Below are 72,089 nucleotides of genomic sequence, written 5' to 3' on the forward strand. Positions count from 1 at the left end.
TAGACCCGGAACATATTTCAGTTTGTTTCTATTTGTCTACACAATATCTTTTCACAGCTGAAAAGATAACTCTGATTAGACAGTTGCTTATCTCTTAAACCGTAAAAGCTTTTGACTGTTAAATACACTAAACTCATCTGGAGGTAAGTAACTGAAAGCACATTAGTGACGATTTGGCACGTTAAGAATTTCTCTCAGGTGTGAAACATTGAGTGTGACACTCGGAAGCCAATGCAACTTTAGTTACTTCGTCAAGTCAGAAGAATAAGCCGATTTCCGTTAAGTAAGGTTCACGTGTGGTTAAGACCATATGGCACCACTCCTTTGGGAACATTCAAGGACATAGTCATTTTTACTTTAATTCAGGCTAAAAAAAAAATGTCTTCAATTGTTTTTGACTTAATAATAGAAGTAATAGCAGTTCAACTGTATGCATGGCTAATACATATTTTTGCAGCCATCTGCTCGATTATATTAGCGATCATGTTTCTTGTCTCTAGGGTACAGAGCAAGCTTGAGCACTGTCAGGACATTCCAGCATCACCTGCCGTCTCATGAGCATGTAGATGCACTTACCCCTCAGGTCTGAAAGCTGCATATGTCTGCTTGACACTTAATATTGATCTAAGCAAGCTCATTCACGTTGCATTACGTTTCTGGTTAATGCAAGAACTTCAGTGACACTGACAGTTTTTTAAATAAAATCAGTCTTTATTGGTCTCTTCAAGACCAAACATCTTTTATAAAAACAATAGCAAAATGCTTTACTTTTTGGAAAACATAAATAAGCAAAAAGATAAAGAAATACATGATTTTTGTACAACAATTAAATATGAAAATCAGAACATGACCTTTTAAAGTTGTCAAGGATACAGCGGTAAGTCTACAAAGAAAGTATATTTCGGTTATTTACATGGCAGTGACAGCTATAGACATAAAGGCAGTCAATGTGACTGAGAAAATGAATCTCCACAGGAACTCCTCATTTGATTTCAAAACAGGAAAATACACAAGTGGTCTCAGATCATTTAAGCTTTTGAAAAACAGTATGTGCATACCAGAAAATAACTTCCACATTTAGATACTTGAAATGAATTGACAGGCAATGAACTTTCAATGTACTGCAGATCTACTAATGCATATCTGTGGATAATTCCTTAAGATAAACGATGCCTTTACAATAAGTATTCTCAAAAGTACTGGCTCAAGCTTATATAGCTTATTTGGTCCGTATTTTAGTGGCAAGGTTCATTTCTTCCCCAAGCTTTTTTAGCTTTGGAAAGTGCTTGCAATGGTGCTTAACCATAAGGTCTTTTGACGTCACCCTGCCAGATTTGTCTAAACATGTAGCAGATCCTTACAGTGGCCTGCACCATCTAAAACATGCTGCTGCTTGCAGAGCTCCAGGCACATTTAGTTCTAAATAAACGAGCCTATTTTTGTGCAGACTGGGATTTGAGTGTCATGATTCAGTCTTTGTCTGTTCTAACAAAGACACTCCTAATAGAGCTTTAGACCTTTTCGGCACCAACACGTTATTTTGGCAGGTTACGAATGGTGGTTTCTCCACCAATATCATTGGTTAATATCTCAGCAGAGGTCCTCTATGACTTATTCTCGATCTCGGTGGGTGCAATCATCATGGTGGTGGTTTTCAGCGGGTAGTAGCGGCCGCGCCAGGTCTTCCAAAACACTCCTTGCTTTCTCTGGTGCCTTTGCTTTGGTGCAGGAGTAACAAAATACCTTCCGTTCAGGTTTGAGCGACCGCAATTGCTAAACCACCAACCACCTGGAAATCCAAAAATAGAAACCAATTAGATCCACAACATCACCCACATAGAAAAACCTCTTTTATGGCCTATGGCATCATGATTTTACCTGATAGCTGTTTGGCACAGTTGAGGTCATTCTTCTGGTCATTGTCTTTGTCGCGGGTGGAGAAGGGCACTCCAGATGTTTCAGCGGACAGAGAGCTCTCCAGATTCCCGACGGGACTCCCCAGAATGCGCAAGGAATAGTTGCTCTCCTCGTCGTTCAGACGGAAAGGGTAGTTAATTGTCTGAACTTCATCCCGCCAGTCAGAGAACTGCACCTTGAGGATGTAGTTGCCACCCTTGGACACAGAATGGATCTTCTCCAGGCCGAGCCAGAACTCGCCTGAAAGTGACATTTAAGAGGGATATTTATTATGATATATTAAGAGAGACTGTGTACTCTGGTCTAGGAATAGGTCAGGAGATTTAGTCACTCTGCAATTAAATCATTTAAGGACATTAGGGATACAGGATTTGACAAGGTTTCCTCTCCAACCAGGATTGATCTGATCCTCTATCCTTAATCTGCCACTCTCTACAACCCTTATTAGTGGGTAAATCTCTACACCTTAATCAAAGTATACTGACAGATGTAGCTATTTGCTTAGAGTCTGTTTGTCACATGCAAATCAAAGTCAGTTCATATTGGATTCTTACCATTTAGGCTCCCAAAGCCAGTCTGATATGCCTGCCAAAGTTGATCGAAGTCAACAGATCCATCTTGGCGTCTCTGGATGACTGTCCATCCTCCTTCTGTGGATACACGCACAAAAAAAAAAAAAAGAGGATTACAAGCTGTTCTGAAAGATGATTTGGGGATGGGGAGACAAATTCCGGTGTGGTTTATGAACAAAGAAGCCAAAGATGCTCTTTTAAGAAGGCATGTGAGATATGGACAAATAAAAGGGGCAGAAAGTTTGCGCCACTTACCAGGTGTCATTTCGCAGAAGACCTCAAAAGGCTCAGATTCAGTTGGCTGGATGGTGTACAGCCCGCTTGTGGTCTCACCCCTCAGGAACAACTCATGACAGTCAGAAGCCATAGCTGGAAGACACCAAAACACCACAAAAATTTTCACATGTCTGCAAATGACCTTTACCCAAGCCTGTATCCAAACAGGGATTTTAAAGTTGGCACTAAAAGGAAATTGCTCACACGTCTAGGGTAAAAGTTTATCACATTGTTTAATGGTGAACTAAACCTTATCTCAAACATAGAACCTTAAACGTGCCACGCGGGAACCCAAAAGCAAACATGGAGTTTGTTTTGAACTCCAGGGCAATAGTCTAAGTCATCCGACATGTTGTTATTAAACAAATCTCATACTGGTCCAAAAGAGCATTCAGTGTGACATATGTTTCGCAGACAAGTGTGGCAAACATCTGCCAAACAAAGGCAGTTTCACATGCGAATTCTGACCTGGCTGAAACAATTGAGGGTGTAAACATGACCTTTCCCCCAGTTCCCAAGCAGAGACTTCCCTCAGTAGAGCTACAAGCATTCCTTCCCCCTGCCCCCTTTAGTACAGCCCTCCACGCCTGCTTCACGTGCACAGCACCCCTCTACTGACATCACAATGCATGGGCAGTGAGTGATCCGGGAATGCCGAGGCTGCTGCTGCTGCTATTTGAGGAGCAACTGCACAGGCCCTCAAGGGACTGTGTGAGATGAGAGTCAGATGCCAAAAAAAAAAAAACAAGCTTTGAAAAAATTGGATGCTCTACATTAACTGACAATAAAATAAATTAAATTTAAATTGGTTAAACATCTATCCATCTATCTGTATGTGTGTGTGTGTGTGTGTTCTTTAAAAAAACAAATAATGCAACAGATTTAAAAGGATCAAAGCATATGGTTTTAAGTGAAGTGGTCTTCTTTAGTCTGGCACACTTCTCATTGACTACAAAAAAAGGGGTGGTCTGGGTGGATGAGTAGAGGGTGGGGGGAGGGGGGTCTGAGGGGGATAGTCTGGCTCTGACAGATCTAGGGTAAAGGTTACACGTTTTCTGAGAGAAATGACGCGTTTTTTGGAGTGATCTCCACACGACAGGGAAAATCTGTATAAAGTTCATGGTCCAAAAATATGCACTCTGTACATGGTTTTCAGTGGATTAGGGCCAGGAAATCTAATCTAAGGTACAGGATATACTATATGTGAAAAAATAAGCCCTCCCTTTGCTCTTGGCCAGATTTGAAACAAATCTCTGCATGCTTGTGACCCTGAGTTAACAGTCCAAGACTGATGAACTCTCACACAATTGGAAGGCATCCAGGGAAACTGTTTTTTTAAACGCATTCTTTGGATCCCACTGATGTCAGAACTGGCCATGAGAGGCTTTATTGTGTTCATTTGGATGACTGCTCTGGCCCATGTGTTTCTAATAGGTTCAACTTTCACCTACTTAGAAGTAGCCATTGCTTCGAAATGGAGTTTGCATTTCCAGCTCTTACACAGTATTAAAATACTTCTAAAAATCTCATAGTTAAATGTTTGAAATGAAGACATTTCCCATGTTTTCAAGATCTTTTCCCTAACTGGACATGTTCCATCAACATTATGCAGCACATAACATCACTAAAGGAGCAAAACAAGTGGCACAAGTCTCAGCATGTTTTTGATAAAGAGCAAAACCTCCTCGTGTATGTTTTTTAGATGCAATTATATTATTGTGTGCGTGTTTGAATTATCTGTGTAAAGCTGAATCATATGTTAATAGAACAATTCGACTTATTTTCGTCAGCATATTAGATTTTACACTAAGTAACTTTTGTGTTTACTGAAACACATTTTCAGCATATGTAAAAAATAAAAATAAAAGGATACATTTTGGTTTTTAATTATAAAGGTGTAACAGCATAATGATGAACAGACTTACCAACAGGTGAATCTCGCTGCTCAGAGCTCGCGTTCTGATGAACATCATCCTCCTTCCGTTTGAGAGAAGACCGCTCGCTTTTCATATGAATCTACATTAATATTATGGGTCAGTTTGCAGTCATAGATTTAATATATTGATACCACACTACTTCATTGTTATATTTTATATAGTAGTATTCTTACCTGGTTTTGGAGGGTCCGAATGCGAACATTTTGTTTATCCAGTTTTTCTTGCTGTTGCTTGATACGCTCGACTAGATCATCAATGCGCTTATTTTGCGCCTCCAGCATCCACTGAAATCACAAATAGTTTGCGGTCAGTCTTTATTCAAACTCAAAACATGGCCTTTTCCAAACCTCAGCAAACCGCTACGAAAATCATGGTGTTGTTGACAATTAAGTTCCTATTTTCCAGTATAACCGGTCTTGTACACAGCTTTTTCCCCCCCTGTACTTCGTTATGAAACAGCAACATGAACTGGCGAAAAAATATAGCCTACGTCTGCGTATGTAATATTTGAGGTTCTGTTAAGCTTGTTTGTTGCTGAGACATGTATCAAGGGGCGAAGGTAAACACACTTCAAACTTTCCTGGAGGCTATAGGCTGTCACATTCTTTGTCTGAACAGCTGCTACCCTGGCCTGCACGTACTACACGGCTCTTGAGTTCATGTCATGATGAAGCGGTGTTCACGCCCACATGAGTGGCTTGTGTGCTCTATTGGAAATGCAAGTTGTTGTTTTTTTAAAACCACATTAATCTATCCAAATAATTCTTGATTAGTTAATTGAACTATTTAGAATATGATTTTAACAAATATATGCGAATGCACAAACAAACATTAAAATACATTTCAGGCAGATATGTTGTTAGCCTAAGGTTGAAATCCTTGACAATATGCTTCACTTTCTTTTAGCCTTGAAATTAGGTTTTTCACCTACCTGAATGGTTCGGGCATCGCTGTAGTTGCCGTTGGCAGCTTCCAAACCCTCCCCTTGCATCAAGCCATCTACTTTTTCTTCCAGCTTATTCATCCTCTCGTGGTCCTTCTTCCTGTCTCTGAGCAGCTCTTCTGTCTTCTCCCGCAGATCCATGGACACGTTTAGGACCAGGCTCTCACGTTCCTCCAGACTCTGGGCTTTTGCTTTCAACGCCTTGCTGTCTTCTTGAAGCCATTGTGTCAGCTTGCCAAGCTCAGATATGGTGACATTGAAGACCTTCATCTTGATGGTGATGTCTCTCACCTGGCCTTTGGTCTTGTCCACATGCTCTTTAAGACCCTGACCCAGCTGCAGCAACCCATGTGCTAGCACATTAACATCATCCCATGCTGCATACTGAACTCTCTTCTCCTTTCCAGTTGCAGCTCCTCTCCTTTCCAGCGGGAAGCTCGTCCCGGAGCTCGCCAAGACTGTGATGCACAGCAGATTTGCCAGTGGTACCTTCATCTTGCTTGTTTTGTGTCTGTGGTTGTCTGGTTATTCTAACTTGTAGTAGAGACCGGTTAGCCGTGGCAGTATTCTCAAGAGCACAGGCTCATGCGGTTGAAAGGCTAGCTTGTTTTTATACCCTTTCTGAACCATCTAGCCTGTTCTGATTGGTTGGCCATCTGGAGGGAGTGTGTGAGTCTGCTCAGGTTTCAACGTCCTCCCCCTTAACCATATATTTGCTTCGAATGTGGACCATGATGTAAGAATGGACTCGGTTGAAACCAGAAAACTTCCTCATTTAAATTTTTTTTCAAGATTTAACGAAAATTGAGTGTTGGTCTACAACAGCAATGAATATTGAGCAATTTATTTGACTCTAATGTTTGTACGTGGACTTATATTGACTTATAGTCAGTGGTTTCATTGACTAATTATATTTATATTAACATTTTTATTACACTAATTCCCACAAACAGTCCTACTGAGACTATTGTTGTAAAGGTCATATTGAATCACCCAAATCAAATGTGAATGATTTCAGTTTGGTGCATCCTGCCCTGTTTAATGTCCAAATAGTGGACATTTATGAAATATACATTACATAGAAAACTACATATATAAATTATGTAGCTTAGAGAGAGAATGTAGTGGAATTGTTGTGAATGGACACCGGGGTTTTCCCAGTTTGAAGTCATTATTGCGGAAGAGGCTTTGTGTGGAGAGACGAGGTGAACGTGCCGCAGCTGAACGCTGTGGTCTGAGGTGGTCTGTTCTACTGTGAGCACAGAGCAGTGTGAGAATTAGGGGAAAGTTCACACTCGCAGAAAGCCAGCATTCACATACCTCTTTAGGTGATGCCTGAGAGTTTGTCTCTCCCATAGAAAAGCAATTCTCCTGTGTTTTTAGCTGTTTTGTCTCATGATACAAAGGACTAGGTGTTTATTCCAGGGGGTGATATCAAAGTACAAGTGTTACAGAGTTTACCTTTCAGCTTTTGAGAGCTTTTCAGGTTTTCAGAGAGAGATTTGCTTGTTGTTACAGTGTACTTTGCAGACATGGTCAAAACAGGATTTGAAAGGGTAATCAGAAGTGGAGCAGAAGCCAGGACTTGATTGATTGTGATGTTAGTCACGTCTGAAATTATATGTTTAATGGAGCTGACGTATATGAATGACTATGTACACTATCCTTCAAATGTTTAGAGTCAGTAAGATGTTTTTGAAAGTAATTAATACTTTTATTCATCAAAAATGCATTACATTGATCAAACGTGACAGTAAAGAAGTTGTTACAAAAAAATCTATTTGAAATAAATGCTGTTCTCTTGAACTTTCTTATTTATCAAAAATTATAAAGGTTTCCACAAAAATATTAACATAAATCAGTATATTAGAATGATTGTTGAAGGATCACATGACACTGATGACTGGAGTAATGACTGCTGAACTTTGCTATTACAATAATACATTACATCTGAAAATATACTGAAATAGAAATCCGTTATTTGAAAGTGTAATAATATTTCACAATATTACTATTGTCACTGTATTTTTGATCAGATAAATGCAGCCATATTGAGCATAAAAGACTTCTTTCAAAAATATTAAAAACTTTTACTGACCGCAAACTTTTGAACAGTATTGAATGACTTTGGCTTTACTCAAAACTGCAGAAATGTCATCGTAATAATTTAACGCCTTTAAATACTTGTATAATCTGTAATGTGAAGCAGCTAGAAAAACACTTCACTTCATCGACAAAGCATTTTCTCATTCCAGTCCTTGTAAACCAACTCTCAGGGTGTGTTTGCTTACAATAAAACAAACACTTATTCAATTGTTTCAGCTGGTCCCATAATAGCATGAACGCCTTTTGGTGGATCACTTTAATTGAATCACAAAACATGTCATTGTTTTGACACTGATAATTTGGCTGCATGTTGAGCTGCTTAGCCAAAAAAAAAACGAGAATGATATCTTAAAAGTAGTTACTGATGAACAAATGACTTACAGCTTTAACAGGTCAGAACATTAGGCATGGGATTTTAATGTAAGCATCATCTGCGAGACAGTGCGTATATGCATCTCTCCTACAGCCGAAGTCTTTTCAGATGCTGAAGAGGATCATTAGCATTTGAATGACAGGGGATATTCAGTATCTGCCCTGACTACGAGTTTCCCAGAAACACTGATGGCAGCAGTTAGTCATCCGCCCGAATCACGCTGCCGGAACCAAAGGAAAAGCTGCATTTTTTGACACTAATATGGTGTCACTATACCAGCGGGACAACCTTTTACCCACATTCTAAATGCGCAACATCTGCATCACAGAAGATTTATGTGAAAGAGGCACTATAGGTGCATACGCTATAAATGTCTGAGGAAATGTTGACAGAGTCACTGTCGAAATGGGGAAAAAAAGTGCTGAACTTCTCTTGAGGAAGTTATAATACAATTATGTTTTAGTAACCAGTAGTTAGAAAAAGCATTGCTGAGTTCTTTAGTAGACAACACATAAACATGCTCTTGTTAGCTGTCACATGATGAACATATTGAATTTTATTCTCCTTTTGCATTTTGATTTCCCCTAAGTGATGCTGGGCTGTAAAGTACAGTATTTTTATATCTACATTCCACTTTCAGTTAGAAGATATCTCTGGGTGATTGCATCATAAAAGTGGCTGCCTATTTATAAACCGTATCTGTTACTCAGGTTTAATACAACCTGTATTGCTTTTTTTATTCAGAGGACTGTATACAGGAAATTCTTCTGTGTGTTATTCACAGCTCATATTTACAATGAATACTGGCATATGAGCCTGTCGCTTATGCTCACCAAGGCTGCATTTATTTGAACAAAAATACAGTAAAAACAGCAATATTGTGAAATATTATGAAGATGTTTAGAATAACTGAATATATGAGAGCGGTTCTCAGAGCAGAACTCAAGTACTCCAGAACAGTTTGTTCTGGGTGGACACTAAACCACATCTGGGCATGTATTCAGCAATGTACGTGCTTGAAAGGAGAGCGTTTTGGGGCCGTCCAGAGAACGTTCTTCCGCCTCCTTGTGGTCAAATATAGAGTCCCTCAGCCCAAATCCTGCAGATCGGCACATGGCCTTCATCATCGCCTCATTCAAACAATTGAGAACCACTGGAAGTAACACATTTCCTGTCTGGTTTGAACACCTATAGAGTTAAAATGGCCTGCAGTGAATATTTTCTCTGACGTGCTTTCTGTACGCATCTGTATCTCTTTATGGAGCTTTTGTGTTGTTTCATACTCGTTTTGCTTATATAACAAACTCAGATACACAGTTGGATGCATGCATTTGTAAGTCTTACATATAGTGGAGTCTAAAGGTATAAGACAATTTAATTTATTTCTTTATTGTAATTATTTAGAAAGAATAAACTTTTTATAGAATTTTTTATGACAGCAGAACTTAAGTTTGTGTTAAACCTGATGATCAGATTCTAAATCTAAAACGTTGATTATTTACCATTCACAAATTTTAAATCCAGATTGTTTTCTTTTGGACTCCACTGTATATACAGTGCTATATAATAGTTCTCTAGAGTGTCATTTCTAGGCCTATAAATTAATATTTATCCACAGGCATTTTGCAGACAAAAAAACAACAACAAACAAACAAAAAAATGTGTAAAATTCTTTCACAACACAACTGTGCAACAATATAGTCACCCAGAAGCCATTATCATGAAATTAAAGTAATATACTTCTCTAGATTCCATAAGAAATATAATTTAGTAAAATCCAATGAAATGTTTAATATCATCAGTTAACATTAGATTTAAAAAAATACAGTTCTGATCATAAGTTTACATACCCCTTTTAAAGAGGATCATCTAAACATTTAAACGGGATATTTTGGATATTTCATATGATTTTGTAAATTTCAAATATGGAGTGACTGTATATAATGTTGTGTCTTAATCAACAGCTGCAGACTCTGATTAATCAGCAGTGGACAGCAGCTTGGCACCATCGGGTTGGTTTAATATGACACTCCGATATGACAAGATGCCGCAGCTGTCGCTTATCCACGTTCTGAACTCTTGCGGGCATCTGATATTCCCTGTGCCCTTTCAGTTATGCAGCTATTTTGTCGAGCATTCATTCAGATCCTGCAAAGATGAGAAACAAACATAAAATGCTTAAAATGCAGTCTTGTATTCTCATTCACACTGAAGTATGCATGGTGCATCGCTGAATCTGTTAAACTCTTGAGACTGGGAAAGCACAGGATGCACATACTTTGCCTGTCGCTTATGCATCAGTAAACAGTTTTCAGCTGTATTTACTGATACTGATCCATGCAAGTTTAGGCACAGGACCATAATATTGATTTTAGACAATACAACACATCTTTTTTTTTAATTTATACATTTTTTAATTTATTTTGAACAACAATATACTGGCACTGTGGGCAAAACGGTCATATGCTGACTGCCAAAACTGAAAGTCTATCATAATCTAAAACATTAAGATGCATTTAATCTTTCTCTTTTTTTCTATTGAATGTGATGCACAGTTGGGTTTTATTGTAGCTTATGTTCATTCGCTCGCCCCAAACATTTAGTCTATATACATATGCAAGAATATTTTTATACACAAGTTTCACTTCTCTCTCTCTCTTTAAAATTATAAACCATAGGCCTTTTTAATTTTCTGTGACACATACAAGATTTTCTTTTGAGGAGTTGGGTGTTCATAGAACCAGTTTCAACCAGTCATTGTTAGTGCAACACTTAATGCTTCTGAGTAAAGGGGGACACACATATTGCGTTAATTGTCACATAAATCATTTGCTTTTTCATCTGCAATGAGCCAATGTTGAACTTGCCAGATTAATGAATATATGCTTTATGTATCTGTAAAGAATGTAATTTTCGTGCATATTCACCCCTGGATGTCTTGTCAGCTCTAGAATCAGATTGCAGCCCATCGTGTAGCATTCCTGAAGTTTGACTGGAGTTCAACATTTTATAAAACACTTTCTAGTCAGGACCTATTTAACTTTCAGAACATCTGCTATAGGCAACCCCCTGTGACTTTTAAAAATAAGCAACATTAGGGAATTGTTAACCTTTCATCCCCTAAGGAGTCATAGACAAGAGGCAAAACAAATGGAAAACTGGGAGCGTGTAGACAGTGCATTTTTCCATGATCTGCAAAGATAATATGCCACATGTCTATACATATTCCAGAAGTGGAAAGATGTTTAACTCTGTGGGAACTAGATGGGATGTACAGAAAATCTACCTCGCATGTTGGTGCCTTTTTCAGAGCACCAAAGAAGCTTTAGTCCAATGTGACATCTAATGTCTTCTAGTTCTTCATTGAAGATGCTATGTTTCTATATCTATATTTTCTTTATAGCACGTACTTTATTTACTTTTGCACCACCAACCAAAATAGTTCCAAACAAATCCAAAGCAGACTAATAAACCATCACGTCTGAGTAGTGGAGTTTTGTTAATGAATAAATCAGTGAATCAGTTAATGATTCTCACAAAAACAGCCAAAAGTTGTGTCCCAATTCAGGGACTGCCTCCTCGCTGTGTCACAGCGTTGCAACAAAGAATGTCCCATTTTCAAGATACCTTCAAACTGTAAACTTAATCATAAATTGCAGCTGTCGTACTTGCTAGGCGACAAGAGGAACCTTATATAAGAAATACAACACTTAGTTTAAACAACACTTAGTTCAACCTTCACAGGGGCTAAGGATGCAGCTCTTAAAATGAAGACACAGATACAGTTACAATATTGTTTCATTTCAAAGTCAATCAGTGTTTTGAAACGAATCTATTGAATGAAAGTGGAGCTATACACAGAATATGGCAACTAACTGTTGTCTAAAACATAATAAAGTACATGTATGATGGATATTCACGTATGTACATTCCGGCAACTGTTCCATTACTGTAAGCAAGAACTTTTCCTTTCAAAATCACTTTTATTGATGCCTTTTTTAAGAAACTCCATGCTGTAAATAAAAAAAATAGGCCAAGAGTGACATTTGATTCATGCATGAGTTCATGCTGTCTGCTTTGTCTAATATGACCCCCAGTTATTGAAATACTGTGGTCTTTGATTCCAGTCATGTTCCTTATGGTGTCTAGTAACCTGTTCTTGAGAACAAAACAAAGACTGCAGAGTGTGCAGGAAAGCTCATGAGTCAAATAACAAAAGTGCATGTGACTGACACACAGAGATATATGGCATCCCATTATACATGTGCAGACACTGTTACATAACTGCAGCACTTAATTATTATTACATTATCACTCATATTTTTAATGCATATAGGGTAGAGTTGTGCCTAAAGTTATAAACTCTGAGTGACCTAAAGCAGTAACGGTAAAATCTAGATAGCAGACTTGTTTTCCCAGATAAAACCAGCATTACGCATTTTCGTTTTTGTAAGGCCATGTATTGTCTAATCACGCTTGTTTGTGATTTGTAGTTCTCAACCTTAGCATGCTCACCATAACATCAGAACATAACATCAAGTGCCCTTGAACCTTGCCTCGTTTCACTTCTATAGCTTCTATAGCTTCTTAGCTTGGTGAAAAACATACTGGTGTCGTCTTGAAACAAAAAAAGAACTACAACTAAAGAGCAGTGCATTTGGTTCCTCGTTATAGTGAAAACATTACAATAATAAGATATTTACAAATATTTTGAAGAAGATGTGCACTACTGTTCAAAGGTTTGGGGTTGATACGATTTTTTTTCTTGTTTTTGAATACATCTGTCAGTGAGGCTGCATTTATCTGATCAAAAATACAGTAAAACAGTAATATTTTGAAATATTATTTAAAAAAATAACAGCAATATTGTCAAATATTATGAAAATATTTAGAATAATTTTAACATGTAATTAATTCCCATGCTGCAAAGCTGAATTGTCAGCATCATTACTCCAGTCTTCAGTGTCACATGATTTCTGATTAACATTTCTGATTATTATCAATGTTTAAAATAGTTGTGCTGCTTAATATTTTTGTGGACAGTTGGGGCCAGTGTACTTTAATTAGATTTAGAAGTCTAGGGATTGATGTTTTTTTTGCTCAAATATTTGTGCACTTTTGCCGAGGTCAAAGGATCATTGTCCTGCAGTAACCTCTGTGCTCTGTGAAAATGATTAAAACTGTCCTTGGGGCCTTCGCCACTCAAAATGAACATCATAAACAAGGGTCAGTCACAGAGCTGGCAGCAGTAAATCACTGTGGTTTCCTGTAGTACTGCACCGTTAAAATGTACGCCTTGTCAGCACAAAGGAAACGGAGAAGGGTCAAACCTCTCTGTTCACTGACCCAAGGGAAACTCAACGCTCCAGTGGCACAGTGATGTTATTTAACGGATGTGGAGGCACAGCTGCCCTACTTACATTGAACAAAGGTTACACGTCTATGATGTAACAGGTCAGGGTCGATTCTCACATTAACAATGCACGTTCATTTAAAAGAAGCACAAAAAGGAACTAAAACATAAGCCAATTTAATTGTTAAAAGTAACACACTGCAAAAGATTTTGGCCTTCATCTGTCAATATGATAAAAGCACTGAATAATTCAGTATCAGTTGTTTAATTTTCTCCTGTATTATTTCTTCATTGTGCACCATGAGGGTGTTTACTGCAGATCACAAACCCTGGTGAGTCTGTCCGACAGTAACCCATGTTTTTCTCCCCTGAGAGAAAGATGAGATCTCAGGGGCATCAATATGGGGGGGAGTTTTTCTCCGGGTAAACATGTATGTTATGCCATGCACGTATTTGCTGTGAAGACACCTTCATATCAGATCAGTCAATATGTAAATTTACAAGAAAATTATTTCCATTTCCTCCCAGTTCCTCTTTTCAGATGTTGGCGGAAGATTAATGCAAACTTTGATGTATTTTGTTCGAGTGGTATGACTTTACTCCTTTAGGGCAACAATCATTGGGCAATGAACTAGTTTAGCTGAGTAAGGGGGATTTCAACTTGTTTTATTAAGACTACAGTTCATGGTTTTCAAAAACACAGAAACACATTCATTTATTGAACATGGAGATATTTCAAAGTATCTAATAAGTAGACTCACAAGATTTATTTGTATTAGATTATGAGATGAACATTCTTTTAAGCTTTTTAATGATTTTGTAAGAGTAACAAGTGAACAGGCCTTGTTTTTAAACAGTACGTGAAATGTCAAATATAAATGTTAGCAAACACTGCAGGGCCAAAATAATCCTATAGTGTCTTAAATCTCCAAATTAGGTTAGAATGGCCTAGTACATTTGTCTACCTTAAACAGCTATTGCCTTTGTGCAAATACTAGCAAAGGCTTGTATTTGATTCACCCTTAGTTTGTACATGTCATGGATAAACCCAATACTCACAATTCAAAGTGAAAAAAATAAAAAATTAGGGGGAAAAAGCATGTGTTCCATTTACTAATTACTAAAGAGACTTTTGAAATGAAAACTATGTTAAATTAACTACAAGATATGAGCTGTTGGGATTTATATTCAAATATGTTGCGGCATTGAAGGTAAAAGGGGAAGACAGTGAGCAGATGCTCCAGAGTCCCACACACAAGTGTTTCATTTTATAAGACACCAGGGGGTGGACAAAAAGTCCCTGACCTGAACATCTGCAAATGTGTTCAGAGCCTATAACAGGATCACACAGTTTGACAGCTCGATACTACACACCAACTGTTTAAGATTATCCAGACAAAACTGTGCAACAGGCCATACTTAAACCAATAGTGCCTTCTAATGGACATCCAATGAACAGCGACTCAAACATTTCAGTATGCATCAACAGAAACCTTGACGTTTCTGTTGATACATACTAAAACAGAGGTCTTCAACCCTGTTCTTGGGGACCTACTATCCTGAAGAGTTTAGCTACAACCCTAATCAAACACACCTGAAGCGGCCAATCAAGCTCCTCAGACTGCTTGAGAATTGCAGGCAGGTGTGCTGAAGCCGGTTGGAAATAAACTTTCCAGGAGAGTGGATCCCCAGGAGCAGGGTTCAAGACCTCTGTACTAAAATGTTCGAGTTCTAAAACTTCATACAGCTACAACCAAACACATCATGCTATTATTTTACCTAGGATGTCAGTAAAAAAAAAAAAGCAGATATAATCTTAATTTTTTTAATCGCAGTTCATACTTCTTGGGAAAACAAGCATCATGTTCTCACTTGAATATAGTGGAATCACATTTAAAGCAATTTCACACATATGACCATAACTACATATCACTCGGCAGAGGTTTGAATTAGCATTTGTAAAAATTAAAAAAAAAAAAAAAACACCTATCCTTTACTATACAATATTTCTCAGCAAACCAACAATTTTAGACTGTAATCACTATATTATTTGAATAATGTTGAATTTTAGGGTTGGTTTCAAGCCCAATACATTTGATATGTAGTTTGTTTTCAGATACATAGTTTGAAATGTCTCTCTCTCTATATACATATAAACACAAATTGCTTGACATTAAATACTACAGTACACAAAATTGAATTGTTTAGATCTGGCCTTGGATCTGACTGAATCTCACATTAAACTGGGGAAACGTGCCATTAGTACTTCATAGCAATTGTAAAACTCAAGGTATCATTATAGATTTTTCATAACAGAAAAATTTATGACACGACCCAACTTATTCACAAAAAACACTTTATTTCAAACTGCGCACAAATGACATTGTACTGCAATCTGTAGAGCTGATGTTGATGCTCTCCACGAGTATTGCTTTGGCCATAGCACGTCTTCACATGTGCACTGCTGGGAGAAAGAGACAAATGGTTATAAATTACATCAAGCACATCCCCATCCATCTACAATACTGACTGGAAAAGGGTCTTCAAGTCACTGTGGCAATTTATTGTGACCGATATTGCCTTCATTTACATATGTTGTAAGGAATACGATTAGTCATCTAGCACACAACATTCAGTCATTTAAAATATGAGATTATTAATAAGAGAGAAGTTTAAATGTGTAAATGCTTTTCAGTCAGATTTACTGAGTATTAAAACTTGACAACTGCTGCTTATGCATTAAAGACCTTTTTACATTAAAACCTGTTGCTTTATTTCTAAGCATATCTAAAACATATGCCAGGAGAATCTGCAGTGATCAATATATTTTCAGCTGTGAATGATGTTTACTGACCTAGCGAAGCCTCCTGGCCTCTCTTTCAGACTCCAGAAGTGTCAGGACATCTCCTTCTCTTACTGGGCCCTTCACGTTTCTGATGATGGATCTGTTACTGTCATCCATGAACTCAACGCGCACCTATAGAAGTACAATGTTAAGTCTTAACAAAAAGAATCAAACTAATACTTTAAAATTAATTCAACAGCAAACCAAATTTGACAGCAACAAATCACATTTTTTACGTCTAACTACAATATGCAATATCTAGAGGTTTCCATCAATATTATGAGGGGGAAAATAATTTTTTCGTATAACGTGTTATACTGAAAACAAAAATGTAACGTTACAATATTTTATAGATTCTAACATGTGCAGTAGGTGTGCTCACATAAGTCTCCTGCAAAATACATCGTCACTCTTATAACGTGATTTATAGACAAAACAACAATTAAATTCCAGGACATAAATCGCTATCTTTCAAATAATCCGCAAAACGTCCCTGCTCTTGTTACACATGATACGGAGCGTGAGGAGTCCAGTCTGAGCTCACCTGGGTACACTGCCCCTGGGAGCCGGTTCTTCCCAGCACTTTAGTAACCTGTAACAAAAAACACGATTATAACCAATATAACTCGCATTATTAAACGTGATGTGTGGTGAAAACAGCATTATACGCAGCTGTTCAGCATCAAAACTGCTGGATAGCAATATGCTAATGCTAACTTAAGGGCCTAACGACACACATCGCTTTATTTTTAAGCGTACTGTGAGAGGATTATGTGATTCTTTAAGGCGAACACGACTTGAAATTAAATATCGTTCATCTTACGCGTATTATATTGCATGATTCAAACGGAAATATTCATTAAATTATTTTTTCTTACTCTAGCGAGCTTGATGGGCTGCACGCGGGTGGCATCCATGATTTCAGCTTAGTTCGGAAAGGAAGTCACGTGGTCTCGACGGATTTTATATACACACAGTAAAATGCACATTTTCAATTGATAAGGTTTTATTTTCAGTTATATGTTGGTATAGTTTTAAAAAATGCAAATAGATAAAAAAAAAATGGACTTTGTGTTAATAAAAAGATTTTTACTAACAACAAACCTGTTTCCGGTTCCGGGACCACGAGGGAACGTACTGATCCAGGAGCAGTACGTACGTACAACTGTACAAATCACAAATCTGAATGAACACTTCTGTAGATAGTGTGTTCTTTGATTATGTCAGAATGATTATTTTGAAACATAGGTTCGACCATACAATGTACAATTACAATAGACTATAATAATAATGATAATAATAGGCCTAATGCAGGTCTATGAGATTCTGTGAAGTAATGGGATATCTATATAAAAATATATATATGTAAAAGTAGTATGATGCTAAAAAACGAGCAAGTAAAATATTACATGTATCTTTGAACCTTTCATATGAAGAAAAGCAAACAAACAGCACATAAAGAGACATCTATGACCTATGCAAAGAACTTGTCAAGCACTTGTTTTTATGTTTAGGCTACTTGAGTTATACAAAATTGTTGTAGATTTGTCAGAACATATATTGAAACTGATATAGAATTTTCCATTATCTTATGAGAAGGCAATTCAACAGGCCTCAATGTATTTAAGTTTTTCTGCAAGCTATTTATATAACTATAACCATATGTTTTGCATATATTATTTTAGGTTTGTCTGATCACGATGATATGTGCATAAGAGCACATGTGGAGAGGATGTGAAAGAGGAAAGAATACAGAACAAGATACGGAAATTATGGGATTAAAGGATTTGATATTGGATTTGCGCTGAATTGTTTAAATATCAGACTGAGCACAATATCGGACTCATATGTTACTCAAAGGCAAAATAAACAGACATTTGCTGTGAGCATTTAATAACCTTACAGTATCCCTTCAACTGCTATTTATCCTTTGCCTTTCCTCCTCCAAGGGCTCAATCCTTAAATCGCAACACTAATCCTCATGACTGTATTTTTAACTCTGCCGAGGACAGAAAGAACAGCAATTGGATTACGGCATCAGTGAGGTGGGGCAAATCCCAACTCTTGATCTTCAGTTGAGGCGAAACAAATACAGTTGTTTTTTCTTTCTCTCTTTTTAGCTATATTGCAAACTCTAAAAAGCTGGAAGCAGTGGAAGATGTTTTCTCAATCTGTCTGGAAATTTCCTTGAAGCTGCAAACCAATACTCATTTTAAAGGGAAGTGGGACTTGCGTACGCTTGGAATGTAAAATCAGCCCTTTTCTGCTTTTATTTGTAACAAGAAATTAGCCTATTTTCGGTTCTTTACCCATTCTTCAAGCAACCATTGTAATGGATCATCCAAGAAGGCATCTGAAAAAACTTACAAAGAGACGTTCAAGTCTTTTTGCAAGTGTCAAACTTAATGCCAGCTTTTCTCAGAGTAAAGAAGAAGAAGAAGAGAGTGCCTTTCCATTTTCACAAGACAGCTCTGTGAAACCTTGGACGTCGATGGACAACCTCGATACTCCATCACCTCAGGCAAGTGACAAAAGAGATCAAGAAAAGAGGAAAGGCAGTGAGACCGAAGCAGCAAAAATGCCACACCGTCATTCAAATGTCATCATTGTTAATGTAGGTGGAAAACTCTTTACCATTCCCAAGCACCTGGCTATCAGATACCCTAAAACCAGAATAGGCAGTTTAGCCCTGTGCAAAGATCCTGTCAAGCAGCTAACGCTCTGCGATGACTATTGTGTGCTCACTAATGAGTTTTTTTTTGACCGAGATCCTACTTTCTTCCACTACATCTTCCACTTCTATTGTAGTAATGTATTATGGGTAATGGAGAGTCTTTGCCCTGTCAATTTTGAGGAGGAGATGAAGTTTTGGGGCCTGCACTTGAGGGACACTCCTCGCTGTTGTCGCATTCTCTACGAGGAGAAACTAGACGAGATAAGAGACCAGCTGAAAGTGAACAGGGAGCTTATGGCGGAAATCGAGCCCCAGCATGACGAGGAGGGTTTCAAAAAAATGTTTTTTGGTGGTATTCGTAAGATGCTATGGGACCTGATGGAGAACCCATACTCCTCAATGGCTGCTAAGGCCTTTGCTGTGTTCTCCAGCCTCTTTGTGCTCATCTCCATTGTAGCAATGACTCTAAACACTGTGAGCGAACTGAAAGATTATAAAATCTATGGAAGAACCTACATGGAGTGTGTGGAGATCACTTCAATTCTCTTCTTCACCTTTGAATACTTCCTTCGCTTGCTGACAACTTGTGACGTCAAGCATTTTCTGAAGTGTGCACTTAATTTTGTAGACTTAGTGGCTGTCATGCCTTACTTTATCCAGCTGATATTTGAGGCTTTTGCTAACCAGGAAGATCTCAGTGTCCAAGACGATCTGAAAACGATGGCGAGGGTTAGCAAAGTTAGCAAAGTGCTTAAAGTTGTCAAACTCATGAGAATCTTTCGCATTTTGAAACTGGCCAGGCACTCGACAGGCATGCGAGCATTTGGCTTCACTCTTCGCCAGTGTTTTGAACAGGTCTGCTGCCTGTTTCTGTTCATCATCATGGGGATCTTCACCTTCTCTGCCCTAATGCACTCAGTGGAGCAGGATGTTGTAGGAACACCTTTTAGCAGTATACCAGATGCCTGGTGGTGGGCAGCGGTGAGTATGTCTCAAATTGTCTCAAAACTTTCATCACAACTGCAGTAGAATTGATATATTCATATAAATGGCCAAAGCTATGTGGACGTACAAACTATGTGTGGTAACTGGGCATTTAGTTTTAAAACCATAGCTATTATTAGGACTTTTCTGCTATATCAGCCTCCTCTATTCTGGGAAGGCTTTCAGTTCTGTGTTAGAACATGGCTGTGGGGATTTGCTTCCATTCAGAGAGGAAAGCATCAGGGAGGTCAGACACTGATGTGGGGCGATGGAGTGGGCTCACAGGGGACCAATGGTGATCAGGTTTGGGCTTTGTACAGATCAGACTTCCACACCAGACTGTTGTTATTGTTGACTAAAACTGCATTTAATACAACTATTAGAAATAGTAATTGAAATGAAGGTGAAATAAAATATAATGTAAAAAAATTGAATTAAAACTAAGTAGAAATATTAAGTAAAAAGCACAGAACAAAATAACTCAAACTGAAAATATAAATGTAGTTTATAGCAAAACCTTTTAATTTGATTTTAAACATATGCGAAGCTTACATACTGGAACCATTTTTTATGCGCAAATATAAAAAAGTACAAATAAAATAATTGGGCATCATTATGTGCATTTATTAATAGCATCACTTGCTATTACTTGTTTTTTTTTATTGTTATCATTATCATCATTTGCTGTGGCTGTTGTATCCTCCTATCCTCTTTAAATTGTTAGTCCTTATCCTCTGGCAGCTGTGTTTAATCTTATATAATACCTTGTAATGCCGCTCAATTGGAGGCATCCATGCTGATTGGAAAAGTTAGATTAGTTTGGAACTTCCTGGAGGCTTACTAAGTCTTACTAAATTGACTTGCATGCGAAATTCTAAGCTGATAAACTGACGTGGAGACATAATTCTCTCTTTTGTTTTACTGTGTTCTGGCTCTCATAGCTGTATTTAAGACATTGTTTTAATAAAGACTTTTTACGCTGTTACAGGTGAGCATCTCTACTGTGGGATATGGAGATGTGGTGCCCATTTCTTACTCCGGTCGAGTGGTGGCCTTTGGGTGCATATCTTTTGGTATTATTCTAAATGGAATGCCAATCTCCATCCTGTTTAACAAATTTTCTGACTATTATGCCAAGTTGAAGGCCCAGGAGTGCACTAACACAAAAGTCCAGCAGGGTTTGAACCTCAAGAAAAGACTGCAAAGAAAATTAGAGAGCTGCTTCGAGTCTCAAGCTGAGGATTCTGATGAGGACAATAGACTTCACATTGGCCAGTGTCATCACTGAACGTCCTTGTCACCCCGACTGCCTCACTGCCCTTGAACAGTGAGCTCAGGTTCCCAGCCTGCTTTGAATTAAATCAGGATTTAAAAGATGGGTTAACGCCAGGTTAAAGAAAATTAAGCCATTAGCTTTAATACGGCTTACAAATGGCATGTCGCTGAGGATCTTTGGTGAGCTTGTGCTGATTTTCAGCCGTATCTGTTCATTTGTCAGGCAAATAAATGGATTCAAATAAAAAGGATTTACATCACAGACTGCAAACTGTTAATTGCAAGATCAACACATTTGATCCATCATTGCCTCTCTATAAGGTGGTGGAAGTGCACTGTACAGATAAATACATACATGAATCTGAAGATATTTCTTCCTCAATTAAAACAAAAAGGATTTACAAGGATCAAGTGAGACTTATGTGGCCTTCAGACACCTTTGGTGTATTTGGAGTGTTGCTTTCACATAGTTTCTATTCTAAGCAAAGTGCATTTGGATACCATGGCTTTCAAAGACTGATAAAACTGAGAAAAAAAAAGAACATTGTATTTGCATAGTCTTCAGTAAGCACTTTATCACCCCTTCAGATTAGCACAACACATATTTTGACTTCTTTTGGAAGGTCTGAAGGGTGATTTCCTCAATTGTTTTATTATTTGTAATGATTGTTGTGTATAAGACTATCTGCAGTAAGCCAGAGCCATACGATAACAAAAATCTTGTTAATTTCCGCTCCCCTTTCTTTTTACCCCATGCAGTATAATCCTATATCCTTCCTTTAATACATAATATTGTCATGATATCATCAAACTTTTAGATAACAAAGCCCCTTTTGCTCTGTGTTACATAACAACATATTTCTGCAACTTGCATATACTGGAAAACTGATAAAAATAAGAAAATTGTTTCTGCTCATAAAAGAGAACTAGTTCACCGTATGTATGTCACTACATAAATAATTCACTATATAATCATTAATAAAAAAGCTGTAGGCTCCATGAAACTACATGCAAATGTATTGTTTGTATTGTTTTCAGAGTTTTCCCATGAACATCTTCATGTTTTTGTCTTCTCTGAAATCAATCTAAGCGCTAAGTGAGCACGTAAGCTACCGTCTGTGAGAAGTCAAGCGATCTGACTAATAGGATTTAAGGATCAAGAGGACCTGTCATGCCAATGTTTTGAGTGAAATGTTCAACTTCAATTAAGGGAATGTAAAGACAAGAGCCCTTGACAGCTGCATGTTTGTGGCCTTTGTTGAACAGCAAAGGTCATCCTCTGCCACTGACAGCAGGGAATTACTGCATAACGGTCAATTATGGGATCATCTATAGTGAATTCAGACAATAACTAATGTGTGTATTTGTTATTTATTATATGTTTCTCCTCTGTTGTTTAACCCACCCCAACAGCGAACACAAATAAATCAACATATCAAATTAAAATGAATGACTAAAGTTCATTCAAGAAGGTGCCCTGCAGACATATTGTTTTGCATAGTCGTTTTAATGATCTTGATGTGTAATATTGAGAAGATATTAAGATTAAGAAGATAAGATAAGATGCCCACAGTGTGAATTTCCTGTTAAATAAAAAAAATTAAAGATTAAAGATGATGCATACTGTATATAACAATATATTATAAGGGAAATAATAACTGATTCCATTCAATGGCCTAAAGTTTCTATGAATATCAAGATGTTTGAAATGTCTAATTCACTAAATTATTAAACAACATTGGGAAGGTTACTTTAGAAATGTAATAGGTTACAGATTGCCCTATTTAAAATGTAATTAGTATAATTACTTTATTAATGTAACTGTTTACATTTGATTACTTTTCTAAATTTACATTAGATTTATTTTTTTAATTTACATTAAATTTAATTTTCTAATTTACATTTTTAATTTTCAAAAAAAAAATCTGAACTATTAATAATTTTGAAACATTTAAAGCAGGCAGGGTTAACCTTACAGTACTCAACAACACTAATTACTGTCAGACTTTCAAAATCCTTCATCACTTGAATTAAGATTTTTAGATCTTTTTTAAGATTTTTTTTAGATTCATTTTATAGCACAGCCACCACAAAATCAGACGTTAGCACCTATTTTAATTTTGAGATTGTTCTGAGGTTTAATACAGATTTAAAATCATAGGTTGGCTATGATACCGTTTTTGAGATCAAATCTTTGCATAGCTATGACACTGGCATCTAACAATGCCTTGGGGAAAAAAACAAAAAACAGTTAATCTTAAAAATATAAAGCATATACATAAACAGTTATCAAATAAACATGTGTCCTATTCTTTGTCCTAAACATTGATGTCTCATATTTTAGAGCGGTCAATGCAATTTTGGAAATAAATCAATCAAATCTGTATGTGTGTGAAAATATTCAGAACCCTCCTTTGTAATCATTAACATTTTTATGAGTAATTGTAATTTAATTACACACTTACAGGCTACAGTTACATTTATTTCGTAATTAAATGACGTAACACTGTTACATGTAACTAGTTACTCCCAAACAGTGATAATTACTACATTCATTATAAAAATTATCAAAATATATAATGACAAAAACACCAGCAACAACATTCCACTAGGGGGCTTCTGTACCATTTGCTTTTAACTTAAAATAAAAAACAAAATATTTACCCGAGCAATCCAAATGAATGAATGTGTCCACTAATACATTCCATCAACAAACAGACATTAAATACAATTAATATCCAACAATAAATTCACAAATCATTGTTATCTAAAGAATTGGAACTGTTTAGATGGATATAAATCTCACAAATGTTGATCTTCAGATATAAGGTGCATATTAATATGATCATAACCATTAAATAAATGTATTAGAGATTTAGTGATATGTATGGGTAATATGGAAGCAACTTGCCAATATAATATTAAAAACATTTCATTGACGCATTTCTGTAAACTCATAAAAGAGATATTAGAAGTAAATACGAAAAATGTGACCAGCTATCACAATTTTCCTTGAACTTTCCTTGAGGCAATACAATATATCACAGCTGACATGTTTTATCTAAAATACGTTCCAGCTTGAAGGCCTCAAAGTTCAGAACGTGATTTTCTTCATCCAAGGCTAGATAGATGCTTGTAGAACCATGCATGCCAAATGGTCTGCTGGGGGGTATAAAAACCCCCAAATTGGTTTGGTAAGTAGCCTGAAGTACCTGAACACACTTGAATATTGTGCATTCCAATTTGATCACCCCAAGAAACACCATGAACATGAAGTGGTTTGCAACTTTAGCTTTTTTAATTCTGCTTGAGACTTCCAAGGCGGAGGGTCAAGATGTACGAGTGAAGCTTTGTGGTCGTGAGTTCATTCGGATGGTGATCACATCGTGTGGAAGCTCTCGACTCAAACGGAACGCGCCTGATTCAGACCTTCACTTTGCAAACCCTCATAGTAGATTTGCCTTCTTCAGACATTTGTGTATTTATCAGTTCATTAACCTTTTATTTACTTTATTCTCTGTGTTGAAACATCTCATGTTGATACACCATCTATTCTTTTTCAGGGAATCTACAAAAGTGGTTCGACAGAGATCTCATTGCACACCAGAAAGGGACCCTGGCTGCTAAGGACAAGCAGTGGAGGGAGCATGACACCCCTGAGAGCATGACAGAGCATCCAGCCCCCCATCAGCACACAAGCCCACCAGCAGAGCTTCTGGAACACTCCACCACTGTGCAGGATCTCAGCATGTCCTCCAGGACCCGCCGTGATGTGGGGCCAGCGGGCGTCTGCTGTACTTCAGGATGTACCATGAGTGAACTGATTCAATACTGCTAAGGATGGATATAGAGCTCAGATCTCTGCCCTTAAGTCCTTCTGAAGCTGCATGTGGTACATTAAATTATGCTTCATTAAACATTGTATCTAAGTTACCATTATAGTAACATGGCTTCGTTTGTTAACATTAGGTACCTAACATGAACTAAAAATAAAAATACTTCCAAAGCATTTATTAATCTTAATTAATGTTAATTTTAGCATTCACTAATACACTATTATAATCAAAAAGCTGTAACAGTTAATAGCCTATGATTTAACATGAGTTAAATAGCCTATGAGTTAACATGAACTAAAAATGAACAGTATTTTTATTAATGTTAACAAAGATGAATAAATACTGTAAAAAAAAATATTTATCATTGTTAATGCACAAATGAGAATTACTGCAAAGTGTTACCATCATTATTATTGTTGGTAGAGGATGTATGTAATTGAATGAAAATAGTGTTATTATTTTCTGTAGGATATATATATATACAGAAATCATAGACTGGTGATATTTGACTGGTGAATTATTACAGTAGGACAGATGACACCGACAGGGACTTTTGTGCAATGAATCAAAAGAGTCAAAAACAATGTCTGATATATTCTTTGAAAAATTACATTTTTGTGAACTTGCAGGCAATGATCAATGTCCAATGTCCAATTGACCAATGACAACAAAAATAAACTCTCAAAATTCAAGTAGTAAATGGTGCACTATATTTTTTTACATAGAAAATAAACTTTTAATTATATGATCACTGCATGTGAAATACAAATGAATTATGCTTGTGTGATTTGTATTAAAACTAATGTAGTAGCTCAACATGCCATTTACAAATCTACCGCTAGAGGGGGTACCACTACTAAAAGCATTACTTCAAAATCACTTTCTACATGAATCTTTACAAAAATGTATCAAAATAACGTTTTACTGTTTACAATGAACTAATTCAGTTCACACATTTAAATAAAAGTAATTTGCTTGAAATAAGACAACAGGAAACTGCCACAAAGACTCAAATATGCTAGTTTCATATATTTGAAATGGAAGATTCAGAAATTATTATTCAGAAATTTGCAGACGGCACCACACTGATCGGCCTCATTCAGGACGGTGACGAGTCTGCTTACAGAAAGGAGGTTAAGGAGCTGGCTGTCTGGTGCAGTCTTAACAACCTGGAGCTCAACACACTCAAAACAGTGGAGATGATTGTGGACTTCAGGAGAAACCCCCCTGCTCTCCCCCCACTCACCATCATGAACAGCACTGTGACTGCAGTGGAGTCATTCAGATTCCTGGGCACCACCATCTCCCAGGACCTGAAGTGGGATATTCACATAGACTCCATTGTCAGAAAGGGCCAGCAGAGGTTATACTTTCTTCGCCAGCTGAGGAAGTTCAACCTGCCACAGGAGCTGCTGAAACGGTTATACTCCGCCATAATTGAATCCATCCTCTGCACTTCAATAACTGTCTGGTTCAGCTCAGCTACCAAATCTGACCTCAGAAGACTACAGAGGGTAGTCCGGACTGCTGAGCGAATCATTGGTACAACCCTCCCCGTTCTCCAAGAACTGTACTCATCCAGAGTGAGCAAAAGGGCTGGTAAAATCACTCTGGACCCCTCACATCCAGCACACTCCCTCTTTGAACTGTTACCGTCTGGTCGACGCTACAGAGCTCTGAGCACCAGAACAGCCAGACATAGGAACAGTTTCTTCCCTCAGGCAATCCATCTCATGAACACTTGAACTCTTAACAATAAACATGAAACACACAACACTATCATACTTTTTATTTTTTATTTAACACACATACTTATTACATTTAAAATTTGCACCTAACATACATACAGAATTGTCTATTTTGTATATTGTGTTTGTGCTATTTGGCACATTGTCCATTTTTGTATATTCGTACATTATTTATAATTATTTTTATTTTTTTTACTATCTGTGTCCTGTCCTTCTGTCGCACTGTGGAGCTTCTGTCACTAAAACAAATTCCTCGTATGTGCAAACAAACCTGGCAATAAAGCTCATTCTGATTCTGATTCTGATTACAATTACGCCAATACAAGATATAATTTTACAGTATGGCCTACACAAACTCTCTCTCTCTCTCTCTCTCTCTCTCTCTCTCTCTCTCTCTCTCTCTGTTTGCTTTAGAACCAAATGCAGTGACTACAAAAGAAGATGCAAATGCAATGACTGGCAAAAAAGAATAGTGTTTTTTACTTTTTCAGTGTTGGGGAGATTTTTACTTAAAAATATTATTTTCATGATTACATTTGTACTATTTTTAATAGCCTAACCATTTTAATACTTTTCACCTTTTACCCCTAAATTGCTAAATTAAAAATCCTTCATCATTGCCCAGACTGCATTTGGATACATTTGCGACTAAAATTTGACATTTAGCCTACTATTGATTTACTGTGGTCACACTACTGTAACCCACTAGCGTAGCCAGAAATGTTTAAGTGGGTGGGCCTACACTAAACTGGGTGGGCCAATTGTGTAGCATATGAAAACTGCATGTCAAATTGCCAACAAAAAAATACAGCACCAAGGATCATTACACAGTACTTCTAAAGCATGCATTAACATTAGTAATTTGTAATGTTAATGTTTATTTCAAAATTTAGGACATTATTAAAATTAAAATTTTTATATGTTAACAATTGCCTGAGCTGGTTAACAATGATGAATAAACACGGTAGCAAATGTATTGCTAATGTTAGTTAATGCATTAACTAACGTTAACTAAAGGAAGTTTATTAAAAAGCATTACCTCAGTGTGAAAAATTCAGGAGCACCTTCTGATCAATAACAAAAATTAGCCTTCCCATTGCAAGGTAATATTTGACTCCTTGAAGTGATTTACAGGGGCATTTTTTCTAATAACCCCCCCCCCCCTTTTTTTTTATTAAAAGTAGGCAAATCTATATTTATAAGCTTTTCCAAAATTTCTAATAAAAAATAGAATAAGAACAGGTAGAATAAGAAGAATAAGTTAATAATCAAAATAAATCAATATTAACTACAGACATTTACAGAGGATCAGAGGTGGTATGGATGTTTTAAATTCATAACAATGTTGTGAGATTAATGTTTTAAATATTACATTTTGAATGTAGAACTATTGTTTTATTGAAAAATGATTTAAATAACTGAAATGACACTTCAAACATAAAAATAAAACTGCCTGCAGGTGGCGGAAAGTCACTGATTTCTTTCAATGAATCATTCATTTAATTGATTTGTTTGAAGGGCTGATTCATTCAGGAAGGACGTAAGTGACTGTCTTTCTGAATGGGTAATTGAATCACTGACTCACTAGATTCATTTAAAAACGCAGGTTCATTCATAAATGGAGATGCGCAGCGGATCAGCGGTGACTGTTTGAAATATTTTCCTTGATGAAACAGAGCAAAATCAGGCAATATTGTTAAGTCATACAATATACATCAATTTATATTAACTTATTGTTTATTGAACTGTTGTATTAATTTAATATCACATTTGCAAACTCCCTTAATAATCTTTAAAAGCTGTCACTCACTTCAGTTCATCGCGATCTCACTAAACTCATTATAATCAATGAAGTGCACAACGAATCTCTTATTTACACCGTCTATAACGAGAGGATTTGTGAGCTAAACTTGCATAACTCAGCAATAAACAAAAGTATTTTGAGCAGTGAGTGGATTCTGATTAACATTGCATTCAAGGAATCAACATTTCTCTGCGATATATTACTGAACGTTAGTTCGCTCCCCTCAGCGCAAACACAAATAGCCTATGCTGATCGGGTTAGTCGCGCAGGTGCTCCTAAATATTTTTTGATAGTCGCACGCAAGTAGCCTACTTTTCAGTCGCACTGTAGAGCCCTGGCTATGTGTTGTGATATATTTTCTCTGTTTTTTCATTTACATTTCGCATTACCGCAAGTTGGTGCTGACCCAATTGCAATTCTTTATATGCGTGCATATATTTTATAATCTCCCTGTACATATTGTATCATTAACGTCGATTTTCTATGCATCTGTATCTCTTCCAGCAAAAAAAAAAAAAAAAAAAATATATATATATATATATATATATATATAACATAAAAAATATTTTAAAGGTCTTGTCATTATCTTAATCACTTGGTGCCCCCCTATTGGCTGGTCGCCCAATCCCGTCTATGGATAATCCGGCCCTGGGTGGGACTAACAGAAACGGACGAATCATCATTTTGACAAGCGTGATGCACATAGGAAGAGGGAAAACGAAGAAACGACCTGTGATTCACCATCAAAACAAGCATTTTTAGTATTTTTTCATAAATATATAAAGTTACAGTGAAATAAGACGTCTATTAGTATCGTTTAATAAATAACATCCATTTGGAAAATTACCAACTTCTCATTGGGTGGGCCACAGATAAAAGTGTGTGTGCCCAGGCCCACCCAGGCCCACCCGTAGCTACGCGACTGCTGTAACCATGTTGTTTTGGCCGAAATGTGGTATTCATGTTGAATTATGATATTTATATAGTCATGTATTTCGTATTGAATATGTTACAGTAATTTTAATAAGATATGGCAGTTTTCTGCAGTTATATTTATGCTAAAATTAGATAGAAGCAGTTTTATAGAACATATTATTATTTTTTTTACAATAGTAGTGGCCATGCATGGTTTTACCTGTGGAATTTTAATGAAAGTACAATACAAAGCAGAATCAGTCTGTACAGTCTCTACTCACAACATTTAAATTTTTTTCTGTTTTTACATTTGTAAAATGTTACTATTAAAGTAAAATTACAAGCATCCCATCTCAAACTCAGTGCTTTACTGTCAAAAATCAATTTCCATGTGACAAATTAGTGACTGCTCTTATTTATGAAATACAGTAGTAATATTGTGACTATTGTTAGTTTGTCTCCTCCCCCTGCTACCAAATTGAGTGCTGGTGCTAGTTTTGGTGGCACCGGTTCTACTGTTCTCATATTAGTATGGAGCCCTTTTTAGCCTCATTTACTAAAGAAAGAAGACATCTTGTGAAAACCTGATTACCGTATTTAAAAGAGCTTATCAGCATATACAGTCTGTTTTTTCAAATCTTACATCCCATCGGCAGCACAAACAGACTTCACCCACTCCCACTCTACACCCCTCTTATCTGCTTTCCTGCCCCTGCACTTCCCCTGCGAGTGAGTGGGTGTTATCACTACAGCTGCCATGCATAATTAAGGCTGCAGTGGTGCTGAGCTGCAACGTCATTACAGGCCGCTGCAACATTCATGCCTACAAGTGACCGTGTTAAACACCAGAGGAACAGAGATCCCTGTTTCACACATGTATTCCTTCAGTAGCTGCTGGGTGAGCAAGCAGTATGCTTAGATTAACTGTACTGAGCCCAGTTTAGATTGTTGCTGTTTAATGTAGAAAATGCAGCTCACTGAATTGAACAAAGATTTTGATTGTATACACAAACTGGCTCACTGCCTGACATCCTGACAAGTACTACTTGCAATTATATAGTGCACACACTGTGAGGGATGTCCTCACAGGAGATCTCTTAATAGGCTCTGCTTCACTACCGAGACTTGATCACCACGTGTGGTCCCTCTCAGCAATCAAGAGAACACAATCCATTAATATTAATTGGATGCTGTCTTGCATGCATATGTTATAGATTAGTGCAAGCTATGCGGTACAGTGCTGAATATTATTTCATCAGCTATAACCTATGACTCTTCGAACTGCTGCCAGGGATACATGTTTTTCTGTACAATAAAAAGAAAAATAAACCTCAATGCAGCTGGCTTGTATCATAGCATTTCTTTCTAGAAAATCTTTGTACAGCTAGTATTAGACCAATGAATTGAACACGACTATTTGTTCATGATAACTGAATAAGTATTCGTATAAGTTATTATATAGAGATTGCTGGGGACGATTTCTATTCGTATATAAGGTGTCAATCCATGGAATTGAGAGGTTTATACAAAATGTATGTATATTGAAAGTGAAAAGTCTCAAAAATGACCAAAAAAAAAAAAGCTTGAGATTTGAACGTGACTCATGGAGGATCTGGTTTTCAGAGCTTCCATGCAGAACCACGAAATAAATTTATATTTACTGTTAAAATTGGCCTTGATTTTAAAATTTTGTTGCATTTCATTGACTCTTATGGGCCCTGGAATTGCAATAATTCATTTTTATTTTTACAATTTACATGTATTTACCCATCAAATGCTATATTTTAAAAGAATAGTTCACCTGAAAAGGATAATTTTGTCATCCTTTACTCAACGTCAAGTTGTTCAAAACATGTTTAACTCTTTCCACTGAAAATAGTCAGTGTTTTAGTTTGTATTATGCAGGTCCAATGACTTCCAAAATGTTGTTTTGGACCTCATTGACTTTAATTGTGTGGACAATGAAAAACAGTTTGAAATATTATTCTTTTGTGTTTCACAGAAGAAAGAAAGTCCTGAAGCTTGAGAATAACACGAGGGTGAGTAAATTATGACAGAACTTTCATTGTTTGTTGAACTATCCTTTTAATGTTATCTTGGTAACTACAACCCAAATTCCGGAAATGTTGGGACATTTTTAAAATTTGAATAAAATTAAAATTAAAAGAATTTCAAATCACATGAGCCAATATTTTATTCACAATAGAACATCGAGAACATAAATATTTAAACTGAGAAATTTTTACAATTTTATGCACAAAATGAGCTGGAGTTTTGGTGGTGGAATTTGGTCCCATTCATGCCTGATATAGGTTTCCAGCTGCTGAAGAGTTTGTGGTTGTCTTTGACGTATTTTTGGTTTAATGATGTTCTCTATAGGTTAAAAATCTGGACTGCAGGCAGGCCAACTCAACACCCGGACTCTTCTGCCATGCTGTTGTAATAGCTGCAGTATGTGGTTTTGCATTGTCCTCTTTAACCCGGAGGACACGCCACCCGTGATTTTCAACAACAATGTCAAATTTGGACTCATCTGACCATAGAACACTTTTCCACTTTGAAATGGCCCATTTTAAATGAGCCTTGTCCCACAGGACACGACACTCTTCTGGACCGTGTTCCCATATGGCTTCCTTTTTGCTTGATAGAGCTTTAGTTTACATCTGCAGATGGCACAGCGGATTGTGTTTACCGACAGTGATTTCTGGAAGTATTCCTGGGCCCATTTAGTAATGTCAATGTCAGAATCATGCAGATGAGTGATGCAGTGTCGTCTGAGGGCCCGAAGACCACGGGCATCCAACAAAGATCTTCGGCCTTGTCTCTTACGCACAGAGATTTCTCCAGTTTCTCTGAAACTTTTGATGATGTTATGCACTGTAGATGATGAGATTTGCAAAGCCTTTGCAATTTGACGTTAAGGAACATTATTTTTAAAGTATTCCACAATCTTTTTACGCACTGTTTCACAGATTGGAGAGCCTCTGCCCATCTTTACTTCTGAGAGACTCTGCCTCTCTAAGACATCCCTTTTATAGCTAATCATGTTACAGACCTGATGTCAGTTAACTTAATTAGTTGCTAGATGTTCTCCCAGCTGAATCTTTAAAAAAATGTCTTGCTTTTTCAGCCCTTTGTTGCTGAAAAAAAGTGCCAACTTTTTTGAGACCTGTAGCAGGCATCAAATTTGAAATGAGCTTATTTAGTGGATAAAAGTGTAAAATTTCTCAGTTTAAACATTTTGTTTATGTTCGCTACAGTATGTTCTATTGTGAATAAAATATTGGCTCATGTGATTTGAAAGTCTTTTAGTTTTCATTTTATTCAAATTTAAAAAACGTCCCCAACATTTCCGGAATTCGGGTTGTATATCTGGAAAGTCTACAACAGTAAATCAGGATGTCTGTTCATGAAAATACATTGAATGATATCAGATAAGTTTTTGAATGGCTTTCACTCCAGTGATGTGAATTTTAAGATGACTGACTTGTTCTCCTTTAGGTGTGCAGTTGTGAAAGTCACGGAGAGGGCTTAATTGGGACATCATAAATTCCTGCAGAGTAATTTCACATAATCTTGTGTGAAAGCAGATTTCACTCCAAAAAAAGAGTATTACTGATGCCGAGGCTTTATGTGAGGAGAATGAGGGTATAATTCTAACAAGAAAAGAACACCAACCATGACACTGAAAAGAACCTGCCCAACTCTGTGTCAAAGTCATGCATAAGGTCTTTCTCTGTCTCACTATGCATTGCAGATAATCAAGGCTAGACATAAGTCACTGTATCCTACTGTCTTCAGTGAAAGGAGACTGCATTTGTGGGACGGTGAAATCAGATGGGTTTTAATCAGATATGGCATTGTTATCCAATAAAAAATCAGAACATTCGGTTCACTCTCTTTCACTCCTGCTTATCTTCTGATGCAATCATGTTAATGGCTGACTCCAGTTTTATTCTCAGCCTCATCAGACTGTGACACCCTGCTGTTTCCCCTTCAAAATATTTGCACCCTCTTTGGAAATAAAGTTACTTTGAGGTTGATTAACACAAACAATTGAATCCCATTAAATTCTGTTTTAAGTGACAGGCTGCTCGTATGTCAAATAATGGCCCCTGGGCAAACCTCATGCACAAACGTTCCTAATCCTCTTAAAGATAATTGAAAAAAGAGTCATGCTTTACTCTCAACTCTGATGCACCTTGTACAACTGTATAGGCTACAGTTGTGTTGTGTAATATTGGGCTGAAATGCATTCTAAACCTACAAATCCAACTGAAATTGTCGATAGATACACTGCAGACAAAATATTGTGATGACTGGGCCTGTACTTGACAATTTCCAGTAAAACATGGTTTACATGCCATTGAGCTGATGTTCCATACTAAAATAGTCTTCCAGATTAAATATATTGTCAGGCTGCAAACAAATGCAAAATGTCTGTCATTCTGAGACACACACTCCTGCACTGCGCATATGCGCCAGTACACACAATACAGACTCCAGCAGCAGCAATGTGTATAAATCTACAAAGGATGTGATGTATCAGCAAAGATTCCCATTATGACTCCTAATGATACTCAAAAATGTGACAGGAATTAAAACATAATAAGCATTTTATGCACTATAAAAATAACATGATAATCCAGGATTGAATGCAAACATCATTGCTTTGTTAAAAAGCAATCAAACATGCTGAAACCGTGTATCCACGTGCTACAAAAATGTATTTGTTATATAATTAGCTCCATGCATTTATAAAAACCATGAGGATGTAACGGCAACAATAGTCCTTATCAGAGAACAGCAAAATGGTGTCTCCATCAATGGTGCGTCCATATGTAGAATCCTTTTATTCCGAAAGCTGCATGAGCATCATTCAATGATACATTTTTCTGCGGTTCGTGCGTGCACGGGAACCCCCCGAGCCCCCACCCTATTCATCCACCCACTCTAGTCTCTCAACAACCAAGATCTAAAAATAGATCAGGGATCCCCCCATCAATTTACAACACGTCACAAGGTCATATAACCCTCCTCTCACGATCCTCGCTCAATACTACGGCGTGACAGTCCAGTGTGGATCTCGCGACCAATATTCTGCACGTGAAACACACGTTCGCGTGGATTTTTGTTTTTTTCCCTCAATTAGTCACGACGTGTATAGCCCAATTAACTGCGGGGGAAGTGTTTTCTATTATTACCTTTCAAGAAGCAAACGTTCAATTTCTGGAGATGAAGTGAAAGGGAAACACGGAGAGCGCTCGCGCCATCGGTCGCATGCATATTCACGCGCTGGAGGGCATGCCCGTCACTAGACCGAGAATCTCTCCACACAGGACAACGAGGAATTGTGTCGGTGTTGACTACCTTTTTTATTCGGGAAAACTGCGTTCGCTTATTATTTTGATTCGGTTTATATATATTTTATATTATCTTATTTGTTGTGCTGATGTCATTGTCAAGAGCGTTCAAAAGGATCTGAATGAAGATGTGTAAAGTGTAAGGTAAGAAAGTGGAGATTCTGTAACTTACTGGACATTTACGTTTTAATGCCACAGCTCACCACCTCACATTTGGTATTTCATGTGATTCCCTCTGTTAATATTAGCCTTAAAATGGCAGACCAGAGGTGATGAAAGAAGGTTTCTCAAGGCCTTTGAAGCATATCTTTGTGATGATTTATTCTGACCTATCTTAATGTTGCCCTTTAATTTATACTGACAACCTTTGTCAGGGAAGATTAAAAATACGTGACACCCTCCACCCCTAGTACTTTTAGTATAATCATATTTGGTGAGGGGGTTTCCCCCCTTATTCTTTATTTATTTTTTAATTTGTGTTTTTATCTCCTTTTAAGTGACCTTATTTTGTTTTGAAACAACAGTGGCATTAATAACTAAGTCTATTTAACATAGCAAGCTGATCAGTACGAAAATATTCTCTCCTCATCGTTCTTGACAACTGCAACATTAATAAAGCAGCAAAAAGCAAAATGAATTGTAAATGGATAAAATAATCCATTGTGAGTGATAGAACTGGTTTTACATGATTCAAGTTACAATGCAAATACTACATCAAGCTGTCTGTTTTTAACTAACAAATCTTTCAACTTTAAATGTCTTGCTTTTTTGTATATTTGCATGAAATATACAATTTTAATATGTGCTTGAGCAAACTGAATGTAATTTATGTTTTGAAAAGCAAACATGTTTGGCGTATTAAGTCTGGTTCTTATCCTCTCCCACTAGGCATTTAAAATAATCTTTGTGGATCACGACTTCTGTCAGCTCGGTTCAGCTCCTTCATTTCCCCTGAAAATATCCTTGTATGTGAAAGAGCTGATTTGATGTATCATTCTCATTCCATTCCATAGATAGTGTTGCCCTGTGATGCGTGTTTCAGAGGTAATGTCTCGCTGTCAATCAGACATGAGCGACTGTATGCTGCATATTGAATTGTGCATACGTCCATTGCAAACTCTGACAGCAATGTCTGCCTGATTCTTATTCAAATTAGAGGCATTTGAAGCATTACATATATATGTGTGTGTGTATGTGTGTGTGTGTCTGTGTGTGTGAGAGAGAGAGAGATTCAGTTTACGTTTTTATGCAAGCAGGCTGTCATACTTCATTTTGGGATGCACTACAGTAAATCGACCCTCACTGATAAATTCTTCTCTATCATATTTGAGAAAAACACAATACAAAACATCACAGCTGTTTTAACTGATAATTTTGATAACTGTGTGCACAACACTGCATGTTATACAATAACGGAGTGTGAATCTATCAGAAATGATAGACAGGATTGCAAAATGCCTTGACATTTACTGTACATATGCCATCTAACATATCTGTGACTAAACCTCGACCAATATGAATAATGGGATTTGAAAATTTTGTTTTTACTCAAAATCTTCAAATATTATAAATATTAGAGTATATTAGGTAGCAAACTATTTAACATATTGAACTATTACAACATTTAAAATATTCAATTTCTTATTTTATAGTTTGGTCATATCATAAATATTGATATTTCTATGTAGTTGCAGTATTCTATTAATAAATTAATTGACTTTATGACTTTTGCTTGCAAGAGCCTTTTTATATGAACAAATTATTTTAAAATAATTTTAATTGAAATTAGATGGTCAAATACCTGCATGCCAGAAATGAGTTTCTGAAAATGCTCTGTTATCGTACATTCAGCCATCAATTTATTTGGCCATAATTATAATAAGGTTGATAAAATAAGTAATTTGGCCTGAATTTTTAAAGGCTTATCTGTCTGAAATAACAGCCATGTTAAACCACTTTTTTTAAAAAAACATTTGCCGTTGAGGCTTTGTTTGACATCTGTTTTCTTTTTTACTGCAAATTCCGTTCCATTAACCTAAATGCCACATAAATCTTTATGTATTTATAGAATTTAACTTATTTCTTTGTTTTATTAAGCTGTTTTTTTGTGCTGACAGTTAGTCCCAGGATTGTAGGTGATTTCAGGTTTCACTATCCTTGTGGCAATTTAGTCCTCACAATGCAAGCAATACCTGATCCACGGCTCTCATGGTTGTGGTTAATTCAGGACCAAAGAGAACATCTTTATCCTCATTCTTTCCAACACTCATCTCCATTCTCATTATCATCCAGCATAATAGGATGTCCTCAGTAAACTATGATTGATATTAATGAGGAAAGTTATTTATATCTGTGCATTCGCAAATGTTTGAAGTCTTTCATCTCCAGTATGTAAAATGTAGATTTTATCACACAGGAACAGAATTCTGAATTGGCATTCTGTGATTGCAGATTGAAAATTATACCGTGACCTCTTATTGCACAAGCTGGAGTGTGCGTAGGTGGAGAATTTTAAATTTTTTTCCCTTTATTTTGGGAACTGTTTGTCTGCACTTCTTGAGATATTTAACAATCGCATGCGCAATAATGATTCTGACTGAAAATGTTTCTGTGGGATACGACAGCAGTGAATCAGATAAAAACTTTAGAATTTTTCCAGTGTCCAACACTTTAATGCATTTTTTTGGTATTGGAATATGCATTATCTTGTGTTTTCATGCAAAACTAACTACTTGAGGACAGCATAATAAACTTATTCTAGAATGAACCACTGAAGTGTTTCTGATAAGTGTGTGTCGGTCAAGGACGGAGCACCTTGTGTTTAAATGGAAGATCCATTCTTCATTAGTCGTCCTTGTGTTTTTCAAGTGCGATTTATTCCACATTATACAACAGTCAGTTCCGGTCGCAAAGTTTATTGATTTGGAATAACAGCACTCTATCAATCTTCCTTTCTGTTTTCATGGCATTCTAGAATGAGCGGTGCGGAGTAGTGAGTGTTGTCTTTTGGAGTAGAATTTTTGTTTTAGAATTATGAATAAGTTCCTGCAGTCATGGAAAACCTGGAAATATCAGGGATAGTGAAACATGAATAAAGTCTTACAAGTAATGAAAAATACACAGCCTATAAATTTCTGTAATGAATAGGCTATACTATCATTCATTTAAATTGATATTTTTGTTGGCCAATACCCTCTTGCTAATGAGCTTTGTGAGCAAATTTTGGCCAAACTGATTCACAGATGATGTCTGAATGATTCACTCATTTTTTAAATCCTTGTCCATTAAAACGTGATAATTCGAATACTTAGCTATATGCGATATCAGACTGAATATGCTCGTGTGATAGGCCCTTTAAAGCCTATCGCTTATATTGCCTTCCACTCAACACTCGGTTACCATTGTATATACGCGCTGGTTTGGACTTATAGGCTACATTACGCCATAACAATAACATAAAGCAATTTATCAAAGAGGTGCACCTGTCCCCTGAAGTATTTGATGCTCGTTCTTTTTAATAGCGTCATTCAGTGGCACAGGCATGAAAAGTCAATCCCGCCAAGACATCCATTTTTCGCCGCGTGCATGACCTTGTTAACACCCAATTCGCATCTCAGGTTTAATCTTATCAACTGTAAACATAAAGCGCTTTTCACACGAGGGCGGTGTTCATCTCGGCCATGACGTCACGAGGCAGGTCTCGCTCGAGCTCACCAATGAGACGAGGCAGCTCGGTTCTTTTGGGGCACATCGCAATGAATGGGTGTCGGTGCTTTACAAGGCAAAGGAGCGACCACAACAAGACGCGGATATTGAGGGGATGCGGCATCGGCACGCGGGAGCTGTCCACCAGCAGCAGCACAGCAACGACGAGGACGCTCGTGACAGTCAAAAGGAAGCATCTCGTGCAGTCGCCCCGCTCTTTAGTCTGCCGCCCCCACCGCCATCGATAAAGGAGCGATCCACCTCCTCACATCACAGCCGAGATGCACAGTCCTGTCCGGACCGCGGCGCCAGGAACGGCGAGTGCCTGCCTTTGACCGGCCACGGTCATCCGCATCCGTTTCCAGGGGCCTCATCTGCCTCTCAGTGTCATTTGGAGGGGCTCTCGCAGAGCAGCCATTCTCCTCAGCACATATCTTCCGTTTCCCCGCAGCCCTCCCCTTCCGATCTGCCGCCGCCGCCTCTGCCTTCGCGCATTTCTGATACGCGGGATACGCGCCAAAAAAGTGCTAATTACAAACAAGACATCGTACAGCGTCGCGTCGGGGAGGGGGGGCGTCTAGACCAAAACCAGTTGCTGCAGCAACCCTGTTATAATCAACAAACGGACCCCTCCTTTGAGCCACTCTTGCCAAACTCTGGTCAAGGACAGATAAATGCACGTCAAGAAGCCGAGAAGGAGAGGCAATTGATTGAGCCTCAGGCTCAGTTACTGTTGGGCAGCAGCTTGCCCGTCAACTACTGCATCGGCGGATCGGGGCAAGTGTGCAGAAACAAGCAGGCGCCGCTGTTGCAGCATCAGCATCAGCATCAGCAGAGTGACAGAGACAGCAGCAGCGGCGGCAGCAGATACCAGGAGGGGAAAACCGCACTCTTTCAGCCGTATCGATGCGAGCGAGCGCTAGAGAGGAACTCGTCGGTGTCGAGTAGTGAAAACAGCAGCCCCCCGTACGGCTCCAGCAGTCAACTGTGGCCAGAGCCCCACGACAAGGAGGACAGGAAAAATCGCGCAGGCAAACACAAGGTGGGTTATTTATGTATGGCCACCAGCACAGCTTTCAATATGCCACTCATATAGAATATACGCTGCGTTATATGCGGCCACGCCTGTATGTTGTTGTTCTGTGAAATGAATAGCTAATCGTCATGTTAAGCTAATTTGATTTGGTAAAACATGTATTCGAAAGCAGCCTATCAACACGATGACATCAAGCACACTGCATCTCATGCATACACTCACGCGGACATAAAAACCCACTGTGCTTTTCACATCTCTCTCTCACTCTCTCTCTTTTTCTCTCACACGCACACAGACACACAAAACACATAGACATGTAATCTGACAAGGCAAGGCATATGAAAACTTGGTATTTGTCTTCTTATGAAGGGTCGTATTGCATTGCTCAAATGTGTATTTAAATAGTTAATCATGACAATTCAAGTGAAAAAATGCAACTATGGAATCATTATTGCTGGTTGAAAATTCAGCAATTTAGTAGGCTACAAGTCTTAAATTAAATTCTTAAAAATTCATTTAAACTAACTGAAACTGTAGAAAAAGGCTAAAAGGTTTTTGATTTAATTATGATGGATTTGATATCAATTTTCACTTTTCCTTTCCTCTGAGCACCCGTCTGTCACAGGACAGAACATAGTCTAAAACGAGATCCAGTTTCGCTCGTAATTAAGTTATGATATATTCACTTACTTCATTTTTGCATTTGTATAAAAAAATAAAAACACACTTGAATCTCTTCTTACATGTACACAATTAAAACAAATACGCTGAAACAAATGTGCTGTAGAAACAATTTTCATTCAGATATTGCTATTAAATTTCAAAGTTAATAAACAAAACAGTAAGTAACACATTAAAATTAACATGAAATTTTGAAGTAGAAAGACTTTTAGGCTTTTAGGAATTTTCTTATAGGCTAAAAGATACTCCAGTAATCTTTAACTTCCAAAAGTGTACTGCAGATAAGTGTGTTGCATGACTCTGTGCTACTTTTACAGTGTGCCCAAACGATGCCCTCATTATTTGTTGCGCCAGTGCCTTCATCTGCAGATCATTCAAAAGACTCGGAACAGCTCCCAGGGCTCCATTTATTTTTCTGAACCTGTTATCTGATGCCACTCACCGAGGCTCCATTCATGTCTCCATTCTCTTGCTCTCGCTCAGGTCCTGAAATACCTTTTATTAGGTCGATCTCAGTGGCTTATCTCCTTGGGTGGTTGTAGTCAAGTCCCATGGAGTTAGGCTTGATACGTATAGAATATATAGACAAATAATGTGCAGATTAAAATGCGGATAAGATCAAAATCAGCACAAATCCATTTCCTGCAGCAGTCTTTATCATTGTTCTTTATCAAGAAACAATGTCCTTTCAGAAAAACACACCGTATCACAGATATCTGTAATGCAAATCACCTTTCCTTGTTTAGATTCTCTTCTTTCTACATTGTGGTTAATAATTGACCTTAAAGAGTGTAATTTGTGCACCAGTGTCACTAAATGGTGCAATGGTGTAAAATATAAATTAGCACAGAAAAGTACATCAAAATAAAAGTCAAATGAGTTTCCTGAACAAGTTACACACTGCACCTTTCACTAAAATGTTTTATGGTTCACCAATCATCCCAAACACACGGTATTTTGAGCTGTTTCCAGAGTTTCAAGGTTGGATTTAACCCAAGTGCAGTACGGTAGGACAAAAGCTAACAAAGGAAGAAAAATAAACTGACCTTTTCAAAGAAAAAAAAACTCTGGATATCTGATGCTAGTTGAAAGGAAGTATACTAATGAGAGTATACAGTCTAAGGAAATTCATTTAGACAGAGAGTCTTATCAGTTGGGCGAAATAAAGTGGGCAGGGTGGAGTCAGAGACCTTTAGTACTTCTAAATACTGTGCTCTATTGTGTACAAGCTTTGTTAATGGAAGACATGTTGCTCTGGAAATGCAAACAATAGGACTTTTGGAATACATTAACTATCCATTACTTTTCATCTGAGGAACTGCAACAAATAACCTTCAATATCTGTCCCACACGTCCATTTATTTATGCTCCATTTCATTTAATTGTATCATTAAATGGAGCTTTGATCCTTATGATTGCTCCACTCAAGATGTGTCCAGCTGTACTCTTCAGACACAATGGCAGTTTTCCCAACAGAAAAAAAGAGGGAGGACATCATGTATAGTTCTTTTTTTCAGTCAGACATTTAATAACACGTTTTGTGTGCTTGTTAAGTGCATATAAAATACATTGTTTTCCTCATACATAACTTTGAATCAGCATGCTGATTTCCTTACCAATGCATTTGTAACATTTTGTTCAACCACTCTGTTCTGGCTAATGGCTTAAACAAAAACTATTTTGGATGAGAGGGACCGATCAGTTACAATATCCTGTGACACAAACTGAAACTTAATAGTAGTTTACTATTGTGGCCTGTGTGATCCACAGTTCCACAAGCGCAGACATTGTGCTCTGAAAGGCTTAACATATATACTTCTGCGCTTTACTTGTAAATACTTGTCCATTCTTCCTTCTTGTCTTCTTGCCAGTGTTTAGAGTTTCCTTTTGGGTGGCCTCTCTTTACTTGCACAGTGATCCTTGCTCTGGTGTCATGCGAAACATCTGATAAACCTCTCTAATATAATTAATTAATAGATTATATGATGAAAAATTAAAGACTTGAAAGAAAACAATCAGCAGTTTAGTGTCATATCAGCCCTATCTCCATATTAACACAATGTTACTGATATCAAAAGTCTAGAAGCAGTGTTTGATATGTTTAAGCACCAATGTCTAAACCTGTATTAGTGCCATGGCTTCTCTTTGTCAGTAGAAAATAGTTGTGCAGTTCTCTGCATTATTTGTGACATCTTTAGTGTATGTCAAAAAGAGAGAGAGAGAGTGAGATATCAGAAGAAAGAGTTAATGAATAATCTCATTATAGCAGTATGTGCCTTTGATATATTAGAGCTGCAGCATTGCTCAAAGAATTTCTCCTGTTTATTAAGGATCATACCTCCTCAGGGTTTAATGCTGCTGTTCAAAAAGCCAGAAAAGACTGCTTCAGGAAGACATTTATAAGAAGGAAGAAGAGGAAAGGGCTATCTTTAACCCTTTAAAGGTCCCATCTTATATTTAAGTCTTCATTTCTTCCATTATCTTCCAAGCCACCTCATTTCCTCCCAGACTAAAAGGTCCATTTAAATGGGATCAGTTTGCTCTAAAGGTTTCATGAAGGACATTCAACCACAACAGCCCATCGTACAGAAAATAATCACAAAGGAGTTCAGTGTCTTTGGCCAGTGGCCACATTCTCCGTGTTTTGTTTCTTTGTGTGATATAATAATGTCCAGCTTCACAGAATCATGTCAGGTAATGTGTAGTTTTATCTCAGCTGACCCCACTGGCGATTGCATATGAATGAGCCTGGTGAAAACGGAATTAGGTCTATTACTTTTCATTCTCTACTGATACTTAATGGTCGAAATGCCAGTGTGATAACAGGTGATGTGTTACACGGGGCATGAGAAAACATTTCACCTCAGCAGCGATCAGAATTTTAATTTATTTTTTTGATTAAGGATGCGTTTAAAAGACAACATTGTACTAAAAACAGAAAAAAAATTCCTTTGCGTTTTTGTAAAATTCATTCACCATCATGGTGAGACTCATTAAACTGAAATATGCAATAGACATTCATTTAACAACATTAGATGTAACATACAACCCTAATAAACATAACTGATAAGAAAAAACTAAGAAGAAACAGTTATATCAAAGAAAAAACATCAAATTCAAGTAAAATTTGAAATGCAATGCAGGGAATTCTGGGAAGGTCAGTTTACGGGTTTTCCTTGCAAATTTTACAGGAACTTACCGTTAACCATTTAACAGGTTTTTACTGTAGCATTTTCACAGTTTTTTTACCGTTAAAATCACGGTCATTTTTTTACAGTGAAGCAGATGTATGTAAGACCAAGTATGTGCAAAGGGCATACTTATACATTCTGTTTATTTGATAAGAATTACATACACACTTTTTTTTAGTGTGGATTGGGTTTTGAATTTGCAGCATTTCCTCAAAAGCCATTTAAACCATTAGAAAATTTGTGCCAATAAATAGCTTCTGTTGAAATAGATTGGGCTGTGATTACCCCATGCAAATATGAGGTGTGACTGACAACTAACACACATTTGTCATATAGTCAGTTATTTTTAATAAAACATCTGCTAGGTATATTTAGTTGTTTTACATTTTTATTGAAAAATGCAGGCACGTCCAAAACAATGCAATAAAAGGATTACAATATTATGTTCTGTAACCCCTAATATCTGTGATAATTACCCGTCACTGATATTCAGTACATGATCTTTGAAAATGTTATTCATTATCATTATTTTGATTACCGGTATCAACCAATATAGTATATTTAATTACTCATTTCCTCTATTTTTACATTTAGATTACTTTTGCCATCATCTAACACTCACTTGACGTTTATCTTTAAAAATTGAATTTGATCGTTAGTGAATCTCAATTCCAAACTATCATTTTCTTCCTGTAAATTGTTTTAATGCCTAAAATCATGTATTGCATTTGAGATTATTGATTTTTATCTTTTAGTGATCATTTGTTAATTCATGAGAAGTAGCACAGAATTTTAATTGGCCTATCAGCTATATATAATTTATTTGTCATAATATTAAAACATTTAAAAGTATTAGTCAGAATTTTAATATCAGTGCAGCCTTGATATTGCTTCTATATAAAAAGAAGTAGGCCTTTTGCAATTATTAATTAATCATCTGCACAATTATTTTAGATTGTGATAATTTTACTGTTTACTTTTCAGGGAAATTAAGCATGTAAAGGAATGTAATTATTCTCATAAAGCTAAACATTTTTTGTCCTTACAGTTTTCAATGACATGTTGTCACTGGGTGAGGAAGTTGTTTGTTTTATTTCTGTAGAGACAGCAGAAAAAAATTTGCTGTAAAATATTATATTTATATTATATTACACACAGTTTTGCTGGGCTAAATGTAGCCCAGCAAAACTGTGTGTAATATAATATAAATACAATACAATACAACACATTACAATACAATACAATACAATACAATACAATACAATACAATACAATATCATATAATATAATATAATATAATATAATATAATATAATATAATATAATATAATATAATATAATATAATATAATATAATATAAATACAATATCAAGAATATTAAAGTTGAACCAAAAGAGAATATACATATTAATTTTCACAGCATTAAGGTAATTCATACAAGCCTTTTTAATTATATGATTCCAGGTAGCCTAAAATATAAAAATATAATGTATTAGGCTTACACTGTAAGTGACATCAACAAAACAGACAATTAAATCATTAATCACAACTATTTGTATGATAACTAATCGTCAGCACAAAATCATGATCTTATCAGACCTAATTGAAAGTATTCCAAACATTTAATGCAATGGGGTTTTCCATTGTTTGCTACTTGCTCACCTGTGAGAGACACCCTGATTCAGGAGTGTGAGAGAACACCAGTAGCACGACTTTCAGAAAGAAAGTCACTTCAGGCAAACAGTGAAACATCCAAACGTCATTATTCCTCCCCATATCGGGATATTAGCCGCAAACCATCACGATTGCTGCACATCTGCACACGTTTTGTGTGGGTAATTTCTGCCATCGCATTCTTTCAGAGTAATGAACTGAAAAAAAATTGGTTTGTTACGGTGTAATTATACATTTAAGTACTGATTAATTATAATCAACTACATGTATGTACTTACTATATTGTTAGGCTTTGGCTTAGGCTTACTTGCATGTAATTATGCATAATTAAGTGTTACTATAATAGCAAGTACATGTAACGTGTAACAAGGACACCTTAAAATAAAGTGTTACGAAAATACTATTCTTTTTACTAGTGTCCTATGTCTTTTCTATTAGTTTTTTTCCTATGACTGTTTAGTGGACTTCTCCGTTTGCTCATAACAAAAGTAGATGATTAATATAATAAAATATGTATAAATTTACGCTTTATTCATCAATTGATTGTTTACTGTACAATTAGGATTTAGCCATTGCTAAACTGTGGCGTGAAGATGCTACAGAAGGTTTTCTGATGAAATGTGCCTTGGGTCACTCTGGTCATGGAGCAGGGCCAACAGAGTAGATTAATGCTGGGTTTCGGTGTATATGCTGCTGACACCTGTTTGTCTGTATTTGATTTTTGCTGACAGGCACATGCTGAGCGAACAAAGCTGAGCCATGCTGGATCCAAGCCCTCCCTCTCTGAGAGCAGTCACTCACTCCCTCAGATAGCCATGAACAGCTGCAAGTACAATGGAGGAGTGGTAAGACCACTGGGCAGCCTGGCGGCGTCACGACGCAACTTAGCAGAGCATGACTCTGAGACCCAGCCGCTCCAGACTCTTCACAGCTCCGGCCTGGAAGTGGTTGTCTCTAAGGGCGGTGGCGAGGACACCAGCAAGACGTCCAATGAAAGCCTGGTCCGAGAGAGTGGCAACGCACCACAGAAAAAAAATAAAGATATTGGCTACAAGTTGGGCCACAGGAGGGCACTTTTTGAGAAGCGCAAGCGGCTTAGTGACTATGCCCTGATATTCGGTATGTTTGGGATCGTTGTCATGGTAACAGAGACTGAACTGTCCTGGGGGGTTTACACTAAGGTAGGTGTTTCTGTTTTTGCATTTTTCATATAAATACACATAAAAAGGCTCATGATAAGCAGTGGGATCCAAAAGTTAAAAAAACTGTGAAATTAAAATCTTGGTTATACTTAATTTATAATTTATAGTGCCCCTGTTACACACGTTACATCTGCTTACTGCACAATTACATGCAATAACTCTAAACCAAGCCCTATTCTTAACCCTACATGTTGTTAATTAATATTACTCAGTATTTAAATGTGCAGTTGCACTGTAACAAGGACAGTGTAAAATAATGTGCAACTCTTTTTTTTTTAAAGCGTCCTTGTTATAGTGTAACTATAAAATTAAGTATTGAATAATATTAATTATACCATGGTCTGTCTGAATACTGGATTCTGATTGGCTGGCAAGTATGCAGTAAAACGGTTTAATGCACAGGTAGTTCCAAGTCAGTTTAATTAGCATTCTATATTAATGTGCTGCTTTAATTGATAGACACAAACCCACACACATCACTCGCACACAAACACACATACACACACACACAGAGAGAGAGAGAGGTCGGAGATCGCATTTGCAGATTGCGCTGCGCACAGTCGCACACACACACAAACATGTTGTCAAAGCTGCCCCATGACTTTTATTAATAAAATGCCGTAGATACTAGATCGCTACATTATATTCCTCAGTAACAAGGTGGAAAAATCGCTGTTTTTGAAGTACAGCTTGTTTAGAAAGACGCGCAGATGCAGGTAGGCTCACACAACTCTCTCTCTCGCTCGCTCGATAGATTTATAAATAATTAATTCCAATACATGCTATAATTCATTCAGATAAATATGATTTTACCGCACTATTTCATCTCTGTGTCTGATTTGAAGTGGGCAGAATGCTAGAGCTAACAAGCCATAGCTGACGAAAATGACCGTCATTTTTACCATTCCGGTCAAATATTGCACTGCGAAACATCATTAACAGCTCTAACTTTTAAATCCTGGCAAATTACCATGGTATAAGCGGGATAATGCATGGCTAGCTGTGCAATAAATGCTTCGCGTTGAATGGTTCTTGGCCTCCACGTTGTGCATTAAAATCGTTTAATACACAGCTAGCCATGTATAATACCCTTCTTAAATATAAAATTAAATATATATTAAATATTAGGTTTAATGGTAGATGCGTGTAATCAGAGCTGGGTTGATTACTTACACATTTTAAGCCATTAACTGATTCCAAATTACATGACAAAAATTGTAGTTAGTAACGTAATTGTAACGAGGAGGCATTTTCATTTAGATCCATGTGCAGCTTTATTAGTTCCACAGAATAGTCGTACAAGCAGAGGTCAATCACAGACGGTAAACACAATGTAGACAAGGCAGAATCATAAACCAAGTTCAGGCTGAGGGTCAGGGCAGGCGGCAGACTGAGAATAGAGCAGGTCAACAAGGCAGGCAGAGTCAGAGTAGGCAGGCAGTGTTCGTAATCGATATAACAGTCCAGGTCAGCAACAGGAATTCAGACACGGGAATAACGCTCAGAAATGTCTGCATGGGCAAGAACAAGACTTCGCACTGAGAGAGGGGAAGGAATGGTTTATATATGCTGGTTGATGAGGAACACCTGTGCAGGTAATCAGTCTCAGGAACGGGGTGATATGGGAAATGGCTCCAGTCGGATTGGTTTCGGTGGCAGTAAGATCAAAGGAATCGGGTTAATTCTTGATTGAGGCGTTCTACCTGGCCATTGGATTGGGGATGGTATCCAGAAGTTAGACTCACGTTAATGTTCAGTTGTTGGCAGAATGCGGTCCATACCCGCGAAGTGAATTGTGGTCCTTGATCCGAGACCACGTCCTCAGGAAGGCCGTAGAATCTGAGTACGTAGTTGCATGGGGCTTCGGCAGTTTCGAATGCTGTGGGCAGTGGAATGAGGCGACAGGCCTTAGAGAAGCGGTCAATGACTGTGAGGATGGTGGTGTGGCCCTGTGAGGGTGGAAAATCTGTTATAAAGTCAATGGCGATGTGTGACCAAGGACGCTGAGGAATGGGTAGTGGATAGAGTAGACAAGCGGGTAATTGATGAGGAGATTTGGAGATGTTGCATATTTCACAGTTCTTCATGAATGCCGTTGTGTCAGACTGAATGGAGGGCCACCAGAATCGATTACTCATAAGTTGGAGTGTGGCTGTAATACCAGGATGGCCTGAGCTGGGGGTTGCATGTACTAAACTGAGGACTCGTTGCCGTAAAGCCTGAGGGACATAGGTGAGATTAGGCGGGGTCTCTGCAGGTGGAGTTTCAGTGGTCTGGGCGTCAGTAATCTCTGTCCCATTGAATCAGTGCGAGAATGATGGAAGATGGCAGGATTGGTTCTTGATCGGGAGTCAGGGTTGAGAATTCGTGGAGTCGGGAGAGTGCGTCTGCCTTGGTGTTCTGGGATCCTGGTTGATAAGTTATTTTGAAGTGGAATCTTGTGAAGAAGAGTGCCCATCGGGCCTGTCGATGATTGAGTCGTTTAGCGGATTTGAGATATTCCAGGTTCCTGTGATCGGTGAGAACGGTGAAAGGTTGTTTAGCTCCCTCGAGCCAATGACGCCACTCCTCAAAGGCTGCCTTCATAGCTAAAAGTTCCCGATTGCCCACATCATAATTCTGCTCGGCAGTATTGAGTTTACAGGAGAAGAAGGCACAAGGGTATAGTTTAGGCGGGTTGCCCTGACGTTGGGAGAGAATCGCTCCAATGCCCGTGCTGGAGGCGTCCACCTCCACAATGAACTCTTGTTCTGGATTGGGATGATGTAATATGGGAGCGGAGGTAAAATGTTCCTTGAGGGACTGAAAGGCCTGAAGGGCTGCCGGTGACAAGGTGAGGCGTTGATTACCTTTCTTGGTCATGGATGTAAGGGGTCCTGCTACCATGCTGAAGTCACGGATGAATCTCCGATAGAAGTTAGCGAAGCCCAAAACGCGTTGAAGTTCTTTTAGTGTGGTTGGTTGAGGCCAGTCGACAACGGCACGAACCTTCTGATCATCCATGGCTACCCCTCCTGAACTGATCACATAACCGAGGAAAGAAACAGAAGTTTGGTGGAATTCACATTTTTCTGCCTTGGCGTAAAGTTGGTGATCAATGAGGCGTTTTAGGACAGCTCGGACCTGCTTGATATGTTCCTCGAGTGACTTAGAGTAAATCAAGATGTCGTCTATATACACAATGACCCAACGGTTGAGCATGTCTCTGAATACGTCGTTGATGAAAGACTGGAACACAGAAGGACTATTGGCAAGCCCAAAGGGCATAACGAGGTATTCGTAGTGCCCCGTGGTGGAAGAGAAGGCCGTTTTCCACTCGTCACCCTCCTTTATGCGAATGAGATTATAAGCGTTGCGCAGGTCTAGTTTGGTGAAGTATTTTGCCTCTCGCAGTTGCTCTAGGGCCGCCTGGAACTAGGGGTATTGGATAACGGAATTTTATGGTGATGTCATTCAGGCCTCGATAATCAATACATGGTCGAAGGCCCCCATCCTTCTTCTTAACGAAAAAGAAACCGGCTGAAGCTGGTGAAGTGGATGGTCTGATGAATCCCTTTGCGAGCTCCTCCTCGATATATGCTTTCATTGACTCTGCCTCGGGTTGAGAAAGAGGGAAGATTCTCCCCTTGGGTGGTTGTGAACCGGGTTGAAGGGTGATGTCACAATCACTCGTCCTATGTGGTGGAAGTTGAGTGGCCTTGGTCTGGCTGAATGCCTCTGTGAGATCGTGGTATTCGGTAGGAAGAGTTGTTTTGGGTGTGCTCATAATCTTTTTGGCTGAGGTAGATGGAAGAAAGTCTTGTTGGCAGGATTTTGACCATTGCGTGATTTGCCTTTCTGACCATGAAATGGAAGGGTTGTGTTTCTCGAGCCAGGGTAATCCGAGGATGATGGGGGTGTGGGGTGACAAGAAGACAAACAGCTTGATGGATTCCGTGTGAAGCACCCCAACACTTAACTGAATCTCCTCGGTAACGAACTGAACTTGGCCTGAACCCAGCGGCCGGCCGTCTAGCGCTGCCACTGCCAGATGAGACACACAGGGAACAATATAAGCACAAGTTCCTGCGGATGCGTCTTTCTTTCTCCTCCTCGCTGAGGTGAGTGAATCCAACCTCCATGGGTTCTGGAGCAGAAGATGGGCTTAGGGTTTCGACTTGAGCCGGGAAGTAGCGGGGTTGACGGCGGGAACGAAGAAGGTTGTCAATCCGAATGGCCAGGTCGATTAATTGGTCCAGTGTTTTGCCTTCATCTCGACAGGCTAACTCCGATTGCAACTCCGAATTGAGACCCCTCCGAAAATTTAGTTTTAAAGGATCGTCGGGCCATCTTGTTTGTGCTGTGAGTGTACGGAAAGAGAGTGCATAATCGGCTGCCGAACTTTTACCTTGCCGTAGTGTGATCAGTTGCTCACCCGCCTCTCTACCTCCAGGGGGTTGTTCGAATACCTCCTTGAACCGCTGAATAAAGACAGAAAAGTTGGGAAAAACAGACTGATTCTCACTCCATAAAGCGGTAGCCCATTCCAATGCTCTTCCGGTGAGAGGTGAGCAGACAAAAGCTATGCGACTGTCATCGGAGGGATAAAGCAGAGCTTGTTGACTCACAAACATCGTGCACTGCATTAGGAAGCCCTTGCATTTTGTGGGTGAACCATCAAACTTATCTGGGAGGGCCAGATGAGGACTGGTGGTGGATGTGGAGGAAGTCGGGGCTTGAGGAGGTGAGCTTGAGGCTGGAGCTTGAGCTATGGGCATTTGTCGGCGTAGATCCCGTATGGCTTGTAGCATCTCTTCGGTCAGCAAGGTAAGGTGATTGAGTTGCTGTTGATGGGTGGTCAGGATCGAAGCTTGAGCAGATACCTCCGTGGTGAAATGGTGGAATGCTGCTGGATCAATTTCAGGCGAAGTCTTCTGTAACGAGGAGGCATTTTCATTTAGATCCATGTGCAGCTTTATTAGTTCCACAGAATAGTCGTACAAGCAGAGGTCAATCACAGACGGTAAACACAATGTAGACAAGGCAGAATCATAAACCAAGTTCAGGCTGAGGGTCAGGGCAGGCGGCAGACTGAGAATAGAGCAGGTCAACAAGGCAGGCAGAGTCAGAGTAGGCAGGCAGAGTCAGAGTAGGCAGGCAGAGTTCGTTCGTAATCAATATAACAGTCCAGGTCAGCAACAGGAATTCAAACACGGGAATAACGCTCAGAAATGTCTGCATGGGCAAGAACAAGACTTCGCACTGAGAGAAGGGAAGGAATGGTTTATATATGCTGGTTGATGAGGAAGACCTGTGCAGGTAATCAGTCTCAGGAACGGGGTGATATGGGAAATGGAGTCCGAATGATAATGTTAGTACTCAGGAGATGGTTCCCTCTGGTGGTGATCGGAGGGAGCCACAGAGGTTGAATTTGTGACAGTAATCCATTATGTTACACATTTTAGGTAATATAATAAGACTACTTTTAGATTTCTATTGAAATAACTTATCACATTGATTTAAATAAAATAATCTCATACCATATTGGCATACAAATACAAAGAGTAAGAAAATTCCATTTGTTGTTATTAACAACATGAAGTGCATTAAACATTATATTACATCACTTTTTTTGGTTAAAATGATGTGAAATCAATATTTGAGCAAATACATAACCAGCCAGTGTTCAAAATTATCACCTTATTTTAGCCTGATTCACAACAGTTATAATGTTTTCTAATTTGAGTGGTACAGGTAGGTTTTTGCGGGAAATTCGAGCATGGCACTGCGTCATTACGTCACGTCTGTAAACATAAAGAAGTTGGCTAGTAGGCTATCACATGTGAGGATCCTGCAGGTGGCAGATCGTTTATAGCCTTTTCTACAGCAGCTGGAATAATTAAATGTATCATTTTGATGGCGGATTGTAATCCAGAAAGGATTATGTGTTTATGAAACACATGTGAATGAAATTAAATTATATTCCAGTTTAAAATGTGCTTCAGATTACAGATAGCCTGAGATTACACAAGATTTGTATTTTAAAGACAACCAGTTCGAAAGGAGCATAGTTTGCTTTTTGGGTTAAAATAATTTCTTAATATGAAATTCAAATTGTATGACAATTAGAGATTAGACTGTACAAAAATTTTAATCTACACGCTAATACACTCATTGTCACACAATGCTGATGTTGTTAATATTAATAATTTGAGAAAAAGTATAACAATAATAATAATTTGCATGGTTAGATGTGATATGAGCTAATCGATCGTTAGATTTAATTACCATTGGAAGCATGATTTAATGCTTTTTTCCTCAGTTGGTCAGAACAATCATGGCAGACTTGTTACTTACTTTTCAGTATATGGTGAACATTCTTATTTGGGTCATATATTCCAAGATGTAGGCTAGAGTCTCTGATTCCTAAGTACTAGGGATGCACCAAAATGAAAATTCTTGGCCGAAGCCGAACAAAATGTAACACTGGGCCGAAGACTGCAGGCCGAATACCGAACACAGTTTTTTGCATTTTTTCCCCCCATATAGGCCTTTTTTGCCATTTTTTCACCATTGCATAAATTAAATAGCCAAAATGTGTTTTTTACTGTTTTGTCCTGCTTTTCAAATAAAAAAATATTACAAAACAACAATTTAAAAATATTTACTTAACACTGAACATTTTTTAACATTCTATCAGACATTATACCAACAAAGCACAATTTAACTTAAAATTGATAAGTTAATAAAGTAATTTGGAGACCCCCTTCTTGAATCAGACATGCATTTTTACCATACAAATAAATGCAGCCTTGCTGAGCAGAAGAGACTTCTTTTAAAACAGCAGAATATATTACAGTTTGAACACTGTGTGAATCTTATAATAAATATATAGAGTTGGTGTAGGGTAATTATTATTATCATTATTATTGTCTTATTTTTATTTTATTTTACAGAACAACAGTAAAATTAAAATACTAACATTTATGAATGTTGATGGAGTTGTTGCTTTTTCTTGTTGTTGATTTTTATTTTGGCAGAAACCCGCAGGAAGATCTTTTCTTGTTGTTGACAACAGCATGCAGATATTTAAATGATTCTCATTACGAATTTGGGAAGATGTTTGTCGCACGTATCACATTGCCACATGTCTTAATTTTTTTTTTTTTTAATGTTACTGAGCAAATGACGAGTAAACGTGTTTTAGTGTAGATTTTTCTTGCGCTTTGGACTTTGAACCCTGGCGCTGCGAGCTCGTGCAGCACTGTTTGAATGCATGCAATCTGTGTGTGTATTAGAAAACATAACATTCTGCAGTTTATATTTACTAATCGTTTGAGGCCATTTCGCGATTTCAATCATCATAGTAACCAGCAACAACCACCCCTTCCTCTTCTCATCGGGGACATGAGATGCAGCGCTAAGCAGTCTCTCGCTGTCGGTGCTTCGTGCTTGTAATGATTTTTCTGTCTTTCTCTGACAGTTTGAAATACTTTCACACTGCAGACATGTTTGCTGCATTAATGCGCGCCTCTATTTGATCATGTCACGTCATTGTTCGGAACAATTTATCTTCGGTCAATCAATCGGTCTTTTCGCTTTTTTTGTTGTTGCTATTTTCGTCCGAACAATTTCGGTTGCCGAACATTCGGTGCATCCCTACTAAGTACAGTTTCCACACCAGTGCGGTGACTGACAGACTGACTCACATACTCCTCAAAACATTAAATTAATCCGCGCGGAAGATAATTGCGCACCGAGCTGCAATTCCAGGTTTTCAAGCAGAGATGGCGACAAAGAGGCAAAACTAATGGACTGCAGCTTTAAATAAATAAAAAATGTTACATTAAAATAAATAATTTTAAAATCAATCAAAATAAAAAACTTACTTAGAAAATTAAATATTGTTATATTTGTTTACCTGCATGTCATTTGACCATAACCAATGTCAGAGAACCAATGATCATGCAAATGTGATCCTTAATTATTCAAACATTTAATTTAGAATCCCAAGTGTACTTCACATAAATATATTAGGTGAAAGAGAATCTGATGACAAAAAAAATTGTGAATTTGTGGATTCATGAATTTGTGCATGTTAATGCATTGCCACCTGACTAATGAATGATAATGATCTCTGTGTGTATGTCCACAAAACTGGAAGACTTTCTGAGTGTATATGAGCAGTAGGCTATTTTAGAAAGGAAAAATTAAGATGAGAGGAATTAAGGGCATGAATAATTAAATATTAAATATATAAAAATTATACATTTATTGTAAATAATATGCAATCAAGTAATCCATAAAAAAGTAACTAGACTGATTATGAGTATTTTAAAATGTTATTTAATCAAATTACAAGTATAAAATTTTTTGGGAATCTGATTATGTAATCCAGATTATATGTAATCAGTAACTACCCAGGGTTACACTTTATTTTAAGTGATCCATTTGCAAGCTTTATTATACAGAGACGTGGTCAAAACACAGGCAGGGTCAAAACACCAGCAAACAGGTATGGCACAGACGAGAAACAAGAATAATCCAAACCAGGCGTGAGTCAGTCAGCAGTGAACGTTATCCAAAGGAATTGACGAGGGGCAATCCAGAAACATGAGCAATAGTCCAGGTGAAGCACAAACAGAGTCAAAATGGCGAGACAACGGTAGATCCAGGAAACGCAGGCTAGAAAATCATAAACAGGTTCCGTATCACAGCTAAAACTAGGAGAGTAATAAACGCAGAAAAATACTGGAACTAAACAGAAACACAGAATGGCTCGGTAAGGCAGCTAACATTAGGAGAGTGCTATACTCAGAACAATACTCGGCGATCTGTGAAAGGAAGTCCATGGTTTATGTAGGGTGTTTGATTGTGTGATAGTTCTCAGGTGTGAGCATGTGATTAGTGAAATGGCTGCTGGGAAATGTAGTCCGGGGTAAATGTGAAACAGTCTGTGCAATGTGAGAGTCAATGTGATGGAGGAGTGACCTCTGGTGGCGAGCGAATGGAAGTCCATGGACCTGATTCATGACACAGTGTAATTATACATTTAAGTACTGAGTAATATCAATTAACTACATACTATATGGTTAGGTTTTGGATTAGGGTTTGATTTAGGGTTACTTACATGTAATTATGCATAATGTATTGTAATATAATAGTAAGTACATATAACATGTGTAACATGGACACCTTAAAATAAAGTGTTACCCCCAGCTCTGTGTGTAAGTATGCATAATTTTGTCTTATTACTATAAGTAACAAGGACACTGTAAAAGAAAGTGTTACCAAAATCTAATTTAAATAAAAAAAAAACAGAAATAAAAAAGAAATATCTATAATAGAGAAATGTTATAATATAAAAGTAATTAAGTAATTGTCTGCACTATTTCTTTTACATTTGTAAATAAAAAAAAAAATGTAAAAAAATAAAATAGTAAATTTGTGACACTGATCAGCAAAAGGGACAAACTGAAAAAACAAAATTATTGATTATTTTTCAATTTAACTTTCAAATTATTATACTGATAATATAATTTGTAATAAAGAAATCTTAATATTAAAATGTAAAATTGGTCAGAGTCTTTTGGTTCTTCACAAACTGTTTCATATGAATTGGCATATACAGGCTACATAATAGCACATACAGACATCACATTAATATTTGTCCTCTTAACTGCCTTGATCTGCTTTTCATCTCTTTACTGTTTTGTAGCCGTTTTCACAAGCAATACTGGTGGTGCAGGGTCCACAAAATGAGGTGTTTGTTACTGTGACCACTCAGTTCACTTGAGATGTGGATTTTGTAATGGTTGTGCTATTTCTAGCCCTGTGGGAGAGAACTGCTACACTGCTACTGTCACATTCAGCTGAATTAACCGAATTATCACATGGCTTGATCTTGCATGGAAATAGAAAAAAAGAAAAGCAAGGAACAATGGCATGTGAATGTCAGCAGGAAAGAAAGGCACTCCAGATGTGTTTGTTAGGAATCTGACCTTTAAAAAAACCCTTCCGGTGACCAACAGGTACATTAATTAGTTTACTATGTAATTTGTCACACGGGAAATTTATAACAATTTCAGACCTAATTTTTTCGTGGCGGCACCATTGGGACCTGGGGTTAAATTAGAAGGGGTAAGGGAGAAGGGAGTCTAATTTCACTGTTAAAATTAAATCTTTTAATTGCTTTTCTGTGGTTATATAAATTATGCACGGTTTGCTCAGTTTCTCATACTGGCAGAACATGAAATTTGGATTTGGGAATCTTTGCATACGGATTGTTTCTTCCAGAAAGTCATTTCAATCACACTTTTAGTATATCTAGAAAAACAGACAGTTTTGGTGCCTACAATGACAGAAAAGTAAGGTGAAAAAAACAATAATGAAGTGAAAAAAATAAAGTAAAGCTACATTTTAAGTGTAACATCATAAAATGCAGGGTTACTGACTATTAACTGATGGCTTAAATGGGCATTTAATGCCCTGAACATTTACCTTATCGTTTATTACCTCTCCCTCCAGTCCGTATGAAACATGCTGATCTGTAATCCTAATTCTGTTGTACAACACTAACATTTCAACCAACAAGTCCCTCACTCCCGCCAACACATTTAAGATGAGATGACAGGACAGTGCCGAAAAACATTCAAGTATTCACATCATCAAAAACACCCACATATTGTGATTGTGCATGTATGTCATAGGGAGTTTATAGAGAGAGTAAACCTAATATCAAACATAATCAGATGTTTGGTTCCCCAGTATGTGAGGTTCATTTGTTGCCATGGGGAATATTATGGAAAGTGAATTTTTTTTCCTGACACAGTGGGTATTGACTCCTCCAGGGTGAAGCACTGCAGTGTATTGTGACGCAGATGGTTTAGACAGCGTCTATTCATACAAAAATTTTTCATTTAGTAAGCATGATTTTATATATGACTGTGTGGTGCGTTTGTTTATGTTAATGGTGTGTTTCGTTTCTCTTGTTGCAGGAATCTTCATATTCATTTGCACTGAAATGCCTTATCAGCCTTTCCACTGTTATTTTGCTTGGTCTTATAATAATGTACCATGCTCGGGAAATACAGGTTAGTTCTTGAGTATCATGAATAAAAAAAAATTGATCGTTTTGTATTTGAATTATCTATTAATGCTAATTTTAAGGTGAAATGTGTAACTTATAGGTAATAAATATCAATGAACAGAAAACCTTTTTAAAGCAGGTTTTTCTAAGCACTCCCACTCTAACAGTTTCATATTGATTAGCATTGCTGATTTGTTAAGGGTTTGCCCGTTCCCAGCATGCATTGTAGCATGACTACATTTGGCTGTTACTGTTTATAGAATTATTGTTTCACTGTATGCTGATGGTTTTTATGCTGTTGTTGTTGATTTTGTCATTATTGAGGTTTATGTGTGAAGTGCTGCAATCTATGTGCTTATACATTTCTAAAGGTAATATATAGAAAACTATTACTCAGTTTTCATTTTAAGCAAAGATACATGAAAATATGATTAGTTATAAAAAAATATTAATATAAACTATATGTAAGAATACAAACAGGGCAGATTTAACATGTTGCCAATTTAACTGTAGTTGAACTTTAAATGCATTATTGTCTTGACGAATGTTATTTTACAATCACTGATATGGTATTTTTATTAATATTTATTAATATAGTATTTTTTATTTTCATCCTTTATTAATATTAAGTTGTTTTTAGGCTATATTTTCAGTTTTTGTTTTGTTTTTAGTTAAAGTTTTTAGTAATTTTGTTGTGTTTTTTGCTATTTTCATATTTTCATAAAAAAAAATTGTATTCAACATTTATATACAGTATATATATATATGTCCCAGCCCACACACACACTGAATTCATTTTATTTCAGTTTTAGTTACTTACATAAAGTTAAGCTAAATGAAAATGAGAAAGATTGTCTCGGCAACTAGCAAAAATCAAATAGGTTAAGTTTTTTATATTTATTTATCTCTTAACTACTCTGTTAAATACACCCTGTTCTTCACCTGCTCCCCACAGCTGTTCATGGTGGACAATGGGGCAGATGACTGGAGGATAGCCATGACATATGAGCGCATCTTCTTCATTGTCCTGGAGCTGCTGGTGTGTGCCATTCACCCAATCCCGGGCCAGTACGTGTTCACGTGGACGGCCCGGCTGGCTTTCACCTACGTGCCCTCTGTGGCCGACGCCGACGTAGACATCATCCTTTCCATCCCCATGTTCCTCCGCCTCTACCTGATTGGCCGGGTCATGCTCCTTCACAGCAAGCTCTTCACCGACGCATCCTCACGCAGTATAGGTGCCCTCAACAAGATCAACTTCAACACGCGCTTCGTCATGAAGACCCTCATGACCATCTGCCCGGGTACCGTACTGCTGGTCTTCAGCATCTCCTCTTGGATCATCGCGGCCTGGACCGTTCGGGTCTGTGAGAGGTATGGCACCACAGCGACTGTGATCCTGAGCTACACAGCTATACCCCTCCCCTCCCCTCGTTCTCTCTCTCGCTCTCTTCTTCTGTCTTTCGCTCTCCTTCTCTGCATCTCCCACTCACTCATTCCCTCCAGGAGCATCTCCAACAGCCTCACGCTGCCTGTATGAAGAGCTTTTCTCCCATCAGCTCTGCGATTGCACCACAAATCCCAGTCCATGTTTTGTAAGCTGTATTAGCAATTGTTAAATAATTCATGACTGCCTAATTGTTTGTTTGCGGAATGGTTTGTTTTGGTAATCTTGAGGAGCCCCGAGGATTCCCACTTCAAAAACTGCATCATCATGATTTCATCCCATGAGGGAGAGTCGATTTCGACATATTAAGGCACATTAGGAAATGGACAGACACAGCCTTGTTGGGCTAAAGCAGCATTGTGATGAATGGGTTAGATTCAAAAGACAGTGAACATTAACTGTTTTATCTGTACTCTGTGTTTGCCATTCCTGCCTGCGTTACCTGCTTCTCCTTACCTTTACCTCTCCAACATATGCCTTATATCAGAATCAGTTTAACCACAGTTAAACATATCTGCATAAATAGGGCTGTGCAGAAACTTCAAGCCCCATTCACGCTGTCAGAAACTCGCAATGACCAACCAACCACAAGTTACTCATTTTCAGTGAGAGTTGCCAGTCTCCAGTGATACGACCACGTATAAGAACGTTAATCTATGCAAACACGAATGAGGTGATGCAATGCGGCAACATCTAGCCTAATAGAAGAACAGTGGAGTTTCACTTGATTCATCTCCTGTGAGATACTGTAGGCAAGATGTTAATGTTACGATAAGCAATTTGATTCATACACTGATAATTGTTTGTCTTGTTCATTGTTTGATGCATTTATGAACTGCTGCAATTGCAAACACTTCCCTCTGCCGAATGTTTTAATTTTTAGCATAAAGAAAACAGACATTTTTACTGGCTATAGCTTTCATTTGTGGTGAGATTTTCAAAAGCCCACCAATAATATGACACAGCGAATATTAGCGACAAACAGTAGCTTAATGCTAAATGCTGTCAGTGTGAATGGGGCATTAGAAATTTAGCATGACAATATAATAGGGCTGAGTAAAAAGCAATTATTTTAAGATTAATTGCGATTCTCATTTTAACAAATTCTTAAAATTCTTAATAGATCTAAGCTACAACAAAGGAAGTCATATTTTAAAGGAGTTTGCAGAGAATGTGATGCGTTAAAAAAGGTGTGTATCATGAATTGGACTGCAACAATCTACAGCACAAACAGTGTAGTCCGATTCACTGACAACTGACTTTTTTAGTTCATCAAAAACAGTATAACCAGTATAATCTGATTTACGAACAAATGGCTGTTTTTATACTCTTAGCTTACAGATAAATATTGTTTATATTATAATTATAATGATGTGAACAGAATGAAAAAGTAAAAAAAATAAATAAATCTAAAATGTAACCAAATTGGAAAATATGTATTGACACCCAGCACTAATATATAACAGTTGTCTCTTTCCATCTACACTCTTAAAAATAAAGGTCCCAAAAGGGGGGTTTTGTAGTGATGCCATAGAAGAACCATTTTGGGAACCTTTCTGTGAACAGTTCTTAAAAGAACCATGTTTTATTTGTGTGAGGAATATTTTACTAATCTGAAGACCTTTTCCCACTGGCAGTGGAAAGGTTCCATGAATGTTAAACGTTCTAGATGGAACAGTCATTGCCATTGAACAACCTTTGTTTTTAAGAGTGTAAGGCAAACAAAAGAAATGCTTTGCCAAAGGAAAGATATGACAAGAAGAGGTGTCAGTAACTCTCATCTCTGTGGCAGAGAGAGAGGTTGTTCAGCAGTCTCTGGCAATATTTCACTTTTGTGGGTTTATAAGACACTGAACAGGCAATAATGAAGAGTTTGGAGTGGTAAACGCGGTGAAGGTTTTGATGTTACACCATACCACTACCCAGCACTCTGCACCCCAGTCTCATCGGCTGCAATGCACGACACGATGCTGCCCACACTCTGGTTCTTTCTTGCGTGAGTAATTTGCATTGCGTATGCGTGCCAGTATGAACGTATGGGAGGAGGTTTCGAGTGCGTGTGTGTGACGATAATTCACTGTTGTACTTTCTATTTCCCCTCTATGCTGCTCCATAGGGATGCCATGTGAGTCCTCGTTCTCTAGCCGTGAAAAACCTATCATTGTTCATTGAGCTGGTGCCACTGCTGCTCTAAGAGGGGGGAGGGAGTGGGATTTGGCAGCTCTGAGAGAAAAATAAAAACTCCAATAGATTAATTTATTGGTAAAAACAAGGGAAAAAAACCATGTGTGAATGTGGCACCATCCGCAAAAGAGAAGTTTGTTGATAGCAAATGCACTAATGGTTTCGAAAGCTATGATTTGTGCAGCACTGTGAATCAAGCGTCTCTTTCTAAAGTGCTCAGGAGTAGGAGGGAGGAGGAGGAGGGAGTTTGTGTTAAAATGGAGCAGCTCCTTCAAATCACCTTTACAAACAGGCCTGAGGGCAACTCTTTTTTTTCCCGATTATTCCTTCAGCAGCTGTTATTGAACTGTAATACGCCCCAGCACAAAAGAGAGCTACAGAAATACCTGTGAAACAAACCTTTATATTTTACCTGATACATGTGCTTTCTTTGCATCTTTGTAGTATTCAAATGTAGGTTGGCGTATCAGCCATGGTCATGTGTTTGTTCGCATGTTTATTTACTACAGAGAAAAATGTAAGCAGTTGAACAACACTTGGCCCCTTGTAGATGACAATTTGAGCACAAAAAGGTGGAATGTTGCTGTCCATTCTTGCACAGTCTCCTCCGAGAGGGGAGAAAGCAAGGTTTAGGATAGTAGATTACTGGGTGCCCACTTCTGGTAAACTATGAAACAGCATGGTAGTCTTCATGTTTACTGCTTTGTCGTCATTCAAAAGAGGCGCTCGTTTCTCCAAAGTGCTGCTAAATTGGGCCTTTTACTGCACTATTTTCTTTTCTCTAAGCACACTGGCCAGCCCAAAGGGCAGAACGGTGTGAGACTGGACGAGCACGGAGTCCATCTGGAATGGGAGGGACGGGAAAATGAAGGAAGGGCTGGGACATTGGAGGAACATTGCTGCTATTTGCAACGTTGGCTTATCATTTAAACATGAGCTCATGTACCTCCTGTTCATCGCTTCACATCTCTTGGTCCTGTTTCCGCCCCCTCCCTGCCCACTTTTCCCTGAATATTTTGCATGACTCAGGCAGTTTCCTTCTGTTAGGCCCTTTCCCCAAATGTATGTATGATTCCATGCATCATTCCATCTTTATCTCCTTCTCAAACACGTTTTCGTGTAGCTGAAAGTTTGATAACAGAAAAGCAAGATATGATTAGATAGGAATAGAGCATTTGTAGGCTATCAAGAAGGTACATTATAGTACAATACCATCCATTTTGTCAAGATGCCTTAGAGTATCTTCATGTATGCTGTCTTTGGTGCACACAGTTACTGGAGTGTTGTTTTAAGGATGGAAATCAGAAGATGAATAAACACCAGCTCACTAACAGCATATGCTCAATTAAAGACCTGCTAGAAGGACTGTTTCTACAAAACGTGTCCTGATGACTGTGTTTTACTTGTGCCCAAAGCATGTTACCTTCCTCCAGAGAACTGGAATATTGTGTCTGAACCTTGTCGGGTTTTATTGTCACACTGAAGCCTCTAATATGCAGTGTGAGCTGAAAATGAAGTCAACTATGTAAGGAAATGGGGGACTAAAATATGGAAATATATGTGGTGGCATTGCCGCTGTGTGACATTTTAGTTAACATTAGGGATGCGCTATATATCACTACCATATTGGCTATCAACCAATGTTAGTGCTTTTTACAATTTATTTGTATCAGGCTATATTGAATATTTAATTGTACATACTTCCTTTATTTATATGTTTAGATTGTGCACTATATATATATATATATATATATATATATATATATATATCGGTACCATAAAGGTTATTAACTGATAATAGTGTTTTATTATTATTATTATTGATATCAGGCTATATTGAATAATTAATTGTAGTTTCAGATTTTGCACAATATATCGGTACCATATCGGTTATTAACCGATATTAGTGCTTTATTAATTTATTTGTATAAGATTATATTAAATATTTAGTTGTGCATACTCATTTGCCTTATTTGTATTTTTAGATTTTGCACAATATATCAGTGCCATATCAGTAATCAATCGATGTTAATGTTTTATTTATTTATTTATTTGTATTAGGCTATATTGCATATTTAATTGTGCATACTCATTTCCCCTCTTTTTATTTTTAGGTTTCCATCAAAGCTTAAAAAACAAATAATTAAATTTAATAGTTTTTTTGTAAAAAAAAATTATAATCTAAAACAAACAAACAAACAAAAACATTTTACGTTTTTTTATTATTATAATTTGGACAAAATAGTACAAAATATATTTAATTTTTTTTAAATCAAGTTTATATTTGCCATAACAAATATAATTTTCTGCTTATCTGAAATGACCATAATTTTGTGCATCCCTAGTTAACATGGGTGAATGAGGTTAAATGTCTTTATATTTGCTCCATCATTGCATCCTCTAACCATGCTGTCAGGGTTTGAGTCATTAAAGGAATGAGATTGCTGGGTTTTGTGAGTTTTGCTACTAAACAACCATCTGTAGAGATTTTATGGAAATTTGGCATATGACTGGGGTATGTGGGTAAATAATTTTTTTCAGATAGATTTCTTGATCTAAGTTGAAGGTGGTGCCAGCTCTTCTCCATTTTATGCCAGTATCGCATACAGTATATTGAGAGCTTTAGAAGGCCAGTATGTAGTTTTTTACTTTTAATAACGAGCATTGAGGGAAATGTTAATGCACTTCTGCACTGTCAAAGCAAAGGCAAGCTAATGACGCACTAGTGTGCGTAGTCCTGATCAGACCTGCATTGCATATTCATGTTCATGTGTGCAAACAGACAGAACTCACAGGAAATTACCTCTTCCAAAAATTGTCATGTGAGTCTAACGGGGTTCCAAGTGCGAGTGTATGGTTGAGATATTTGTAGAATGCAAGTCTGATGTAAAAGGGTTTTTACCAGAGTTATTCAAGAGTAAAATCTGGTAAACCGAGGACTCGTTCTACCTCTGAGATCTGACACCAGCTTCAAAAAAGATCAGTTGAAAATGACTGAACCTATATCAGAATGGTTTGTGCCAGCACTGTGCGCAGTTTCACAATGGTGATGCACAATGGTGAAGCACATGGGCAAATATCTTAATTGTATGAGAATCATCCCTCACTAGAACAAACTTTCATATACTTGAATTAAAAAAAATGATAAAGCGTTAACTAAAAGCTGATATTTTTGTCCTTATTCAGTATGTTGGTGAGTTTTATTATAGGGTTTGTATCTTTGCTCTCAATATACTGGCTTATACAGCATGCAGGATGTGGATTTCTTCTTAAAAATGCCTGCATGGTAACTATGCTTTTCGCATGTGAAAATGGGGTTCTCCCATTACATTAAATAATAAAAAACCAATTCCAACGCTCCTGCTCTTAGAGCATGACCGCAGAGCTGAATTGTGCTATAGACAGGCGCAATTGATAGTAGCATGACCTCTTTTGTGTTTTGAGTATGCTGTCTTAAGAGGACGTTTAGGAACATTTAACTTCGTTTGATTAGAAACGAATCAGTTTTGAAACTGAATTAACATTGTGAATCATTTGCGTTCAGTCTGGCTACTCAGTATGACCGTTGAAGAGCCTGGGTCTTGTTCTGTTATTCCTCATCAAAAGTGTTCCCATATTGTATTAAATGCAGATAAATGTCTTCTGACCTGTGCTTAGCTCTTCCTTGACAGGCTGCTGAAAAGGTCAACCTCCTGCAGATATGTGAATGAGCTGCTAGCAATAGTCTAGTCTGGGGACCATGATTTAGGTCATTTGGTATTTGTCTCTAAGGAGTTTTTAACTCTTTTTTTTTGTAGTTTGTAGCTGAATTGGATCATCTTTTCACTGACTTGTGGACTGGATTTCACAGTCAAGGATTGTATTGAGATTTACAAAGTGAAAACTTTATTTGACCTGTTGTGTTCGTTGTTTAATTTCCTTTTGAAAATACACAGTAATTAGAATTTTAAAGGATATCAAATATATTTACCATTTTATACATTTTTAATTTTGTTTTGTGTCTGGGAAGGTACAAAATCATTTGTATGGTCAAAACACATTAGCATGAAAATATATATAAAAAATAACTAAATATTATCTGAAAAGGTATTTACTGATTTGGTAAGTTTCTGTCACTTTGTGTTTTTTTTCCCTTATTACTGGAAAAACTGTAATTAAAGACCTGATGTTGAGACGTTGATGTAATTTGACCAAATTCTACATATATTTTACATATATTTCACCAGAAATGTTTGAAATTGTTTTGTCAGTTGGGCCAAATGTTCACGATTTAAGTTTTGTTTTCCACAGCCTGATCAAGGCTCTCTGCCTATTCTGTTCTTACTATTCTAGGTATCATGACAAACAGGAAGTCACTAGTAACTTTCTTGGAGCTATGTGGCTAATTTCCATAACTTTCCTATCAATTGGCTATGGAGATATGGTCCCTCATACATACTGTGGGAAAGGGGTCTGTCTGCTCACAGGAATCATGGTATGGCTTTAAAATGGAATTATAATTAAATGTACTGTCTGAAACAGAATGTAGTTTATATTTGTGAAATTTGATTGTCACATTTGAATGTTAATATTTATGTTGGAAATAGATACTATTCACCATCTCTTCTTGTAGGGAGCTGGTTGCACTGCACTTGTAGTCGCAGTGGTTGCCAGAAAGCTAGAATTGACAAAGGCTGAGAAACACGTACACAATTTCATGATGGACACCCAACTTTGTAAACGAGTAAGTGACTGAACTTTATTTTTGCAAACTTTGGAAAGAACTAGCCATTTGTGTTAAGTAGCCTACAGTATTTATTTTTTAACCAATCGTGATAAACTTTTAATGTTTTAAACTTTCCTTCAGTGCAAAAAAATATAGTTTATCTGGAAAATACTGGCTAATGGTCATGTACTGTTGTTTCATTATTTTCATCTGTTAGTAATGTTTCATTTTCATGCTTTTCTCCCAGGTAAAGAACACAGCTGCCAATGTACTCAGGGAAACATGGCTTATCTACAAACACACCAAGTTAGTGAAGAAGATAGATCATGCCAAAGTGCGCAAACATCAGCGCAAGTTCTTGCAGGCCATTCACCAGTAAGCACAATGTTTCCACACTTCAGCATTTTTGCTTATTTATTGAAGCAAATAAACTGCAGTTTATGATCAGATCAGTAAAGTTTATCAAATCAAAAGATTATGATTATTTTGTGAATATACTGTATATTTTCAGTGGATGTTCAACTGTATGTTTTCTCTAATTCAAGCAACTCCCGTTTCATGTTTGAACGTTTTGGTTTTGTCTCTTTTTTAAGGAACTGTTTTATATTTTGAATTAGAAGGGGCAGGTATTTGATAATCCAATTCCCGAAATCACTGATCCCCGTATTGTATCATGAGTCCTTGTCAATCAAGTGTCGAAGAGACTAGCAACGAGTTCTGAACTTTTGAGGAGAATCAGTCAGCATGTTATTTTTTGTAATGTGATGATTGTCCTTCTCCCCTCCCCTTCCCAAACCCTTACTTTGTGGTTATGAGTAGTGCAGTGTAATGGCTCACATGTTGTGTATATGTTGTGGTTTCTAAACTTGAACTGTGTTTTGTCTTCGTTCTGCTCTATCACTGCAGAGCTCAGAAGTAAGTTTTGTCCTCTGTGTTCTTCTCCCACATCCCCGTCTCTGATTCATATGCATGGAGTTGGAAGCTGAATGCCGATTTTGGTTACCTATATTGCTTCTCTCCATTCTAAGTCTAGAATGAAAAAGATGCAACATTACTTAATTCTGTATGGTTTTATGTAAACGAAGGAGAAGCATCTTTGGAACTGTTGATTTGTTCATTTGCACCGAATCCATTTTTCAAAAGTAAATCTCTGTATTAACTTGCATTGCTAGCCCCACCTTGTGTGTCCAGAGGAAGCTCAGTATGTTGGACAAGATGTTCAGGACATTCATAAACACACTTGGCTTTCATTAAATAGTCTTGCAATTAACCTCTATTAAAACATGTATTCAGCTGATGCCGTGTCCCCTTCGACATTTAGGGTCATCCAGGGCTTTGATGCAAGATGATATGGAGTTTTTGCATTAGAAAGAATGCTGACCATGTCCTGCATCTTCAGATTTTTATTTTTGGATACTCCAAAATAAATCCATTAAGCTTGAAAAGAAAAAGAAAAATGCAAATTTAAAAAAAAAATCTTGGTCTGATGTAAAAATCCTGCTGACAAATGTCAAATCGGAGCGGAGGACTTGCATTCTTTTAATTACGACACTTAACGGGCAGGATATTAAGGCAGCCTTTCTTACAATGTCTCCTCATGGTCAGAGTCATCCCTGTACTCTTTCATTGTTGCTATGGCACAAATAAAAAAAAAAAAATACATTAACACATTCTTTTAAAATTTTGTTCAGAACCAAGCCCACAGCAAGCAATGCCATTCTCACAAGCATTTTCAGCGGTGTCACATATTCCTCTACCTCAGCTGTTTGCCACTTCCTTTGACCTCATCCACAAACGAGGCTCTCGGATGGCTTTTTTTGTGAATGGTTGACGCGTGCCTGCAGGGGCAAAAGGAGATGTGTCATGTTTGAACGTTAAGTTAAGAGTTTTCTCTTCTTTACATTTCATAGATTGGGTTTGCATGTCTGGTATGGCAAACAGGACTGTGAATGCTTGCATGCAGGCCACTCTCTCTCTATCCCTCATCCTTATAAAGTCTTCCTGACAGGAATCTGTTACTCTGTTACTCCTAACGTCCCCCTCCTTCCAACCCCCATCCCTCCATAACCCTGCCTCCTCCCAGGCTCCGCAGTGTGAAAATGGAGCAGAGGAAACTAAATGACCAGGCCAACAATTTGGTGGACTTGGTGAAGGTACGTTAAAGACTTCATACTGTGCATGTAACCATCTACACCAACAGCAGAATCATTTCAGCTTCAACGGAATGAGATTATGGCCTGGTAAATGGGAAATAAATAAATTATTATTGAAAGATCTTAGATTTGATGGGATGTCATTTGATTTGATGACAACTTGTCACTTGGGCAGTGTTCTCAAATGGACACCGTTGTACCTTCTTTACCCCTAAAGACTTCATAATAGTACCATAAGAGCACCTTAAGGGGTACATATCATTACTCTAAGATACTAATATGCAACCTTTTAGGGGTTAAGAAGGTACAAAGGTGTCCCTTCGAGGGTGCTTCTCCAGTGACAAGCTGTCGTACGCTTAAAGGTAATAATTAAAAAAATATATATTTTTTATTTTTAAGTATTTCCTCATCATTTAAAAATGTTTAACAGTGTTAGACTTCGAAGCACAGTCCATTGTTGCTTCTATCTAGTGGCATTTTCATGTTAAATGCAGGCTGGTTGAAAAGACTTCAGACAATTTTTTTTTTTTTTTTTTTAGTGTCATGAAAACGTATTTTAGTTTAGTTCAAATGTTATATTTTATATGTTTTATATTTATTTCAGTTAACAATAATGGTTAAGCTAGTTGCTGTGGTCGAAAGGTTACATAGACTTTTCAGGTTCTGCAAAATGTTAATTTTAACAAAATAAAAAGGATCATAAAAATTCATTTTTTAATTGTTTTAATACTGTGTATATAAATATGTATATTTGAACGCTTAATTAACTGTTCGCGAAGAGCTTGATTGACGAGCGATTTGAGCAAATCTGCCATCTTGCCCGACAAACACATCAGACAGGAGAGTAGATTATATTCAGTAGACTTAAACTTAAAAAAAATTTGATGTCTTTCCATGATTGAAATAAAATACGTTCTGATGTTCATTTCATGCTAAATAAATATGAAAAGACGATCGGTTCACGTGTGCCGCTTGAACTGAGGCAGTGATCTGTTAGGACACATAAAAGAGCCACAAAATGGTATTTATTGTTTGAATTTCTTAAAAAATGACAAAAACTTAAAGCTGAGCTAAGGTTTCATACCAGAAGTAACCTGCTCTGTCTTGTCTGTCAGCATGTTGCCAGTTTTCTCTTTGCTCCGCAATGTATTTTTTACTGTGCGAGAACATGATATTTAGTGTGAGAGAGGCATGGCTTGTCGGACATAGCGACACTAACTAAGGAGGGCGGGGTTTTTTTTCCATTCGGTCAATTGTACATATTTTGTTCTCTGGGAAAGTATTTTATGTAGCTAAATAAAAAAAAAATATATGGTTTTTAAACAATATAAGATGTATGAATAAATGGATAGATGAATTTATTGATTGATGTTAATTGATTGATTGCTTGAGTGATTTCATTCGATCTAATAATTTTTTTCTGTGCTCTCTTCTAGACTCAGAATGTGATGTACGACCTGGTATCAGAGCTGCAGGAACGCAGTGAGGAGCTGGACAAGCGTATTGGCACGTTGGAGGACAAGCTGGACGCAGTCACCGGCAGCCTGCAGGCTCTGCCCTGTCTGATCTCCCAAGCCATAACTCAGCAGCAGCAGGACCTCCTGGACGGCTTCGTACACCGCTTCTGCCCTGCTTCGCTGGGCTCGGAACGCTCCTGGACCCCCTCCAGACGGCGGCGCTCGCCCTCCACCGCCCCGCACACTTCCTCCGACAGCGGCTAACGCGGGCCTGGACCTGCTCGCTGCTTCCAAAGGTCTCAGACTTATTCACGTAAGATGATCAAGCCGAGATTGAGGACTCGTGTTAATAAGTAGAGAAGAATTATCAAAATAGTAGATATATGGTTTATGTTTAGCCATTGTATGGCTGTTCAAGTTAGCTTTTTTGTAAAGCCCTCATATATTTACAAGACTGAGTTCAGGAAGCTGGAGTGAGTCCAGGAAACTGGTTCTTCAAACTGCGAGATCACAGGGTCCATGGGAAGGTGGGCCTGAGCAACGCCTGCCAGAGTGAACCAACGCAGACCACAAAGGAGCGACGCACCCACATAGAAGAGATTCACTGGTCCTGTAAGACATCTGTGCCAGGATGAGCACAGAGAACGCGTCTGGGTGCTCTGCGATCGCTTCAGCATTCAACTGGAGACGTAGGAGCACATGACCTTACTACTGAGTAGAATAATGCAGGAATGCCAACCTTAAGGATTCAGTTCCCTTGCTCCTTTAAGGGAAATTGGGTGCAACTAACCTTTTTTTAGTTACATATTGGCATGTTATTTTTCTCAGTGCCTGAATGTATAGATTGTGGAGGGTTGTCCATTTACAAATTTTGGAGCGAGTTTTTCTACAATGTTAACACGAGCATTGCATTCCTTTTTCAGATACATTCCTCTTGAAGACATTTAACTCGTCTGTCTTAACAAATACCATTAACTCTGTCGCAGTCTTCTCTTATTTTACAAAGCCTTTCAATACTTCCACCAGTTAGGCAAGGAAAGCAGGAAAGAAAGAAGGAAAAAATACTGCTGTCAAATGATTAATCGCGATTAATCGCATCCAAAATAAAAGTTTTTGTTTGCATTATATATGTGTGAGTTTAGTATATATTTATTATGTATATATAAATACACACACATGCATGCATATATTTAGAAAATATTTACATGTATTTACATGTTTATATTTATATTCATCTAATTTATATTATATCATTTAACATATAATAACATATTTTTCTGAAATATATACATGCATGTGTGTATATTTATATATACATAATAAACATACACAGTACACATACATATATTATGTAAACAAAAACTTTTATTTTGGATGCGATTAATCACAATTAATCATTTGACAGCTCTAAAAAATGGAAAGAAATATAGGAAGGAAGAAATAAAAGAAGGTATAGTTTCTACTCAAACTGGCAACACTTTCATTTTAACGAAATCTGAGCTTCCAGAAGTCTTCACATTACCGAAAGGCTGCGTTTTTGAATCTGAAATGACAGCACAGAGTGCTAAATGCTGTGGTAGGCACAAATGTATGACAGGACTGAGATTTAAACCTTGCATGTTTCAGTGCAATTGTGACGAATGGATTATGGATGGTTTTTCAAACGTATGTGTGTGCTCTTTTTTTGTTTTATTTCATTTATTTTTTACACAGAGATTCCTTTTTAAAACGTTGGATAGTATTTTTAGAGTTGCAAATATAGCGGTGAAGTAATGTGGTAATGTACGTTTAATGCATTCCTTGTTCTACCTATAAGTAAATTCCTCGACCAAGAGATTGACAAATCAGTGAAAAGTAGAAGTAATACTAAACAAATCACTCTGTAATCATGAGAAGACCTTCTCTGAGAGAATACATCGGAGATGGAGATGCTAATGGAAGACATTATTGTGGCTCACATTTGCACTTTTCAGAACATACCGTAAAGGCAGCTTAGAGCTCAAATCCTATTCACGTGTATTTTTCAGTTTTAAATAATCACATAACTTTAAAGCAACTGACAATGTTATGTGTTTGATGGTGTAATTGTCACAGATTTAAAGCTAATGGTAAATGACTACGAGCCATCTCATTGAAACTTGCTTTAGAAAGGTTTTACTTTTTTAAATTTTTTTATTTGACTTAATAATTAAAATAAGATTAAAAACAAAACAATTAAAAAAAACCTAGATAACATCAGGCAAAATATGGGGTAGAAATTATTTGCGCTTGATTTAATATTTATAAATGATTTAATTTTTTAGCCTTTTATTTTGCAAGACATTGGATTCCTAACCAAAGCCTATACCCTTATCAATTTAAAAACTAATATGTTTTATGAACACAGAAATTAAGCTGCACACTCACTCAAAGACACAGACTTTGTGCACATTTCATGTCATATTGAAGCCAAATTTTTCAAAAACATTTTTAATAATGCATGTTTGCTTTTTCTGATTTGCTTGTAAAACATTTGTTAATTTATAATTAAATGAGAAAAGATTTCCATAATTTGGCGGCTTGATCACAACTCCTGTCCAACTTGTTTCAGTCTTGTCAATACTGTGTTTAGGTCTTATGTATTTCCAGTCCTCTGTTCTTGTGTACAGACGATGCCTAAAATTAGC

The 72,089-nt window shown here is 37.4% G+C and overlaps 5 protein-coding genes across 6 annotated transcripts; 3 read left to right on the top strand and 2 right to left on the bottom strand.

Moving 5' to 3' along the window:
• Positions 1–695: 695 nt before the first annotated feature.
• LOC306881815 (angiopoietin-related protein 4-like) lies at positions 696–6,352 on the bottom strand. The gene is made up of 7 exons (XM_079436100.1): positions 5,634–6,352; positions 4,876–4,986; positions 4,691–4,781; positions 2,745–2,858; positions 2,472–2,567; positions 1,879–2,157; positions 696–1,789 (listed from the first exon to the last, which is right to left on the bottom strand). Exons 1-7 carry the CDS (start codon positions 6,138–6,140, stop codon positions 1,605–1,607), a joined length of 1,383 nt encoding a protein of 460 aa, XP_079292226.1. The 5' UTR covers positions 6,141–6,352; the 3' UTR covers positions 696–1,604.
• Positions 6,353–15,816: 9,464 nt separating this feature from the next.
• Positions 15,817–17,291, bottom strand: LOC306881087 (small ribosomal subunit protein eS28-like). The gene is made up of 4 exons (XM_079434993.1): positions 17,201–17,291; positions 16,867–16,914; positions 16,332–16,454; positions 15,817–15,938 (listed from the first exon to the last, which is right to left on the bottom strand). Exons 1-3 carry the CDS (start codon positions 17,237–17,239, stop codon positions 16,332–16,334), a joined length of 210 nt encoding a protein of 69 aa, XP_079291119.1. The 5' UTR covers positions 17,240–17,291; the 3' UTR covers positions 15,817–15,938.
• A 151-nt stretch (positions 17,292–17,442) lies between these two features.
• Positions 17,443–22,843, top strand: LOC306881124 (potassium voltage-gated channel subfamily V member 2-like). The gene is made up of 3 exons (XM_079435039.1): positions 17,443–17,477; positions 18,008–19,977; positions 20,969–22,843. Exons 2-3 carry the CDS (start codon positions 18,655–18,657, stop codon positions 21,266–21,268), a joined length of 1,623 nt encoding a protein of 540 aa, XP_079291165.1. The 5' UTR covers positions 17,443–17,477; positions 18,008–18,654; the 3' UTR covers positions 21,269–22,843.
• Positions 22,844–24,519: 1,676 nt separating this feature from the next.
• LOC306881125 (uncharacterized protein) lies at positions 24,520–25,093 on the top strand (the record flags this gene model as incomplete). Its single annotated transcript, XM_079435040.1, has 2 exons — positions 24,520–24,706; positions 24,819–25,093. 2 exons carry the CDS (start codon positions 24,520–24,522, stop codon positions 25,091–25,093), a joined length of 462 nt encoding a protein of 153 aa, XP_079291166.1.
• A 12,698-nt stretch (positions 25,094–37,791) lies between these two features.
• Positions 37,792–70,467, top strand: LOC306881535 (small conductance calcium-activated potassium channel protein 2-like). Of its 2 annotated transcripts, none has more exons than XR_013785155.1 (9): positions 37,792–39,668; positions 45,939–46,388; positions 57,386–57,481; positions 58,433–58,851; positions 65,441–65,582; positions 65,721–65,831; positions 66,061–66,188; positions 67,724–67,966; positions 69,403–70,467. XR_013785155.1 is itself a non-coding variant. In XM_079435698.1 (9 exons), exons 1-9 carry the CDS (start codon positions 38,742–38,744, stop codon positions 69,685–69,687), a joined length of 2,628 nt encoding a protein of 875 aa, XP_079291824.1. In that variant the 5' UTR covers positions 37,792–38,741; the 3' UTR covers positions 69,688–70,467. The 2 variants fall into 2 exon arrangements, 1 of the variants encoding a protein (XP_079291824.1); XM_079435698.1 differs by having other exon boundaries at positions 67,897–67,966.
• The last annotated feature ends 1,622 nt before the right edge of the window (positions 70,468–72,089 follow it).

This window comes from Barbus barbus, assembly GCF_936440315.1.
Source record: "Barbus barbus genome assembly, chromosome: 15".
NCBI classification, from domain to species: Eukaryota; Metazoa; Chordata; class Actinopteri; order Cypriniformes; family Cyprinidae; genus Barbus; species Barbus barbus.

Bases quoted from the DNA above. Each gene is read 5' to 3' on its own strand.
- LOC306881535 (XM_079435698.1), top strand. From the start codon at position 38,742: ATGCGGCATCGGCACGCGGGAGCTGTCCACCAGCAGCAGCACAGCAAC. The intron at 57,482-58,432 runs GTTAGTTCTTGA...TGCTCCCCACAG, and splicing joins ACCATGCTCGGGAAATACAG to CTGTTCATGGTGGACAATGG. The intron at 58,852-65,440 runs GTATGGCACCAC...TTACTATTCTAG, and splicing joins ACCGTTCGGGTCTGTGAGAG to GTATCATGACAAACAGGAAG.
- LOC306881815 (XM_079436100.1), bottom strand. From the start codon at position 6,140: ATGAAGGTACCACTGGCAAATCTGCTGTGCATCACAGTCTTGGCGAGC. The intron at 2,859-4,690 runs GTAAGTCTGTTC...GGTGTCTTCCAG, and splicing joins GCAGCGAGATTCACCTGTTG to CTATGGCTTCTGACTGTCAT. The intron at 2,158-2,471 runs GTAAGAATCCAA...TGTCACTTTCAG, and splicing joins TGGCTTTGGGAGCCTAAATG to GCGAGTTCTGGCTCGGCCTG.
- LOC306881087 (XM_079434993.1), bottom strand. From the start codon at position 17,239: ATGGATGCCACCCGCGTGCAGCCCATCAAGCTCGCTAGA. The intron at 16,915-17,200 runs GTAAGAAAAAAT...TTTTTGTTACAG, and splicing joins AGCCCATCAAGCTCGCTAGA to GTTACTAAAGTGCTGGGAAG. The intron at 16,455-16,866 runs GTGAGCTCAGAC...GTACTTCTATAG, and splicing joins CCCAGGGGCAGTGTACCCAG to GTGCGCGTTGAGTTCATGGA.
- LOC306881124 (XM_079435039.1), top strand. From the start codon at position 18,655: ATGGATCATCCAAGAAGGCATCTGAAAAAACTTACAAAGAGACGTTCA. The intron at 19,978-20,968 runs GTGAGTATGTCT...ACGCTGTTACAG, and splicing joins ATGCCTGGTGGTGGGCAGCG to GTGAGCATCTCTACTGTGGG.